This window comes from Phodopus roborovskii, unplaced genomic scaffold (assembly GCF_943737965.1).
Source record: "Phodopus roborovskii unplaced genomic scaffold, PHOROB, whole genome shotgun sequence".
Classification (NCBI taxonomy): Eukaryota; Metazoa; Chordata; class Mammalia; order Rodentia; family Cricetidae; genus Phodopus; species Phodopus roborovskii.
The window spans coordinates 17494634-17555581 of NW_026126448.1; the positions used below are offsets into that span (position 1 = coordinate 17494634).

Sequence of the window (60948 nt, forward strand, 5' to 3'; positions counted from 1 at the left end):
GGCATTAAAGGTGTGCCTGGCTGACAACATTCTTAATGACCTTTGTAGCAAGGGTTAATGTTTCAAACTGTTTATATAATTCCCATTTTGAGTTTGAACTTCTCCCTTGACTCCACCTCCCAAACACACACAGAGTTAACTGTGCATCACAACACTCACACGCCTACTGCTCTGCTAGTCAACTCCCAAATAAACTATCTCATCTTTAAAGAATCTCTGCTTGCTGAGCTGGAGAGATGGGTCAGTAGTTAAGAGAACTGGCTGCTCTTCCAGAGGACCCGGATTAAATTCCCAGCACCCACATGGTGGCTCACAACTGTCTGTAACTCTAGCTTCTGTAGGCTACAGTAGCCCCTTCTGGCTTCTGTAGGCACCAGGAGCACACGTTGCACACAAACATAGACTCAGGAAAAATATCCATACAAAAGAAATTTAAAAAATTAAAAAGACATAATCATGTAAAACTATCTATAGTCAACTGAAAATGTTACCAATATATACAAATAAATAAAACAAGGTTGGAAAAAAAAAAGCCTATAGTGGCTGGGTCACGGTGAGGCACGCCTTTAATCCCAGCACTCAGGAGGCAGAAGCAGGCAGATCTTCGTGAGTTCGAGGCCAGCCTGGTCTACAGAGCGAGTTCCAGGACAGCCAGGACTGTTACACAAAGAAACTATCTTGGAAATAAAAAAGCGCTAAGCAAACTACTTGACAAGCATGTTCAGTGTTTTCATTTTTCGGAGGGGGAAACTGAGGTTCAAAGATACAGATTAAACATCCAGGATTCTGAATCCACATGCAACTGATTCCAGAGAGGAGATCCTTAACCACTGTTTACCGATCTCCCCAAACCCTTAACAATTCCAGCGAAAGACCGGAAAGCCACCCCCTCCTCTGACCCCTGGAAAGGAGGGATACAACAGAAGAGTTTTCATTTGCAGGGGTAGAATTTCTGACCAATTGCATCTTCGGTTCTCCTGCTAAACTGCTCTTCAGAAAGAGGGTACAATCCATCCTGAGTCAAACGACCTGAGGAGGACACTGGAGGGCACAGTCACTGGTGCCTGTATGTGGAAACCGAGGCCTTGCCTCTCCCGTGTCTTCCCAGTGATCCAACTGCCCAAGTGGCCATCGCCGAGGCGGACACTGGCCCAGCCTGCCAAGCCCTGTCGCTTGGGTATACTTCGGGACCAGAAAGAGCAGAAGCTGGACGACGCGGGGTAGGTCACCCACAGCCAGAGAGGGTGAAGAATGTGCCTCCTGTCCGCCCGCCCCATGCAAGAAGAGTCTGACCCTCCGCGCAGCCGGGGTCCAGGGAGTTGCTGGGCCGGGCGGTCCAAAGCTGGCTGAGAAAGGCGACCATGCTTGCTACCCACACCCGGTCCCCTGAGCCAGCCTCCCGAGATGCCCCCAACCAACTTTCCTCCAAAACCAAGGAAAGCCGCGGCACGGACTAGATGCTGAGTTCTCACCTGACACAGGGTTCCAGCAGCGGCCAGCGAGCTGCGCGTACCGACACGCCCCCCTTTCATTCACCTGCGCCCTCCGGAGAGAGGCGGGGGCGATGGCCAATGCTGGGAGACCTCGGGCTGAAGAAGGCGGGTCCTTCAGCCAGCAGGTTCGTCAATGGTCCCCGCACCCACCTCTGGAGGATGCGCTCTGAAGGCTCCAGCATTGATGGGGTGATGGGAGTTGTGGTCTTTGCGCTCTCTTTTGAGGAAAGAGCTAGTGGACAAAACTACAAGTACCAAGATGCCCAAAAGAATAGGAATCAGCGCTTGCCAAAAAAAAAAAAAAAAAAAAAAAAAAAGCCCTATAAAAGATGGAGAGACGTTCCGGTGGTTAAGAGCATGTACATAGGGCTGGAGTTCAGGTTCGCTGACACCTGTAACTTCAGCTCCAAGTAATCTGATGCCCCTTCTGGCCTCAAGGGCACCTGTGTGCATGTGTTTATGCCTACACACAGACATATATGTACACATAATTTTTTAAAATTAAATTAAAAAGATAAACTAAGTGGGGTTTTAAATGATTGCTTCCCAAACATGACGACCTAAGCCACAAAATACTAGGTGTTACAGCTCAGAGGGAAAGGTATTCCGGAATTCAGGAGCCAAAGAATACCACAGGTTACAGTAAGTGTAGCAGTTTACAGCCCTGCTCCAGGGAAAGGATTCCCCAGTGTAACAGCTCTGGGGAGGGTTTCCCAGGCGAAGTTGTTACAGTTCTGCTTGGTCCTCTGGAAGAACAACCAGTGCTCCTAACCTCTGGGCCATCTCTCCAGCTCAAGGATGCAAGGATGCTTTCTTTCTTTTCTTTTCTTTTTCTTTTCTTTTCTTTCTTTTTTTTTGGGGGGGGGGGTTCGAGGGTTTCTCTGGTTTTAGAGGCTGTCCTGGAACTAGCTCTTGTATACTAGACTAGGCTGGTTTCGAACTCACAGAGATCCACCTGCCTCTGCCTCCCGAGTGCTGGAATTAAAAAGACATGCACCACCACCGCCTGGCTCATCAAGGATGCTTTCTTTACTATTCCTTTACACCCAGGTTCACATAACCCCCTTGCCTTCACCTGGAGGACCCTACCACTGGAACAGTATCTCAGCTTACTTGGACTGTCCTTCTTCTCCAAGGGTTCCAAGATATGAGCACCCATTTCTTCAGCCAGGCCAGGCTGGTCACTTACCTGCTTTCTCTTGACCTGACACTACTCTCAGCTTCTTAACTTTCTAGGAAGCAAACTGTACAGAGTCTCCAGTTCCAAACCTCAGCTTCCTGTCCTTCAGATCAAGTATCTGGGCTTTCTCTTGTCCCCTAACAGCCATGAACTCACTCTGAGTCACAGTGTATCTATCAATCGGTGGTCCCTCCATCCAGCAAAGACAGATTCTCTCCTTCCTTGGCCTGGCAGGGCACATCAAAACCTGGATTCCCTGCTTTGCTTGCATCCTCTGTGAAGCTGCTAAGGGCTCCCCAGCTGAGCCTCCGGATCTTTTGTTTTGTTTTTCAGGACAAGGTTTCTCTGTGTGGCCCTGGCAGTCCTGGAACTCACTCGGTAGACCAAGCTGACCTCAAACTCATGGAGATCCTCCTGCCTCTGCCTCCAGAGTGCTGGGATTAAAGGCGTGTATCACCACCCCATCTTAGCCTCTAGTACCAAGTCTGCCACACCTGCTTACTCTCACCTCTGAAAAGCACTCATATAGCCCCTGTGCTGGCTCCCTCAGACACTGACCAACCCATTATCCTATATACTACTGAAAAATGGACAATGGACAATCACCCTCCTAGAAAATCCCAATATCTCACGTGATTTCTCAACCCTGCTACACACTTTCCCAAGGCTACCACCCTAACCCACTCCTGCCTAGAACTACTTGAAACCTTTTGCCTACAACACCTCACAGCTCCCTATTTTCCCTCTGCTGTGTTCTGACTATACTTGCTTTAGAGATGGAAGCTGATTTCTAAACTCCATCGGCTTCTGCCAAGCAGTCCATGCCTAGTCGCCTCTGACCAGGTTATAGAGTTTGTCCTTTACCATCAGGCTTCTACTAATTGTTACCTTGGGAAATACCTTCCCTAATAGGACTGCTAAAGAGGCCAGCCAACACCCTTACCACTTTTCTCTATTCTCCTCCTGACTTCTCCAGGCTTAACTCCTATCCACTCTGAATTCCAATGACAGGCCCTATGGTCGTTAGACAGTTCAGCAGCCCTGAAGTCATGAACCAGCTACTAAAGCTTTTGGTAACAGTTATAGGTCCTGACTGAAGGATGTTCATGATTTTATTCCAGAACCATCCTTCAGGCCCTCAAGTTCTTCTTCCCCTTTATTCTATTTCCTGCCAGGAAATTTTTGTCATATCACTATAAGGAGTAGGTTTTTCATTGCCGGTCTGGACCCACCACTGCACCAGCCCCAAATAATACACAGAGAACATAACTATCTGTTTTCAACTCCTTCAAAGACCACAGAAGGAAAATATATAAACTCTAGAAATGAAGAGACAACTCACATGGTCAATCACCCAAAGTCCTTCTGTAATGTTCCATCTCCAGCCTGTAGGCCATAGTGTGTCTGGCAGACACCTCAGCAAAGCTGGAAACTTTAAACTGTCCACCTGTATTGGCAGTTTGTCAGTCACTTTTCTTTGTGTCCTGCAGAATGTCTGGCAGACTCTTCCATGAAGCAGGAACCCTGTAGCAATTGTCCATCTTGTATCAGCAGTCATTTTTCTGTGAGTCCTGCATGTCCAGTTTATATAGCATAAAGCTGAACAGTCCAGACAAGAGTAGTTTCTTGCCCAAATGGCTAGTCTTGCTATATTGAGAGTAACTTCATAACTAGTTTCTTTGATGTTCATCTTCCATTCTGATGCAGATGCTATTGCCAGGAGCAGTTGTGCCTCACTGTCAAGAAAAACCCTAAACCACTTTAAATGCCATGTTCAGTAGGTTTTTGAAAGGTTTGAAGAATGCCTATCCATCTCAAATACATCTTGAAAACCTAAGTAACTTAACTCTAAGTTTTGACTATCATAAGTAACTATCTATAATCTGTACTAATTTATACATTACATTTCTAAATGAGCTTTATAAACACAATACCTAAACAAGAGGAGAAATATATATATCACAACATTAACCATAAATTTGTATCAATTAATGAAAATCCATTCCAAAACAAAGTATTCATATCTGTACCATAATTCCCTTTTTACCTTTAAAAAGATCGGTTGTGGTCATTAACCATTTATAACCACCTCCATTTAAATAAAAACATTTATAAACAATATTTGGGAATTTGGGTGTCGTTCTTTCCAAACAGCTTCCTGCTGGTTAAGGGGCGCTGTCATGGGGGAAGCCTAAGATGATGAAGAAATCCTGGCTGTAGTCTGCAAGGCTATGATATCTCAACTGTTTTGAATGTTGGATCACCTGGGGGTCTGGCTTGACCAAACCATTAGTCTGGAAGGAATCCACAGCTTTTCATTTTCTGTGGAAACAAAAATAGAAATCTTTTCCCCGTTAACCTGTCCTTAGACTTAAAATTTGAAGTCAAAGCATTTTTAAAATGTATAAATTGGATTAATCCAGCAGCATTTCTTTTAACAGTTGTTATTTCCTCAGCAGTTAAATAATTTAAAGATAACAGAACAACATATAGTATCCACACTCTTTTTGTGCTTCCCATCTTTAAGTGGCTTTTTTATTACTCTATTTCTTTTATTTTTTTCATTTTTTGAGACAGGGTTTCTCTGTGTAACTTTTATCTGTCCTGGAATTAACTCTGTGTACCAGGTTTACTTTGAAATCACAGAGATCTGCTTGTATCTGTCTCCCGAGGGCTGGAATTAATGGCGTGTGCCACCACATCCAGCTACTCTGTCTTTTTAAACCATTTTATCATGTTTCTTTCCCAACCCTACATATATTTTAAAGCACACTGTAAACCTTTAGCGGTTTTTCTTAATGTGAATCTGTCTTTACTGTAAATCTTTATTTTTTTCTGACCACACGTCTTTAATCTGATAAACAACAACCCTGCTAAAATGAAAGCCACAGCTGTGTTAGCCTTGGTCTATCCAAGATGGTGGCAAGTACTTTTACTGCCAGAACTGAGAGCTGTGCTCACTGCCTTGGTCTACGCTGCCATCCAGCAGCATGCTGCCGGCTTGGAGATGTGGTCACTGCCACTGCTAGCTCTCATACACACCATTTAGTCCTTAGCAGAGCTCTTTAACAGCCTTGAGGTTTTTTCTGGCGCTTATGCTGAGTCAGGAAACCATCCTTAAAGGAGCTGCACAAGTCTCTGCTTGTCTCTAACAAAGCAGAGTCCAACTGAGAAAAATGCTGTTACTAAGAAACCTTGCTTGTTTCTGTTCTTTTGTTTCTATCATGTGGATAACTTTTCAGGCTTTATTTAGCTATGGGTCGAAGACATGATTCTGCTCATGCTGTTTATAGACACTTATTAACTGCTTTCTCTTCAGTGAGGATTTCAGGGCAGACATTTCATGCATACCCTCAAGATAAAGCCTCCTTAAGCTCCTTTATCTTCTGTCGCAGAAGATTTCCACTCTGCAGATACCACCCAGGAACTAACTGCAACCCTGCAACTGTTCCAAAACCAGCTTGCTTCCCTGGCCTTGGTGGTCCTGCAAAATCAACAAGCTCTTATGCTGATGGATTTTTCTTTGGACTTCCAGCACGCACGCACGCGCACACACACACACACACACACACACACACACACACACACACACACACACACGACACAAAGATTTACTATTAATTATGAAAACTTGGCCTATACCCTAGGCTTTTCCCACTAGCTCATATAATTTAAATAACGCATTTATATTAATCTGTTTTACACATGGCTTTTTACCTCTCTTCTTGCACCTCCTGCTTCCTCTCTGGATTCACCACCTCTTCTCTCTCTTGGCCTGGAGATCCCACTAACATCTTCCTGTTTAGCTATTGGTCATTAAGCTCTTTATTAAACCAATCAGAAGGCATCTTGGCAAAGACACATCTTTACAATGTACAAAGGGATTATTCTACAACATTTCTCCCCTTTTGTCTAAATAAAAAGAAAGGTTTTTAACTCTAACACAATAAAACTATATACAATAAAATCAATTATCTGGTATTGTCTAAATAGAAAGGAAAGGTATTAACTTTAACAAATGAAACTGTACAATAAGGACAATTATCAAGTAAGGATTACATTCACAATGCCAAGTCTATTTTTATTTGTACTAGGATTGTCTGTTTATTAGGATTATTGAAGCAGAGGTCACATCAAGGAACTAACCCTTCTCATGACAACCTCAGTCTCTTTTGTTTTGGTTTAGTCTGTTTAGTAGTTCCTTCCTTGAAGTCCCATACTGGCAGCATACAATGCTACAGTGTAGCTGGGTTGTGCTGGGCTGTTTGCCCTGCCTTACCATTCTAATACTCAGCTTGTGGATATTGAGGATGGGGCTGGTTGAATAAACTTCGCCTAAATGGTACCTTATTACTGCTTTGGAGAATGCTCAATTCCAAGTTGTGTCATCTGGCCTAACAACTCTCTTACCCTCTCTCCAGCCCAGCAATGCTCTAGAAGCAGAAGAATCTTGGTTCTTTTTAAATTTTTTTTATGTGGCTTTTTTTTTTTTTTTTTTTTTTTTTTTTGGATTTTTGAGATAACGTCTCTCTATTTTGTAGCTCTGGCTGTCCTGGAAGTCATTCTGTAACCAGGATGCCTTAAACTCACAGAGGTCCACCTGCCTCTGCCTCCTGAGTACTGTGATTAAAGGTGTGTGCCATCACACCCCAAATTTTTTTTATCTTCTTTAAAACAAAACAAAACCCCAACCAAACAAAAACAGTTTGTTTTTGGAAAATAGAATTTATGGATAGAATGTTGCCTATTATTTGTATATAAATAAAACCATTTCTAAAGTAAATATCTAAAAGAATTAAAAATAAAATATATCTCTGTTTGACCTTGGAAACATATCTAACATAAGTTTGATTGTCATGGATGACTAACTACCAACCTATCTTTATTATCCTAAATAGGTTTTGCTTGTTTGTTTTCAAGATAGGGTTTCTCCATAGCTTTGGAGACTGTCCTGGAACTTGCTCAGTAGACTAGGCTAGCTTCAAACTCACAGAGATCTACCTGTCTCTGCCTCCTGAATGCTGAAATTAAAGGTATGAGGCACCACTGCCCAGCTCCTAAATAGCTTTCAAGGAATAAAACTTTATATTATGTTTTTATGTTTTTTGTTTTGTTTTGTTTTGCTTTTGTTTTTGTTTTTGTTTTGAGACAGGGTTTCTCTGTGTCTTTGGAGCCTGTCCTGGAACTGGCTCTGTAGACCAGGCAGTCCTCAAACTCACAGAGTTCTGTCTGCCTCTGCCTCCTGAGTGCTGGGAGTAAAGGTTGCACCACCAACGCCTGGCTATATTACGTTTTTTAATGAGTTGCATAGGTATAATATCTTAGACAGAGTAGAAATATATATGCATTATATATAACAAAACAATCTTAAATTTGTACCCATAACAATTTAAAGTATTTGAGATTTGTGGTGGTTTAAAAGTAGATTCAACAATCTATCATTTCTATACTATATCCTCCTGAATCTAATCTCTTTTGTTTAGATTTCTCCCAGATCATGACAAGTAACAATTTGTAACGAACCCCCCTAAATGATGACAAGCATTTATAACCCACTGAAGGACCAAAAACTACCCATCCCTGTAGTGAGATAGTTCTGTGGCACTGACCACGCCCATTGGGGGGTGGAGCCATAGGCAGAGTGACCTGTGGAAGGAGGTCGGAGGGGAGCCAGGAAAGGCTCTCTCTAGCTGGCATGACTTGGACAGGAGAGGATCGGGTGGAATTTCTTGGTGTTCATCTGTCTAGGTTGTAAGTTATTTCTCCCTGAATAAACATCTATTCGGCCTATTTGTTTATCCTGATCCTTATTTAACCGCAATACACCCCACCTCTTGAGAAAGTGGGTGGGCATTGTGTTCTCTAGACAGCTTCCTGTTGTCTGGGGATGAAGGCATCTTTAGCTTAGCAACCCTGAGAAAATTGAGCTAATGGTGGAGTAGTGGGGAAACTAGCCATATATTTGTTGTCCAGTCTGTGCAATGGGAAAGCTCAAAGCTTATCTGTAGTCCTGTCTAGAATAGTTTGTAAGGCTGAACTATCTCAGCCAGTGGTCTTGAAGCTGTTGTAGATGCAGAACTCTGGGGAAACTGGGACAAAGGCACACCCATTTTCATTGGTATGTGGTCCCCTTGCTCTGAGAACACAAGCTTTCAAAGGTAACACATATATCTTCATTAACACAAATATGGATGGTGTGTTGTACACAAGTCAGCCAAAAATATGATTTTTTATTTATATTTGAGCTAGTAAAATATATGTTGTCTGTCTTGTAGTTCTTCTAGTTTAATTTCTTGTTGGTAGGCAGGATTTTCAGGAGAACTCCCCCAATCAAACCTGATCTCTATCAGCCTTGAATGAATTCACAGCCCTTTTTTCCCCTCCTGCGGAAACAAAAGCATAACCTCTTCCCCAAAGCAATACATTTTCCAACTTCCATTTTGAAATTAAAACATCCCTAAAGTATATAGGCTGCTTTAATTTAGCAGTCCCTTCCACAATCCAATGTCTCTCAGCAACTCAAGTCTGTTCATTAGCATTTAGAAAATTCAAAAATCACAAAGCAGCATATAAGATCTAAACTCCTTGTGTTACACTTCCCATCCTTAAGTGACTTTTATCATCATCATCATTATTATTATGACTTTACTCACTTTTTAAAGGCTTTATTATTTTTACACTATTTTTTCTATGACTGTTTATACCCATTTTCTTGTTTTTCTTCAGCATCTAAGCACATTTTTTTAAAAACATACTTTTCATTTTTATAGGTTTTCTGTGTCTGGACCAGGCTGTAGTAAGTAAGCATCTGCAGCATTTTCTAACCATGTGAGACAAATCTTAAATGGCTGTGTCAGCCACTGTGTGGCTCAGCTTAGTGCATGATGATGGCTCGTGGTGCTGGTGGCTGTCCCAGTCCACAGGCAGCAGCCAGGAGCTACGTCTCTTTATGCCACCGAGTACCAGCCTGCCTGAGATACTGCAAGACTAGGAACCCACATTTAGCTCCTTGTCCAGACTTTTCTTAGCTTCCACAACACCCTTATGCTGAAAGCCAATGTGAACCAGTTCAGTCAGGTGGATGAAAGGATTAAAGACTTACACAAGGGCTGAAGAGATGGCTCAGAGGTTGAGAGCACTGACAGTCCTTCCAGAGGTCCTGAGTTTGATTCCCAGCAATCACATGGTGGCTCACAACCATCTGTAATGAGATCTGGTACCCTCTTCTGGCATGTAGTCATGCAGGCAGGCAGAACACTGTATATATGATCAATAATCAATAAATAAATCTTTAAAAATAATAGAAAAGACTTACACAAGCTAGCTCATACACTACAGCCTCTAAGGTCTGACTCCTATGCTGGGCTCTCTGTCTGGCCTCCTTTAAGTCCCTGGCTTCTACCCATCTCAGCCCATTGGTTTCTTTTTTCTTTTTCATTTTTTTTTTTTTTTTTTGAGACAGGGTTTCTCTGTATAACCACCTTGGCTGTCCTGGAACTAGTTCTGTAGACCAGGCTGGTCTCAAATTTACAGAGATCCACCTGCCTCTGTCTTCCAAGTACTGAGATTAAAAGTGTGCACCTCCACAGTTCAGTTACCTGATGGTTTCTATCCTTATAATAATAATGATTGCCCTTGTCTCTTCAGGTCCCTTCAGGAGAGAATTAGTGAAATAACCCAATGGCCAATAGACCAGATGCTTCTGATGGACTTTCCTTAGGTCTCCTACCATCACCTGCCTGCTTGAGTCCCTTTTTTGAACCCTCATTCTAGACTCCCCTCCCACTTTCTCAACTCCCAATCTTCAGGAAGTAACCAGAGGACTATCCTGGCCCTTTATCAACAACAAGAGGCTGGATTGTTAGCTTTAAAGCATCACACAAAATGGCAATTCTGGTGATGCTGTTTGAAAAGAAGGACTTGGCCAGGTACATAGGAGGATTGTTATTGCTAAGGAGTTCAGATCTCATAAGGCAGGTGTTTGTTTACCAGGAACCTGGCTTAGTCCACCTTCAAAGTCAACTACCACAAGCCAGTGCATCTCCTACCACAGGCCAGTGCATCTCCTACCACAAGCTAGCCATCTCCTACCACAGACAATGCATCTCCTACCGCAGCCACTGCATCTCCTACCACAGGCTAGACCATCTCCTGGTCAGTCCAATCAGCCTGTGTCAGCTCAAAGGTTCCCACCCTATTGTCTGTCATATGAAATCCTGCTTTTCTGCCATTTTGCTCTTCTCTCGTATATGTACCCTCCCTCCTTTCCCCATGGCTTTGGCAGTTTGATCCCTGACAAACCTTTTATTCCTACCTGTAGATCAGTGTATTTGGTGGTTTTTATAAGTGCATCTGGCTTACAAAAGTCATTTCTCATTCATAAGGAGCACTTCTTTTGCACATCCCAGACTTTTCCTATGCCCCGGTAGACTGTACACTAGCCTGTAGGGTACCAGGTGACCTTGCAATCTGAGAGGTCCAATACAAGCCAAGAGTGTTTAGCACCAATGCTCAGCAGTTCTCATCTTTGTAGAGTGTAGGCCAAACAGTCCTGAAGGAAAATAAGCAAAGTGTTTACATTTCTACCACACTGTTGGCAATGGCTTTAAGTCAGGTGAAAGTGAAGGGAAAATGTTGGATTGTTTAAAGTGTGGCTTGTTACTGTGTTTTGGTACAAGCCAGAAGCGGGCAGTCGTGGTGGGCATCTGTTACTCAAGCTGCCACCAAGAAGGAAGACGACTTGAGAAAAATGAAGAGGGACCAAGGAGAGTTGGAGGAAAGACAATATAATAGATGTTGGGGAGACATAATCAAAGTGCAAGAAAATGTCATAATAAAAGCTTATTGTTTTTTAATATCACTAATAAAAATTAAGGTTAAACAAACTGCAGTCACATGATCGATCTATTTTTAAAAATAATAATTTTTTTCTCCTGGGACGCAGATTTCTCAGTAATAAAAATTGGATCTCTCTCCTGGGCAAAACCCTTTTCCATCTGCTGCAGGTGGGCTCGAGGCAGACGGACTTACCATGGAGTGAGAGTGATGTGGAAAGCCCCAAGCACAAGTTCAGCCTTGCGATGGACAGCTGGAAAGGGTTTCTGCCTGCACTTGAGTTTCCTTCCTCTGTGTATTTACATATTTGAAGGAATTTTTCCTTCTCTTCCTTTTCCCTTTCCACCACTACTGCCTCTAGACCGTTGCACCAGAGTTGATGTCACTAGGCAGAGAATAGACCTCAGGCTCCTGACAGAAGACAGTGAAGACTTGGAGTGCCTTCCTTGAAAATCTATTCGTTTTTGTCACTGTCACAAAACCCCTGACAGAAACAACACAAGGGAGGCAGGATTCATTTTGGTTCATGGCTTCATACGAGGCAAAGGCATGGTGAAGTTTCCGAGGTCCAGTATGTTTGGTAAGGTCTGGTGTGGTAGCACTCTGAGGCCAGACTGTTCTACATACTGAGTTCCAGGACAGCCAGAGCTACACGGTGAGAGCCTGTCTCAAAAAAAAAAAGTTCAAAGTTTCTTCTAAGACCTGTCGTGTGACATTCTTCCTGAGGAGATATGAACAAAAGTCTACTCATCACAGATGCAGAGCCAATGACAGAACAAAGTACCACCAACGTTCATCTTGGTTAACCAACAAATTTTATTAGGACTACTTACAGTATTATGGTGAGGGTTTACTTACAGGAATGCCTCAAAGACAGTTGCATCACTAAGAGCCCACCCAGCTTGGGTGACTGACCATTCATAAAAACTGGAAACCTAGAGCACACTGCACAGCCTCTCAACACATTGGAAAGTGTCTTTTCCCTGTAGCTTGGCTGCTGTGAGAGTCTCTCAGCAGTCTTTACTGCTTAGATATGATTGGGGTGGGAGGAATCTAGTGAGTCTGGTCACTTTCAGGGACTTCCTGAAGTCTTTGAGTTGTTTACTTCCTGTGCTTACCAAGTTCCTGCAAGATGGAGCACTTCACCTCTCTTGGGAACACCCTGTTGCTTCACCACCCACTTAATATCCTGTGTCTTAAGGAGAGTCTCTTCAAGATGGAACATTTTTAAAAGTTTTTCTTCTGGTTTTATTTATTTTATGAGCATGAGTATTTTGCCTTCATGTGTGTATATGTATATATAACATGTGAATGTCTGGTGCCCACAGAGATCAGAAGAGTGCACCAGATGTCAAAACTGGAATTGCAGATGATTGCAGGCTGTCACGGGGGTGCTGGGAACTGAGCCCGGGGCCTCTGCAGGGGCAGGAAGTACTCTGAACCACTGAGCCTTTTCTCCAGCCTCCAAAGGTGGAAGACTTTAATTTCAGAGAAAATTACTACATAACACAAACTCAACTATTTTCTCTTGCAAAATCAAAAAATAAGTGTTCCCCAAATATAATAGCACAGGCCAAACATTCCTCTTCCAAAAGGGACATAGTAGGGAAAGAGGGAGCCATAGCAGGGTCAAAGCTACCTCGGAACACATAGCCTGAAGCGCCACACTCAGTGTCTAGAGCATGTGACATTATTTGAGTTGCAAAGGGTAGCCCCTTTGGAGAACACCTGTAGCACACATGAGCTATTATTTAATAACCTGGGTATAAGCTGGAGTGTCAGTGGCTCACACGTTTAGTCCCAGCACTCGAGAGGCAGAGGCCTCTGTAAGTTTGAGGCCAGCCTGGTCTACATAGCGAGTTTCAGGACAACCTTCAAAGCAATACATAGAAACCCTGTCTGCAAAAACAAAAACAAAACAAACAAACAAAAAAACACACTCCAAAAACCTGGGTATAGGCAGGGCGGTGGTGGCACTTGCCTTTAATCCCTGGCAGATCACTGAGTTTGAGGTCTGCCTGGTTTAAAGAACGAGTTCCAGGACAGGCTCCAAAAGCAGCAGAGAAACCCTGTCTCAAAACAAAACAAAAAGGCCAAAAACAGTGTGCACCTGTTATTCCAGCACTGAGGGTCCCTGGTCTGGCTGGCCGGCTAGTCAAGCTGAATATGTGAGGCCCAGGTTCAGTGAGACAATCTATCTCAAAAAGTAACATGGAAACAAATAAGGGTAAGACTCAACATTAGCCTCTGGCATACACATACACACACACACAAGTACACATACCTAAAATAACATCTTTTTGTCTTCTTTGGGTGTTTTTGAGAGAGTTCCTCTATGTAGCTCTGGCTGTGTACTAAATAAAATATAATTATTTTTCACTTATTTATTGGTTTTTCTAGACATGGTTTCTCTGTGTATCCTTGGTTGTCCTGGAATTTGCTCTGTAACCCAGGCAGGCCATAAACTCACAGAGATCCACCTGCCTCCCACGTGCTGGAATGAAAGGTGTGTGCCACCACCACCTGGCTTCAAATTCTGAACTTCTAACAGTCAGTTCTTGAAGGCTGAACAAGAACTGACTTTCTCTGTTGGCTTGATGCTAGATTCACTTTGTGCTAGATTACATAATTTACTTATTCATTCCTGCCAACTTTATGCTGGTGGGAACAGTGTGGGCTTGTGCAGCTGAAACCTCCGTAAGGTCTAGAAGGCTCGAGTCACCTCCCAGGATCATCCAAGGCCTGGCTGCCTTTCATTGAGAAAACCAGGTCTCTCCAATATCTGGAAGTCTTCCGGGGCCACTCCCTACTAGGAACCTTGGAGAGGCATCATATGAATGAACCCACACCACCATCTAGTGGTGAATGCCGGTATGGACGTCTTAGGAACATCCGGGGCTCAGGACAAAAATGCTCAGAATTGTATTAGGCTCTGAGCACAAGGGAAAGAGGGTAAGACAAGGGACTGGGGAGACGGCTCAGTAGTTAAGAACACTGACTGCTCTCCCAGAGGACCTAGGTTCATTCACAGCACCCACATGGCAGCTTACAACTGTCTGTAACTCCAGTTTCAAGGGACCCAACACCCATGGCAAAAACACAAATGCACATTAAAAAAAAGAGGTAAAGAAGGAGAGTGAACACATGTAACCTTCACAACAACCCCAGTTTGCATTCCATCCTAAAGCTGAAGACACAGAAGTCTGGGAAGGCACAATGTTGTAAAGTGACTGAACTGGGATTTGAGGCTAAATCCACTTGATGCTGGAAATGAGGCCAGGGAAGGGGAGGAGTCCAGGGCTGAGGCTCAGGAATGGACAAACGATGAAGATCAGGGCACTCTGAGTTTCTCTGTCTAATAACCTCGAGGACTTTGTGAACAGGCACTGTGCTAGGCTTGAGGGTGAAGCTGTGAACTAAAGGGGAGTATACTGATGGGTAGGAAGTAATCCTTTCCTATTCATAGCTTATTATCTGGGAGGATGGGCCAGCCAAAGTAAAAGCATAGCATGTGAGAGGGGCAGAAACTTGATTTTTAAAAATGTATTTTACACTTTTTTATCATGTGGATGAATGCATTGCATGTAGTCATATATGTGCACCACTTGGGTGCTTGTTGGATTCCCTGGAACTGGGTGTAACTGGGTTTCAGACCTCAGTAGGCACCCGAAACTTTAGCACAACTGACTCCATGATGGGAGTACCATTCAGGCTGTCAAACTCAGCACATAGACAGCACCACCTGCCAAAACTAAAACAAAGACCTAATCCATCAAAGTCCATAGTTATGGGAAAGTCTCTAAATGTACTAACCTGGCTTTTTGGCTTCTCTAATTCTGCTTCTGGATAACTGTTCTTGTTAACCGAAGTGTATCAACCTAGGGCATGGTTTTTATGCTTAAAAGCTCACCCTGAGAAAGTCTAAGTGCTACACTGGGATCCCAAACACCCAACATAGTCCCTGGCTGGCTAAGAAAGACTTTCTATTGGCTTAAACTCATGTCTGAATAATCCTCTCTGGTAAATACCCACAGTATGGGCTTATGGATGGTTGGGAGCCATCATATAGGTGCTGGGAATTGAATCCAGGTCCTTTGCTAGAGCAATACGGGCTCTAACCACTGAACCATCTCGAAAGTCCTAGAAACTTGATTTTAATAGACAACTTCAGGTTCACACCAGAAATCTAGCCTTCCCCATTTGTGTCCTTGGAAAGAGGTCCTGTGTCTCTGAATATCAACTTCTTAATTTATAAAAGATTTCTTGTTTAATAAATGACCCTGATTTATTAAACTTATTAAATGACATCATTTACATGGCAAAAACCAAAACAAAAATACTTTTTTTCTTTTTGATTTTTTCAAGACAGGGTTTCTCTGTGTAGCTTTGTAGACCAGGTTGGCCTATAACTCACATAGATCCACCTGCCTCTGCCTCCTGAGTTCTGGGATTAAAGTTGTGTGCCACTACTGCCCAGATAACTTTTTTTCTTTTCTTTTTGTTTGTTTGCTTGTTTTGAGATGGCCTCTCTATGCAGCTGTGGCTGGTCTGGAACTTGCTGTGTAGGGCACACTGACCTGTAACTCAGAGATCTATCTGCCTCTACATTGTGAGTATTGAGATTAAAAATGTATGCCACTATGCACAAACAATTTTCTTATTCAAAGGTACATATCTATAATCCCAGAACTTTTGTGGCTCTTCCAATTAACCCAGTGGCTTGAGTCTATAGGAACTCTGGAGGTGATAAAAAGTGATTAAGGGTTGGTTTTTAAGATAGAATGAAGCATTGTAGAACAGCCTAGGCTACCCAGTTTGGAGCCAGCTATATGGCAAGACCCTAACTTTTAAAAAATTGAGGCTGGGAAGTGGTGGCACATGACTTTAATCCCAGCATTTGGGAGGCAGAGCCAGGTAGATCTCTGTGAGTTGGAGACCAGTCTGGTCTACAAAAGTTAGTTCCAGGGCATCCTCCAAAGCCGCAGAGAAACCCTGTCTCAAAAAAACAAAAGCAAGCAAAAGCAAAACCAAAACAACAAAAATTGATTTCATTTTTGCTTTATGTGTGTAGGTGTTTTTTTTTCTGCACGCATGTATGCATGAGCTTGTGTGAGTGCTTAGTGCCTGCAGAGATCAGAAGAGGCCACTGGATCTCTTTGACCTCCAGTTATAGAAGGTTGCATGTGAGCCATCACATGGGCGCTAGGAGCTGGATCTTCTGAGGAAAAAAAAACAAACAAACAAAAAAAAAACACCAGCAGGCTAACTGCTGAGCCATCTCTCCTGCCCCGACAGAGTCTGACTTAGACAAAGTTCAGAAACATAAAGCAATGCCTTTGGTGATGTCACACAGTAAAGACGGATGTTCAGTCACTGGTAGAGCACTAGTCTGGCACACTTGAGGCTTTTGGTTCGATTCCCCAGCTTTATAAGGTAAACAAACAAACAAACAAACCCTTTGCTGACTCTCTTTGTGTCTAGAAGTCTCAGAACCTGGGCGCTAACAGCCTTCACTCACTCACCTCCTTTCAGTGGCTCACCTCCATCTCTCCCCTCTTCATTTTACCTGCTCCAGAGTGTTCCACATCGGTCTTGTCTTTGTCCGTGCTGTCCAGCTTACTCTTTCATCATTCAACAGCTGTTGAATGTGCATCTCCCATCAAGCACTGTTCTAGGTGCTGGGGGGCAGACAGGCAGCCAAGAGAGACAAAGCCTGCCTTCATGGAAATCACATTTATGGACAGAAGAGGCAGGTAATTTCTTTAAAAAAAAAAATATGCGGTATCCTCTAGGATGATTGATTTGGAGAAAAAAGAATAAAGCAGGGAAGAAAGTACTGGGAATGTGAGTTTGAGTATTTTTAGTTTGGGTGATGTCGTTTTTTGTTTGAACTCCATGTGAACCAGTCTGGTCTCAAATTCATAGAGATTCGCCTGCCTCTTTCTCCAGTGCTGGTATTCAAAGTGTGTGCCATATTCAGACACAAACTTCAGTTTTCAAAAATGTGGTCAAAGCAGGTAAGAAGTTGAGGTAAGAACATTCTAAGTGGAAAGAATAAATTCAAAGGCTCTGGGTCAGGAAAGCACCAGCAATTTTCAGGGAAATCAAAGTAGCCAATGTATATGGAACAGTTCATCCAAGGAGGAGAGCAGTACAAGGTCAGACCAACCAAGTGGGGATCGGAAGAGAATGCCGGGCTCACGGGCTCTTTTTGTGGACTGATAATGCCTTCTAGAAGACATTAAAGGACTGTAGGAGGAGGGAGGTGGAGGGCTGATTGACATTCTTATATGTAAGATAACATAAGTTACCATTTCTGAGCTGGGGATATAACTCACTGAGTGTCTGCCTAGCACCCACAACACCCTGGGTTAAATCCTCTAGAAAAAAAAAAAGACAAAAACATAACACACAACAGACACACACACACACACCCCCCCCCCCGTCTTATCAATTTTCAGTTTAATGACTGGTAAGCTGAATTAGTTCCACCGTGTGATGTATTCACGTTGCTGTGCAGCCATCTCCCCCTAATATTTTCATCTTCCCAAGCTGCAGCTCTGTACCTATCAAACAAGACTCTATATTCTCTTCTCTCCCCAAGCCCTTCTACTCAACCTTCTACTTTCTGCCTCTGAATGTGACTAGTCTAAGTGCTTCACTTAAGTAATACAATAGTTATGTTTTTGTTCCTGCTTGATTCTGCTTAGCATAACAGCATTAAGGTGCACCCATGTTGTGGCATACGTCAGAATTTCTTCCCTTTTAAGGGTGGATAATAGTCCTTTACAAGCACGTTTCTATTTTGTTCATTCATTCACCCAACAAACCCTTGGCTTTCATGTTTTGATTCTTGTAAATGATGTTTCTATGTTCACAGGTGTTTATCTATTCAAGTTTCTGCTTTCAGTTCTCTGGGGCATTCTATGCCCAGAAGTATTGTGGCTAGATTGTATAGTGACGGCCCAGAAGTATTATGGCTAGATTGTATAGTGATGGCCCAGAAATATTATGGCTAGATTGTATAGTGACGGCCCAGAAGTATTATGGCTAGATTGTATAGTGTGTTTTAAGCAATGCTTACTTTATCACAAAGCAGCTGTGTCAGTCTACATTCTCAAAAACTTGGTTTTTTACAGAACAGATACACTAGACTAAGGGAAGGTGAATGTGGGCACAGGCTAAACCAGCTGAGAGGCTACTGTGACAGGGACAGACAAAGGTAGCTCTGTCTACACAGCAGCGGTGGAAGTGCCTGGATTCTACCTTTGTTAGAAGGAAAGAGGCAACTGAACTAAAAGGGAGGAACCAAGATAATTGGCTTGAGCAACTGGAGGAATGAGGTTTAGGTGGACACATCAGAAGTGTGTGTTGGGACACGTGACATCTAATATGCTCAGTACACACCCAATAGATATGAAGAACATGGTGTTTTGAGGTCATTGGAATGCAGAGAGTTGCTGACATACAGGTGGCTTTTAAAATCTTGAGACTTGAGGTCACCTGAGGAATGATCATACATTCGGAAAAAGAGACCTAAGGATTGGGCTGATGGACTTTCTAGAAACAAGAAAGCAAAAATCTGTGTGGAAGAGATGTTCAGGGGACAGGTCAGGAGGGCTCAATGTCCTGAAACCACTAGAAGATTGGGCAAGGAGGAGCTGTGTAAAAGAGCCATGTAAGATACTAGACAATAGAAAACTGGCAATTCTTGGAGTGTTTAACAAAACTTCCTTCAATGGATTGTGAGAAGGCAAACAAAAAAGCCTGAGAGAAACCCAAAACATAATAAGAAATAAATGTGAGACAATGAAGAATTAAGTCAGGAAGTTTTCCCACTACGAAGAAGCAGGGAAATAGAGTAGTGGTCGGTTGTTAAACCAGACACAATGGTGCGCACCTTTAATCCTAGCATCGAGGAAGCTGAGGCCTAATAACCCGAAAAACAGCTTGACTACACAAATCCTGAACCAGTCCAGGCACCTGCAAGCACATCTCTTTTTTAAAAAGTGTGTTTCGTAAGCTTGTCTCTCTCCCTCCTCGTTAGGTGAGGTAGCGCTGAGAGAGAATTGGTATAGCTAGATCTTTACTTAGGCAGACAAGTGGCAGAGGTGACATTAGCTAAGGGGCACCCTTCCAGGAGGGGTGACAAATTCGTGTTGGGGTGGGGGTGGGATTTGCATAGATTGAGGTTGTAGGTAGGTCACAGCATCTGTGGAATCCCCCTTCCACAACTCAATAGACCTCATTTCCCCTCTATCAATCTCAGGATTTTTCCAGAACAATTCAGCTCACGTTGTCTTAAGTTAGGCCACCGAAAGTTGTGATAGTTGAATGAATATCTGCCCCTCCAGACGATACTGGGGTCATCCAGAGGATAGCTTGAAGTAACCTCTGAATTTTCCCCACAACCCTCCAAACTCTGGCTCAGAGCCAAGCAGTCGTTGCTTGAACTAGCCGGGACCAGAACACTGAGCAGCTGCTACGCAACGGATTTCACAAAGGGGGGCGGTCCTAGCCCTGCGTTCGACGTTCGAGCCGGCCCTCCCCTTTTCTCTTCTCTACTTCCAATTCGCGGTCTAGAGAACCTGAGGAACTTGGCCCAGGGAGGCCACTGTAGCCAGGGGCTACTGGGAAATCTAACAGTTGTTGGGTGGAACCCGAAGGCAATCTTGAATAGGATTGGATCGAGAGTTCAGAGGCGGAGCTAGAAATAGAATCTGGAACTCGCGTTAGACAGAGGCGGGGCATATTGAGGGAGGGGGCGGGGATTGGGCGGAGGACTGTGCGGGTGTCGGGATTGGGGAATGCGCTTGGGGGCGGAGCCTGAGGGGGCGGTGCCGTGTCGGAAGTCAAAGGTCGGTAAATAGTGGTGATGTCATGTAGGCAAGATGGCGGAAGGGTGAGCCTGTCGTTCCTCTCTGGCGTTGGGGCTTGCGTTCTCCCAGGGCTGGGGTAGTGGGCCAGGGTCCCTGTAAGGGACAGGCTGCCGGGGCGGGTGCGGACCGAGCTGAGAGGGCAGAGTGGAGGCGTGGTGCGAGGGGGTGGGGAAGGGGCCCGTGAAGCCTCACCCGCCGGCCGCAGCAGAGGGTGGGCAGGAGTCATACTGCAGGGCCTGCAGATGTGTCTGTCTTCCTCAGGGAGGACGTGGGGTGGTGGCGGAGCTGGCTGCAGCAGAGTTACCAGGCAGTCAAAGAAAAGGTAAGCAGGACCAGCACCCTTGCCTCGGCAGGGCTCTGCGCCGTCTCCTTGCAACCGGATCCAGCTAGCCCTGCCTGGGCTTTTCGAGCCTCTGTGAGGCCTTTTGGGAGAAAAGGATGAAACACCACCACAAACAACACCTTACTCTCACAGCAGTGTAAATATTAGAATATATGATAATCGCTACTCTCGAGTCAGGTTGGGAGGGTACAAACCTTAGCCAAACAGACACGGAAGGTCTCTTGAGACAGCTTAGTACGGTGGGGAGGCTGTCAGACAAAATAGCCTCGTAGTTACTGTTGTTAATACTGTGAAGAAAGTACCTAACATCTTGTCTAGGCTAGGGAGTCGTGAGCCAGGGAAGGCGTAGCAAAGAAGGTAAGAAGTAGGAACCCAGGTAGAGATGAGGGTTGCCGTACACACTGGTGCCTGTTGAGCCCTGCCTGCCTGAGTGAGTGGTCTGCAGAGGGATGGATTGATGGCCAGAGAGTGAAGACCTGGGAAATTGCTGCTACGTAATCCCCGGGAAGTAAGTAATGCTTGTCCCTGTAGTAGGCAGTGCCAGTGGGTACTCTGTACTGTCCCATGGTTTTTTTTTTTTTTTTTTTTTTTTTAAACCAGCCCAACTAAGTTGTGGGAAAGCTAATTACTATTTACCTCAAACAAATGAAGTGAGTCCTGCTTTAGGGCAGACTCCAAGAGGCTTCTGATCCTCAGTCAGCCCAGTACTTGGGAGCAAAAACAACTTTGTTCTCTCCCTGACCTGGGTAGTCTCTCTAACTACGGCCCAGCACAGTTGAGCATCTCCTGAGCTGTTTTGTTAAAGATGAAGAGGGAGGTCTTTACACTAAAGTTTACTCTGAATCTCAAAGTTGCATGCTCCTGCAAAGAAAGTGTAGTGTTCATTCGCAGGTGCTACTCAAGGGCTTCCTGTGTGTGTCAAGGCTCATCTCAGAACAAGAAGACTTAGTTTCTCCCTTTAGTTCCTTACATTTATGGGAACTTGGGCTAGTTATTTTTTTGTTGGTTTGGTTTGTTTTGAGACAGGGTCTCCTATGTAGACCAGGATGGTCTCAAACTCACAGAGATCTACGTGCCTCTGGAGTGCTGGGACTACACATTTGGCTTTGGCAAGTCTTTTAACCTTTCTAGGTTTTATTTCCTCACCTGTAAAGTGAAATAATTCCTGTCTAATTGGTTGTCATGAGGATTGAATGATATACAGAACACTAAGAACCATATGTAGCAATTTACTATACAAGCATTCACTCTTTTTATTAAGTACTGTAGGTAAAACATAGTCACCATCACCATTTTTCCCCGTTCTACCTTTTCTTGCTCTTTTGCTGCTTTCCTTCGTTTGCTTCCCATCCTGGCTCCCTTTGGATCAGTCACTTCCCTGCTCCCTTAGCATACATTGCCCCAGAGCCTACAACTTTGGGAGGGCCCTATAATCTGTCTTCCTCTGCTCCTGTCATGAGCCTCCTGTTCGAGCATCTGTACTATCCATCCAAGTCAATGCACAGGCACAGTGTTAGAGAAGGCATAATTGCCTCTTGTTCCAGTCTAGCAGTCTGGGCACTCCCCAACAAACCTTTTCATTTTCTTATTTTTCTCTTCCCCTTGACTTCAGTAACTCTTCCCTCAAAAGTTTTTGTTAAACAGGCTCACGGATTTTAAAACATGAGGTCACTAAGCTTGATCTCAATTCACTCTCACCCACCCCTGAAGCCACCACTATACACTTATCTGTAGTCACACTCGTTGCTCACTTGCCAGCCCCACTGGGTAGTTTTAGCCCTTATCTTTCTGGAACTTTCTACAGCAGTTGACACAAGTGCCCTCCTTGTCTGTCCCCTTTTAAAACTTTACTCGATTGAGCTCATGTTTCTCCGATGCCCTTTAAGGATGGAGCTCTGGGGATCTTTGTCCTTAGCTCACAACTGAATCTACTCTGCAGACTCTTACTATGGATCACCTCTCCTTGGGGATTATTCCTGTCACTTACTGGACAACTACCCAGATATCCTGTTCTCACCTTGACTGAGTACCTGAAACTATGCCAGTCACTAGAGAGACATATTAAAAATAAAAAGATGGTGCACAGCTTTAACCCAGCACTCCAGAGGCAGAGGCATGAGTGAGTTCCAAGCCAGCCTGGTCTACAGAACAAGTTCCAGGACAGCCAGGGCTACACAGAGAAACCTTGTCTAGAAAAACCAATAAATAAGTAAATAATAATTACATTTTATTTAGTAAACAGCCAGAGCTACATGGAGAAACTCTGTCTCAAAAGTAAAATAAACAGAAATGAAAATCTCATTGTGTCCCACCTGCTTCAACCCTTTAGTAGGTCCTCATTGTCCCATTCACAGTCATGTCAAGCCAATAAAAAGAGGCAGGCCCATCCCAGGGGGAGCCAGGCGTGTTGGTACACGCCTTTAATCCCAACACTTGGGAGGCAGAGGCAGGTGGATCTCTGAGTTCAAGGCCAGCTTGGTCTACAGAGTGAATTCCAGGACAGCAACACAGAGAAACCCTGTCTTGAAAAAAAACAAACAAAAACCCATGCTTTGGCTGGGCATGATGGTGCAGATCTGTAATCTGAGCGTGACATGTAGCACTTGGAAGGGAGGCAGAGGTGGAAAGATCAGCCAACATAGTGAAAGCTCAAGACAAAACAAAATTTCCTGTGATTGATCCATGTAAAATGAAAGGATTTGCAGAGTGGGGTGAGCATGATATAAGCAAGACAGACATAGCAGGCAGCTGAAGATCAGCTGGCTCAAGCTAGCGCTGAACAGGTTGGTTAAACAGGAGCAGATATCATTCAGTCCAAAGAAACTTGATAGACAGAATCTGGGACAGTGGAACTGTTTCAGAAGACTGGTGGGAGAATCCATCCTTCCTTGGAATAAAAAAAGAAAAGTCACATACATATATATTGCAGGAGTGTGGTGGTAGCCATAATCCCAGCACTTGGAAGACAGAGGCAGGTGGCTCTCTGTCAAGTCAGCCTGGTCTGTATAGTGAGTTCCAGGTCAGCCAGGAATAAAGTAAGACACTGTCTCAAAAATATTTTTAATTAAGAATTAACAAACCATATACATTTTATCATATTATTGGACATTTCAAGCAGGTAGGATTTAAAACATGTCTGTTTTGGAAGTGTTTAGAAAAAGTGTGTGTCTTCTTCCACTTCGCCACTCTGCTTTTGAGGTCATTTGATAGGAGAAAAACAATGACTACATGTGGCTCACTCCTGGGGACATAGTTATGAGTGCCTGGGCTAAAACTTTGGTCCTTATGCTAAATAGCAGGGGTTTCCCTCTCTGCTGCCAGGTAGTCCCTGGTGGTGAACTGGGACAAGTAAGTATTATTCCCAAGTCCCGGCTCTTGGGAACGTTTCCCAGACACATGGGGTGATGGAACCTGCTAGCTTTGTCATTTTTCTGTTTTCCATAGTCCACTGAAGCTTTGGAGTTCATGAAGCGGGACCTGACAGAATTTACCCAGGTGGTACAGCACGACACGGCCTGCACCATAGCAGCCACAGCCAGTGTGGTCAAGGAGAAGCTGGCAGTGAGTACTACCCACCTTGAGGGGCCACCCTCACAGTCTGGCCTGCCCTGGGACCCTGGTGGGGACCCCCAGCTTTGCCCTCATTAGGTGATTGCTTTCCCCTGTGTGGAGATAGGAATATTTTGAAGGAATTGTTTGTCAAGCAAATAAGCCATAGATAGTTTTTCCACGCCTATAGCATTTTAGCAGATGTTTTCCATTAACAAAATCATGCATTGTAGAAAACAGGTAAACAAATATGTGTTGTATGTGTGTATAAAACAAAAGTCTAGCCTAGAGATACCCAAAATCCCTTCCCTTGAAGGTAACTATAGTTAATTTAACTATCGTTAAATTGTTATTAGACCTCTATCTGTATTTTCTTTAAAAAAAACAAAAACTAGCCAGGCAGTGGTTGTTTATGCCTTTAGTCCTAGTGCTCAGGAGACAGAGGCAGGTGAATCTGAGTTTGAGGCCAGTCAGTCTGGGCTACAGAGTAAGTTCTAGGACAGCCAGGGTGACACAGAGAAACCTTGTCTCAAAAAAAACAAAAACACAACAAAACAAAAAAAATCAACTGAATATCATATCATTTAAAAAATATGTGTGTGTGTGTGTGTGGCTTATGTGTTTGTGTGTGCAAGTATGTGCCAAGTTAGAAGACAACATGTGGGAGTTATCTGATTCCAGGCCATCAAACCATCTTGTCAGCCCCGAATGCTTTTTTTTTTCCCCCTTTTGGTTTTTGGGGACAGGTTTTCCCTGAGTAACCCTGGCTGTCCTGGAACTCACTTTGTAGACCAGGGTGGCCTCAAACTCACAGAGGTCTGCCTGCATCTGCCTTCCAAGTGCTGTGATTAAAGGCGTTGTCCTCTGACCTCTGACTTCCATGTGTTTACCATGCTGCATACAGACACGAATCACACAATAATATTAAATTTTAAAAATTTGAGTGTAATCTTAGAGATTTCAAGTGTGAGGTCCAGGTAGTAGTGGTACCCACCTTTGATGCCAGCACTGGGGAGACAGAGGCAGGTGGATCTCTGTGAGTTCAAGGCCACCCTGGTCTACAGAGCAACACAGAGAAACCCTTTCTTTGGTAAATCAAAAAAAAAAAGAAAGAAAGAAAGAAAGAAAAAAAAAAAAAAGAAGAAGAAGAAAGAAAGAAAAGAAAAGGAGACAGATTGAGAGAGATATTGAGAGAGATGTCCTAAAGGCTGAATGGTGGTGGCCCACACCTTTAACGCCAGCACTCAGCACTCTGGAGACAGATCTCTATTAGTTCAAGGCTCACCTGGAAAAAAAAGAAAGAAAAGCCCTTCAGTCTTCTTACAGCCTGTTCTTACAGAGGCTCCCTCCTCTCAGGTGAATAGTTTGTGTAGCCTCCATAGAGAGCACCCGCTCACATGTACCCACACACATACACACACTAAGTTCTTTTATTTATTATTTTTTAAAAGAGATAATGCCAGTATACACCTGTAATCCCAACACTTGGCAGGTTGAGGCTGGAAGATTTTTAAATTTAGGTCAGCCTTGGTTACATAAAAAATTTTAGGTCTGCCTGGGCTATATATAGCAGGATTGTGTGTGTGTGTGTAAGTGTAAATGTGTACATTCATACATGTTTGTGTGGGCTTGAAAATATGTGCAGTTCACCTGCATCTAGAAACCAAAGGACAAGGTTGGGTGTTGTGTAACCACCACTTTGTTTTTTGAGACAGTGTCTCACTGGGCCTGAAGCTTGTCAGTCAGGCTAGACTTTGCCTCCATAGCTCTGTCACCACGCCTGGCTTGTTACATGAGTATGTAGGCTTGAACTCAGGTCCTCATGCTTGCACAGTAAGCACTTCTAACTGAGCCATCCCTAGCTCTCCTGCCAACTATTGATCAGCCTAGTTTGCCTTGATGCAACAATCAGTTGAAGCTCTCTTCATACCTACCTTGGCCCTGTTCAACATCCCCAGCTGGGACTGGAGGGCTCTACCTACCTGCTCCTCCAGACTGAGATGGGGAGGAGGAGTTTAAGCATGTCTCACACCCTCATAGTACTCCTCTCTCCTGATGCTTTCTTTACCTTCTAGACCCCAGAGTTCAACCTGCTCCTAGGACACTGTCTTCCTTTCTTTGGTTTTCTCTGCAGACTGAAGGCTCCTCAGGGGCAACAGAAAAAATGAAGAAGGGGTTATCTGACTTCTTAGGGGTGATCTCAGACACCTTTGCCCCCTCACCAGACAAAACCATCGACTGCGATGTCATCACCCTGATGGGCACACCCTCCGGCACAGCTGAGCCATATGATGGCACCAAGGTATTTGCTGACAGCCTTTGCTAGAGATTCGAAGCTTTGCCTACCAACCTTTTATCACTAAAGTAGTATATATGTGTTCAGGCTAAAAATATAAACAAAATTGTATAGTTGGAGAACATCAATAAAAAAGAAGGCCAGTGGTGGCACACACCTTTAATCTCAGCACTTGAGAGGCAGAGGCAGGTGGATCTCTGTGAGTGTGAGACCAGCCTGGTCTACAGAGTGACTTCTAGGGCAGCCAGGGGTATTACACAGAGAAATCCTGTCTTAAAAAAAAAAAAAAAATACAGGTGGTAGTGGATCCCAGCACTCAGAAGCAGAGGCAAGCAGATTTCTGAGTTTGAGTCAGCCTGGTCTACAAATGGAGTTCCAGGAGGGCCAGAGCTGCAACACAGAGAAACCCTGTCTTGAAAAGCCATAAGTAAGTAAAAATAATAAAGAGGATAATTACTTGGGTTTTTGTTTGTTTGGTTGGGTTTTGTTTTGTGTTTTGGGGGTTCCTAACCACTTTTCAGTGCCTTTAAACCCTTACACATGGGCATAAACCATTATTTGTTCAGTCACTTTCTGGTGCTTTGCATTTGGATTCCTTTCTGCTTTCAGCCATAGCAAGGACCCTGAGAAGAACATCTTTGGGGCATAATTTGTTTCATATTTGGTTTCTTCAGGACTAATTTCCACTAGAAATAAATGCACCAGTCAGAACCCATGAAGAGCAACTGTCTCCTGTTTCATGAATTCACAGGGTCATATCATGGCAATCAGGCCTTTGTTGCACCTTATCACGTTGGATTGCCATTCCAAACTTGCATTACTGGCACTATTTACTAACATGCTAGAGCGTTGGGATTTTAAATGATAAAAATCTAAGTTATCACAGTGACTCACCACTAAACTCAGTTGCTGAAGTTCCCATGCAGACAGCTGTGCTCTGTGTGGTGTGAGGAAGCAGGGCCTTTCTGTTTATCAGCTGAAATTGGGTTTCCTGTGGCCCTAGTGAAGCATGGCCTTACAGTGCATTTATTTGGTAGAGTGACTCTAAAATGTACTTTTTCTTTTCTCTTGTGCTGGGCCTAACTTTGTTCCCTGCTATGTTGGCTTTATACATGCTAAACAAGTGTTCCACCACAGAACCACATCTCAATGCAAGGTATTAATTATTGATGGGATTGTTATCATAGTCATCATCATTATTTGGTTTCTCAAGACAGGATTTCTCCATATAACCCTGGCTATACTGAAACTCAGTCTACAGACTAGGCTAACCTTAAACTCAAGAGATCCACCTACCTCTGTCTTTGCTGGGATTAAAAGTATGTACCACTATGCCTGGTTATTGTTGATGGATTTGTTGTTGTTGCTGTTTTGGTTTTTCAAAACAAGGTTTCTCTGTGTAGCCCTGCCTGTCCTGGAACTCATTTTATAGACCCAAGTGTAGGGACTAAGGGTCTGTGCTATCACTTCCCAGCATTGTTGATGGATTTTTCAAACTATTTATTTATTTATTTAGAGGCATAATCTCACTATATAATACTGGTTGGATTTAAACTCAGAATTTAGATCAGGCTGACCTAAAACTTAGAGATCTGCCTGTCTCTGCTTCTTGAGTGCTGGGTTAATAAAGGTGTTCATTACCATGCTCAGCCTTGTTGGATTTCAATTTGGGGATAATTAATTACATTATCTCACAATTTTCTCTTAAATTTGGACTTTATTAGCATAATTTCATTTGACATTTTAAAAATTTTACATATTTCAAAAGTTCTATATATAATTTTATTTAACCTACTTACTGTATTTTCTTAGTTCTCAGGGTTGGAATATTGGGTAAGAGATTTTTTTTCTGAGGGCCTTAGTTCTAGGGGCTAGCTGAGTGCCACTGTGATCATTAATAAGTGACTTGGAGTTTGGTGACCAACAAGGGGGAAGCTGTTGTGGCTGGTTTGATACTGTGTACAGAGGGAATTTTCTCTGTTGCTTACAGGCTCGCCTCTACAGTCTACAATCAGATCCGGCAACTTACTGCAACGAACCCGATGGTGAGGGGGCAGCAGTGGGAGTGAGCTTGTGGGGCAGGAAGATGGAGAAGATATGGCCTGTAGGGTCTCTATTCCACATGAAGGAGGCCAAGTAGTCCTACATACTGGAAACAGAGTAGGACCTGTATTGCCTTATACTCTATGCAGTAGGTTATTGTTCCCTTCCTCCCTGAATCTCAAGTATTTTAACCCTAACTCTGTCTCTTGAAGAGGCTTTGCTCTTATGATCCCTTGTCCTCTCTGGTCAGCTGTCTGCCATCCCTGCTGCCCCTCTCCCATGCTAAAAACAAACTAGAGATCAGAAGTGAGTTAAGCCTTCAAACTGCCCATTCCTTCAGAACCAGGCTGCAAAGAGAGAGGTGGGAGTCAAGGAGTCAAGCAGAGGGAGTAAAGAGTGGATTGACTCTTTCTGCAGAATGTGGGCAGTGGAGCCTAGCAGTAATGTTAGGAGTGGAAGGTTATTCAGGCAAGAACAGAGAGCCCATTTGGTGACACTGAATTAAATGAGGAGGTGAAGGCAGCAGCCAGGGAGCCAGTTGGGGAGGGCTTTGTGTCAGAGTAAGCAGTTTGTGTTTGGTCATGAAAGACTCATGGTAATGGTTCTAGACTTTTCTTTAGTCACAGAGCCATTAAAAATCTTTTGACAGGCAGATACAATAGTATACTCCTAAAATACCAGGTACTTGGAGGCTGAAGCAGAATAATTGAAAGATTGGGACTAGGCTGAGCTATGTGATGAGTTCAAAGCCAACTTGGGTAATTTAGCAAAACTTCGTACCAAAGTAAAAACAAAAAGGACTTGGGCTATGTGCCTAGCATATATACAAGGCCCTAGGCTTAATCTCCAATACCAGAAAAGTAAAAACAAACCAAATCAAAACCCTGATGGAAACGATGAGCCCTTTCTCTATCAAATTATGTTTAAGACCAGGCATAGTGGTACACGCTTTATTAATCCTGTAACTTGGGTGGGTGGTAGAGGTGGACAGATCTCTGTGAATTTGAGGCCATCATGGTCCATAGCAAGTTCCAGGCTAACCAGGGCCATGTAGTGAGACACTGGCTCAAAAAAACAAAAACATAAGTATACATATATATATATGTATGTGTTTGTGTGTATGTATGAGTGTGGGAATTCTTTGATCTCCTAAGATTTTCTGTGGACCCTGCCTTTAAAAGTTCACATTGTAGAGGACTGTTGAAGAGTCTTGATGCTCAAAGTGATCATGTTTTGCACTATGTAAAGTAGCCCATGAGGCCTTGTTGTAAAGGGTGGGACAAAGATGGGAAAGTAACGTAGGGATGCGGGATGCCTAGGGACCCCATGTCAGAGGTGAGGCCAGAGCCTAGGAGAAGCAGGCTGGATGGAGAGAGAAGTGTGCAACAGGAGAGTCAGAAGAAGTAGAAGCAGGGTGGGTGGGCAGGAAGGAGCTGGGATATATTCCGGGTTTCCAGCAGTAGCTGAGTGGGCGCAGACAGGAGCTTGTCTCATGACAGCAGTTGGATCTGGAGCCTAGGGTGTGTTCTGGGTTGCAAAGAAATAGGAATTGTCAGAGGAGGCCAAAATGGCTTAAGGGAGACTCATGAGAAAACACAAAGTGAGGGAAAGGCAGACCTAGACATTCAGAGGAGGAAAGGAGCAAAAAGGGGGAAGAGAGCCCTGGTCACATGGTATAAGGGTGGACAGAGGTGCAGCCGTGGGCTCTGACAGTGTGGCTCTACATTAAGCAAAGCTGTTCAGTAGCCAGCGCAGAGGACTGAAGTGGCAGCAGAGATAGGAGACCGTGGAGACTGGTCCTTTCTAGAGCTCCTGATCTTGGAAGAACCCATCCAACCTTGCCTGACTCTTTACCCCTTGTATAAAATGGCTTTGAAAACAACCCGTAAGCTTTCTTTACTGTTCCAGTCCAGGCTTAAGTGTTTTCTCTAGTCCCAGTGTTCTTTCCCTAGACACAGGGAACTGACCATCAGTGTCTGTCCCTCTGCAGGGCCCCCGGAGTTGTTTGACGCCTGGCTTTCCCAATTCTGCTTGGAGGAGAAGAAGGGGGAGATCTCAGAGCTCCTTGTAGGCAGCCCCTCCATCCGGGCCCTCTACACCAAGATGGTGAGGGCCCAGCCAGCAGGACCTCAGCTGGCTCCCAGCCTGAGGTATTGGGAAGTGGGAGGGACATGTGTAGTGGGAGGCCCTATACAGCCAGATGGACCATGTGCTGAGCAGAGAAGCTGCCAGGAAGAAGCTGATCTGCCAGGCTCCTGGCAGTCAGAATGGTGAGAAGTGGAAAGACCAGCAGGTCTATGGCAGTTCTATTCTCCTTCCTTGGCCAAGGTGGGTCTGGAAGGTGGGTCTGGTTGAAATTAGAGTAGGGTAGAGGGGCTTTGACAAGTACTGTAAGCCACTTCCTATGTCCACACTCTAGAGTGGCTGGGAGCAGACTGATAGGACTCTATACATCATTCCCAAGTTTTCACCTCCATTTCCTCTCCCTCCAGGTCCCAGCAGCTGTTTCCCATTCAGAATTCTGGCACCGGTATTTCTATAAAGTTCACCAGCTTGAACAGGTATGCTGGATTAATGGGGGAAACCCCCTGACTCAGCCCTGGGGGATGCAGGCTAGATTTTTGTCAAGGCAAGAAAGAGTTGAAGACTGTAGTCCTTTCTGGGGGTGCCAGGGGTTCTAGGGTCACGGTCAGGACCTGAGAGGAGGGTGCCCTAACCCCCTGGTCATTATTTTCCCACCCTCAGGAGCAAGCCCGGAGAGATGCCCTGAAGCAGCGGGCTGACCAGAGCATCTCTGAGGAGCCTAGGTGGGAAGAGGAAGAAGGTAAGAGGCCTTGAAATGAGGTGGGCAGGTGACAGGCTTATCTGTGTACTCTAGAATGCCTGAGAAGACATGGCATCCCTGGAAAATTAGGAAATGATATTGCATGCATGCTAAGCCATAAACGCTGACAAGGAGCTGTCACAAAGTTCTCGTGAGACCTAAAGTTTGGATAAGAAATCACATATGCCAGTTGGAACAGGTTGCCATGTCACATATGAACCTGCAATTGCATAGTTACTGAGGAATGCACTGAACATCTAGAGTCTCTCTCCCCAGCCCCCTTCTACATAAGACTGCAGGATTGTGGCTCAAGTGCCTAATACTCCAGAGGCAGAGGAAGGCAATTGCCTATGAGTTCAAGGCTAGCCTGGTCTACATAGTGGGGTCTAGGTCAGTCAGGGTTACATAGCAAGACCCTGTCTCAAAATAAAAGAGACAAGACTGTAGGTCAGGATGTGTTAAATACTTACACCATATGTTCAACCTCCACTAAGAGCTTGTTGTGTGGGTAGCCAGTGTCCCTTCTCAACAGTGAGGTGGCTTGCATAGGATGAAATAGAGTCTAGCCTGAACCCAGAGCAGATCCACCTCCAGGCCTTGGCTTTCAGCTGTCTTAGACCATCACAGGCTGTGTTGCTGGAGTCCAGCTCGGCCTCTGTATAAGTGAGGCTGACTGTCGGGGAATACCTGCAAAAGTACCCGTGCTGCAGTAGCACTGAGATACAGACTAGTCTTCATTGTAGTAAACACGACAGCATGTGCACATTCCAAGGCTGTCTTAGGTCTGACTAGGTTGCACTCCCCCTTTCCCCTGCGTTTCTCTCTATAGAGGAGCTCGAAGGCATTGCACCATCTCCAAAAGAGGCAAAGATTCCAAAAGAGACCAAAACCTCCACATCCCCTGAAGATGGACCTGGCCCCCAGAGCCCTTGTGAAGACACTCCAGTGGAACCACCTGCAGAGGTGACTCCATCAGAGAGCAGCGAGAGCATTTCCCTCGTGACACAGATTGCCAACCCTGCTGCTGCACCAGAGGCACCATTGCTGCCCAAAGACCTGTCCCAAAAGCTACTTGAGGCATCTTTAGAAGAACAGAGTCTGGCTGAGGATGAGGGTGAAACCGGACCTCCACCCCCAGTTCCCTCCAAGCCTCTCACCCCTGCCGGCCGAGCCAGCGGCCCAGAGCCCAGGCCTCCAGCCAGAGTAGACACCCTGAGAGAGGAGGCGCCCACAGACTTACGAGTATTCGAGCTGAACTCAGATAGTGGAAAGTCGACACCCTCCAACAATGGCAAGAAAGGTAGGTCTGGAGGCTTACATACAGGGGGCTAAATGAGCAGGGCAAGCAAGAGCTGCCTCCATGCATGTGTGTCTATGTATTGTGTCTGGGTACTTTGTCCAGTTTATACAGCATAGGAGCACTTACATTTCATCGATGATAATGGGGGGATATATATACATATATATGTATATACATACATATATATGTATATATATAGTCATACTTTATTAGCTAACATTTCTATGGTCTTTGAATGAAAGAGGCATTTAGAAATTGTTGGGGTCTTTTTGTTTGCTTGACTTTAACTTTTTGTTGTTTTATCTGCATGTATAATGTGTTGCACCATGTATATATAGTGTGTCTTAGTTAGGTTTTTATTTCTGAGAAGCAACATCGTGACGACGGCAACTCTTTTTTGTTTTTTTTTTTTTTTGTTTTGTTTTTCGGTGACAAGGTTTCTCTGTGAAACAGTCCTGGCTGTCCTGGAACTCTGTAGACCAGGCTGGCCTCAAACTCACAGAGATCTGCTACCTCTGCCTCCCAAGTGCTGAGATTAAAGGTGTGTGCAGCCACCACTTGACCATGGCAACCCTGATAAAGAAAACATTTAATTGGGGTGTAACCTTACAGTTTCAGGGTTCAGTACATTATCTTCATGGTGGGGAGCATGGCAGTGTGCAGGCAGACATAGTGCTGCCTACATCTTGATATGCAGGCCACAGGAAGACTGGGCATATCCTGAGCATAGGAAACCTCAAAGCCCACCCCCACAGCAACACACTTCCTCTAACAAGGTCATACCCACTCCAACAAAGCCACACCTAACAGTGCCTGCCCCTCCCTACGAGATTATGGGGGCCAGTTACATCCAAACCACCACAGAGTACCCACAGAGTCCAGGAGAACATTGGATCTCCCTTGGGACTAACGTTACAGGCCATTGTGAGCCATCATGTAGGTGCTGAGAATCAAACCCGGGTCCTCTAAGTAGCCAGTGCTCTTAACTTCTGAGCTTTTTGAGACAGGACCTCATTATGTAGTTCAGGCTGGCCTTAACTCTTGGATCCTTAGCTTCCCAAGTGGTAAAATAACAGGAACGAATCATCACCAGCCCAACATGGTAGAGTTCTTAAAATCAACAGAATGAAATTTATAATAGCCCAGTGCTAAAGGTCACATGATTTTGAATGTTTCCCTTTCCTCGGGTCCATATTTTTGTCTTCATTTTACAGATGAGGAAAATGGTATCTAGACATGTTAAAATAACTATTTTCCAATTAATTATGACTGAGGAGTGGAAAGCCTAGCTTCACACCCAGGTCTGTGTCTGCCTTGAGTCTATGTCATGCCCTTACATACACTTAGCCCATTTCTAGTCTTTTAAACAATTGAGCTTTGCCTCTGCTGGGGATCCCTGTGTGTTTTTAGAGGTCTTCTCCCTTGTAGAGCCCTAGCCACCTTTAACAGCAGGGCCTCAGCTCTCCCTGCATCATGGAGTCTGGCACTGGAGACTGCGTTTATGTGAAAGAGCAACTTTTTCAACTCCAGGAATTAAAGGCAAAAGTACGGCTGTCAGCTTTCTGTGTCTCCCAAGACCCTGCTGCAGATTGTCACCCCTTGACAAACATGCTGCCCTAAAGCTTGCCCCTCAGGTGAGATCTGGCCTGCAGCATTGTGACAGTTAGCTGCAGGAGATGGTAAATAGGCTCACCACAGCCCCACCCTGCTCCCTGACGGAAACGTCCAAGTTTCCAGGCTCTAACACAGTGCATCTGTTACACTTTGTTCAGTGACGTCATCCATTGAGCTCCTGCCTGCTCTTTATGAGACACTGAGGGGGGTGGGGCAGAAGGGACAGCCTTTGTGATGAAACATGAGCAGTATGGGACAGGTTTTGATACTGGAGGCATTCAGAGAAAGGAGGACTCTGAGCATCAGCAGTGATTCATCAAGGAGACAGGTGGAGAGTTGGGCAGGTGCTGGGAAGTCATAGTCCAGCTTGAGGGGACGTGTTAAGGGTTTGTGACTGAAGCCTCCCTCCCAAACTTTTCTTGGGTTAGGGAAAAACAGAATGGTGGGAAAGCTGGTTCTCTTGCTTACTTGTATTTTTTAAATATTTTTATTTAAAAATATTTTTATTTATTTATTTTGAGACTGAGTCTCATTGTGTACTCCTGACTGGTCTGGAATTTGCTATATAGACCAGGCTGGCCTGGGATTTACAGAGCTCCATCTGCTTCTGTCTCCCAAGTGCTAGAATTAGAGGTGTGTGCCTCCAAACCCAGCCTAAGCAGGTTCTTAAGTAGCAGTTGAGAACTTAGCATCTTAAGCTGGCTCAGCTACAGAGCAGAGGCTCCAGTCTGATGATAAACCCCAGCTGCACTCATAAGTCATGCAACTTTAGAAAAGTTACTGCTTTCTCTTCTCTCAGTGGAAATTGTTTCAGATAGCCCTCACTCAGGGGAGCAACTGCTGAGGGGAAATGGTGGTAGATTGCTTTCTATTACTGTGAAAAACGCCATGACTAGAAGTAACTTAATGGGGAGGTTTTATTTCATTTTATATGTCCAGGAACCAGTCCATCACAGAAGGAAGTGATGCTTACTACAAGGTAGGAGCTCAAGGCAAGAACGGGAGTCAGGAGCTGATACACAGGCATTGGAGGATGCTGCTTATTGGCTTGCTCAGTCTGTTTTCTCATACACCCAAGAACCACCTTCCCACCATATTGCCATCCACTGTGGGCTGAGCCCTCCCACTTCAATCATCAGTCAAAAAAATGCCCACTGAATGCCCTGCATAAGCAAGGCAGTTTCTCCATTAAGGTGTCCTCTTCTTTGATGACACTGATTGTAGCTGTATCAAGTAGGCAAAAACAAAACAAAAAACTAACCAACATAGTGATAATGATAGGTTATATTCTCTAAGTGTTTTGTTTATTTGTTTGAGATAGGGTTTCTCTGTGTAACAGTCCTGTATGTCCTGGAACTCACTTTGTAGACCTGGCTGGCTTTGAACTCACAGAGATCCACCTGCCTCTGCTTGCCAATTTTGGGATTAAAGGCATGTGCCACTACTACCCAGCTTCCACCTCCTTTTTCAAAGATTTGTTTTAGTTTTTGTTTATATCATTGTATATGCTTGTGTACATTCAGGTACTCGTGGAGGTCAGAAGGTGTAATCATATCTCTTGTAATTGAAGTTACAAGTGTTTGTGAGCCACCTGATATGGATACTGGGGTCTAAACTCAGGACCTCTGGTAGAATAGTAAGCCCTCACCACCCCTAGCCCTTTCCCCACCCCTGGCCTTGAAAACATGATCCTTTGCCTTTGCCTCCTAAGTGATGGGATTACAGCCATATGCCATCAGGCCTGGCACCCTTGTCCTTATGCCCAGCCACATTTGCTTGCTTCGTTGCAGGTACAGATTACACGAATGTTGAGAGTAATGAGATTTCAAGTTTAGCCAGGTAAAATAAAAAGAAAATGACCAGAAATGTGAAAGAAACAAGCTGAGCCTGCTAGTACACATCTCTAATCCTAGTACTGAGGAGGCAGAGGCAAGAGAATGAGTTCAGTGTCTTCCTAGGCTACATGAGACCCTGTGTGGGGAAGAAAAAGTAAAAAGATAAGAACAATTCCCTGTGAAATCTCAGGTAAGGGATGGGACTGATTCCTACATGGTAGCTCACAACCAACCAGAAATCAGATCCAGAGATCTGACTCCCTCTTCTGACCTCTGGGCACCAGACATGTATGTGGTACACATACATACGTGTGTACATACATACATACATACAACATAAAGTAAAACACTCATGCACATAAAGTATACGAATAAATAAATCTTTAAAAAATAAGAACCAGCTTGTGGGGATGGAGAGGTGGCTTAGCAGTTGACAGCACACACTGCTCTTGCAGAGGACCTGGCTTCATTTCCTAGCACCCGCATCTCAGGAGGATTAAGTCATCTGTAACTCCAGTTCCAGGTATCTGGTGCCCTCTTCTGGTCGTTGTGAGTAACTGTACTCACAAGCACAAACCCACCCACAGACACATACAAATACACATGATTAAAAATAAATCTGTAAGGCCAGGCACAGTAGCACACACCTTTAATCCCAGCACTCAGGAGGCAGAGGCAGGTGGATCTCTGAGTTCCAGGACAGCCTCCAAAACTACACAGAGAAACAACCCTGTCTCGAAAAACCAGAAAAAAAGAATTATGGTTCCATTTGGAATTGGGCTACAAAGCAGGTGATCAGAGAATAATTGGAGGTTATACAGAGTTGACATTATATGGGAAGTAACACTAATGCTCTTAATCGTACTATTGTACACCCTTCCATGCACTCGGCCTTGGATATAATATCCCCTGAAACATGTGTTAGGGGAAGCCAGGGACTAGCACTAGACTAGAACAATGGAAATAGTACAGGGAGGGAAAGTTTTTGAGTGTGGTGGTACTAGAAATTGAACCCAGGACTTCACAAATAATAAAAACTATTTTTTTGAGATTTATGTATGTCCTAGAACTCACTCTATGTAGACCAGGCTGGCCTTGAACTCAGAGATCCACCTGCCTCTGCCTCCTGAGTGCTGGGATTAAAGGCGTGTGTCACCATTGCCTTATGACTTTTTTAAATTATTATTTTAGACTTATTTCTACTTATGTGTGTTTGCATGTGTGTCTATGCAGCACATCTATGCCTGGTGTCTCAGACACCCCGGAAACTGAATTTATTGACAGCTGTGAGATGCTATGTGGGTTCTGGGATCTGAGCCCGGGTCCTCTGCAAGCGCAGCAAGTGCTCTTCACTGCTGAACCCCTGTTTTGTTTTCTTTCACTTTGGTTTTTACTATTTTTGATTATCTGTGTGTGTATGTGTCCATGAATGCAGGTAGCTGCAGAGGCCAAAATAATAGGGTATCAGATCCCCTATAGCTGGAGTGTCAGCTGATTGTTTAAGTCCCTGACGTGAGTGCTGGGAAATTAACCAAGGTCCACAGCAAAAGCAGTATACATTCATAATTGCTGAGCCATCTTTACATACAGCCTGAGCTTTGCTTGAACTCTTGATCCTCTTGCCTCTGTCTTTCAAGTTCTGGGTTTACAAGTGTGTGTCAGCACACGTACATGAATGTTCTTTGTTCTTGTCATCCCTCTCCTGTGCTAGAAGAAAATCTTAAAAGGTGACGTTTTATGCCAGCTGTGCTACATAGCGGGCCTGTCTCCAGAACCCCGAGGTCTGGGCATGGGAGTTGTATTTGATCCCCGGCAACACTAAGATGGAGAGGGAAACAAAAAGACTTGGGTACTGATTCCCTTTTCCTCTTAACCCATACCACAGCCTAGGTTGACACAGGCTGGATGTGTGGGCAGCTGGATCTTTGCTCCAAGTAAGAACAGGAAAGGGAGTTGGGATGAGTGTGTGGCCTATAGCCCTGAGCTACAGGCCCTTCTTCACCATTACCTGTGCAACCTGTTTTTAGTCTCCATTTATCTGAGGAAGCAGAAAACTGTGGGTGATAGTGCCTTCAGGTTAGTAATTACCTAGAAAAACAAAACAGACTCCATCATGAAGTCTTAACATTCTTAGACTTATCTTGTAACATGCCCCTTGTGTGACAGGACAGAGCGGTTCACATCTGTGCCAACAGTCTTCATTCTGTCGTGTATAACTCAGGACTGTTGACAGCTGTCCTAGAAGGTGGATGTGAAATGCCCCCAGCTGATGCATTTCCATTTCTGGGCAATGCTAACGCATTTTAAGTCTGAAGGGATCAAGTTCAAGAGATCAGGGGAGGCTGTCATGGCCACAGCCACGTGAGGAATTGGCCTGAAATCTGCCTTTGGCCCACAGGAAGCCACACTGACAAACAGATGGGTGTCCTGAAGGCACAGCACAAGGAGGCTTTGGATACAGGATCAGAACTTGAATCTTGGCTGTGGGTCTGCTCTGACTTGCAGTGGGACCACATGTGAGATAAGACCTTTGAAAGAAATATGGCCGTACTTCTCCATTTGTTAAATATTGACTACATTCAACATGTAATTGGCACTGTTGTTTCTCAAACAGCAAGCTCATGTCTTTATAGAATTTACCAGGATATCTAACACAGAATCCTGAGCTACGGCTGGCCTGCTGAGTCAAAATGCAGGGCAGGGAAGAATCTGTGTTCTGCAGTGGTCCTTGCAAACATGGTGGTTTAAGACTGGATTTTGTGTCCTAGGCTGGCTTTGAACCCACTAAGTAGCTGAAGATGAATGGAAATGGCTGACCTTCCTGTCTCTTTCTCTTAAGTGCTGAGATAACAGGGTATGTCACCACACCTGGTTTTTGTTTTCAGTGCTGGGGATCGAACCTAGGACTTTGTACATGCTAAGTGCTTTTGCAACTGAGCTACTTTCCAGATCTTTTTCCAGCATATTTAAATAATTTGCAGTGCAGAATAATTTGTTCAATACTACACGGTAGGTATAATGATCAGCCCAGGTGTGCCAGGCTCTGAGACATTAATTACCCTGGGTGGTGGGAAAGAGACCATGAAAAGACCATTGTGTAGAATGTACAGCAGCACAGCTATTTTTGCAGTTCATCTTACTGATAATTTTGACATATATGGTTTCAATATTGCCTAGAAGAAATATTGTGCAAGTATGGTTAAAGCAGTTGTTGCACTGGAGCAGAGTCACACGAAGCAACAGATGATAAACTTTGAGCAGGGTCAGGTCATACTTAACTGTGAGCTCTTTGAGCCATAGGCCCTCTGCTGACACTGTTGAGCTCTGCAGCCACTATATGACAGACAGCACCTGAAGACAACATTTAAACAAGGGACAGGGATGTGTTCCAATTTTTTTGTTGCTTATTTTTTGGTTTTGAGACAATTTTTTTTGAAGTTTTGTATTTTTAACTTACTTATGAAACAGGGCCTCAGTCTCAAAACACCAAAAAACAGAATGTATCATTTAAAAGATTGTGTGTGTGTGTGTGTGTGTGTTCGCCTGCATGTATGTCAGTGTTCTAGATATGTCTAGTGCCCTTAGAGGTAGGAGAGGAGTGTTGGATCCCCTGGAACTGGAGTTACGGAAGGTCGTGAGATGTCTTGTGGATGTTGAGAAAAGAATCAGGTCCTCTGCAAGAGTAACAAGTGCAGCTGGGCGTTGGTGGACACGCCTTTAATCCCAGCACTCGGGAGGCAGAGACAGGTGGATCTCTGAGTTCCAGGCCAGCCTGGTCTACATAGTGAGTTCCAGGACAGGCTCCAAAGCAATACAGAGAAACCCTGTCTTGAAAAGGAAAAAAAAGAGTAATAAGTGCTTTTAACCACTGAGCCATCTCTCCAGCCCTGAGAGAGAGAGAGAGAGTTGGGTTTGTGCATGTAAGCATGAGTGCAGCCTTTGTAGGTGAGATCTCCTGGAGCTAGCGTTACTGGCAGTTGTAAGATGCTTGATTTGGGTTCTGGAAACAACTTGAGTTCTCTTCAAGAGCAGTATACGTTCTTAACCACTGAGCCATCTCTCTAGATGACCCCTCCCCATTTTGTGTGTGTGTGTGTGTGTGTGTGTGTGTGTGTGGTGTGTGCATGCATAACTATGCATGAACAAGCTTGGAGTGAGAGAATAACTTGTGAGTTGGTTCTCTTTGCTGTCATGTGAGTTTTAGGGATTGAACTTAGGTTGTTAGACTTGACAATAAGCATCCACTGAGCCATTCTGCAGGCCTCTGTGTTCCATAGAAACAGTGGATTGGATTTGATCCATGTGCAATAGTTGTCCAGCTGCTGACTTAGATAAAAGGCCTTAGAATGTAGGTATCTACTTGATATTCTAGGCAACAGGGACTGTAGAAGGAAAAAAATACAACTATTCCTGTCCTCTTGGAGCTTGTGTTTATACTCTTTATTATTAAATAATAAACATAGTTAGCCTGAGTATATATTAGAAAATAAATGCAATGGAAAAAAAGAGCAGAGTGAAGAGAAAGGGCTGTGATTTAAATAACATGGTAGTTTGCCTCGCTTGCAGGAAGCCTTGGGTTTGATCCTCAAACCTGCATGAACCAAGCACAGATACTCACATTATAATCCCAACACTTAGAAAGTAGAGGAAAAGCTGGGTGTTGGGAGCACACACCTTTAGTCCCAGCACTTGGGAGGCAGAGGCAGGCGGATCTCTGTGAGTTCAAGGCCAGTCTGGTCTACAGAGTGAGTTCCTGGACAGGCTCCAAAGCTACACAGAGAAACCCTGTCTAGAAAAACAAAAAACAAACAAACAAAAAAGTAGAGGAAGGAGGGTCTTCAGCTACATAGTGAGTTTTGAGGCCAGATCCCATCTCAACAAATTATAAATAGGGCTTGTGGGGGTGGGGGTTGTTTATGGTGGTGATGCATACCTTTGATTCCAGCATTCAGGACACAGGCAGACAGTTCTCTGTGAGTTTGACGCTAGTCTGGTCTATGTGAGTTCCAGGACAGCCAGGACTACACAGAGAAACCCTATCTAGAAACAAAAAACCCAAAAAAATTATAAATAGGATAATATAGGTGTGTCATCTAGATGGTGGTTCCAGGCTTACAATCCCAGCACTTGAGAGACTGAGGCAGGATTATGAGTTTGAGGCTAAGTCTGGGCTACATAATAGACCTGTTTCAAAGTCCTAGCACTTAGAAGAGGTAGGAAACTCCACTGCTGTTATAGCATTTTTATGCATATGTACTAAGTATTTTAGTCATAATGACCTCCCATTACCCTCTGTTTTTCATGTGAATTCATAAGTTAAATTAAGAGTACTTACCAGAGCCTAGGTAAGAAGCTACTTATAGGATCATGGACAGTTTACCAGTACTACTGGAGAAACTGCCTCTGCCTTCCAAGTGCTAGAGAGCCAGCAGATGTCCCCACACCTGGCTTTATGCAATCCTAGGGACAGAACCCAGGGCTTTGTGGATATAGGCAAACACTGAGCTATACCCCTAACCCAAAGTGTAAGAGTGTGTGTGTTACTAGGGATTTAACTAGACCTTGGTTGTCTTGTATAAGTGTGTTACTCCTGAGTGATATCCCTTACAAAGCTGAATTTTTTATTGCTTTCAGGGTTTTCCCATAAGAATTCTACAAGTAAAATCATTGAGCCCAATTGAACATTATTCAAAAGATGTTATATTATGTCATCCCCCCCCTTAAAGATTGCCAGCATTCGGGCAGCAGAAGCAGGCAGATCTCTGTGTTCGAGGCCAGCCTGGTCTACAAAGCATATTGCAGGACAGCCAGAGCTGATACATAGAAACTCTATGTCGAAAAGCAAACAAAAAGATTGGCAGCATACACACACAAGCGAGTGTGCATACTAACCATCTTTAGACACTCCTTGTCACTGGGTGCTTATTACATGTGGTTATGATTCCAGGCTCAAGCACGGACATCAGTGAGGATTGGGAGAAGGACTTTGACTTGGACATGACTGAAGAAGAAGTGCAGATGGCACTTTCCAAAGTGGATGCCTCAGAGGAGGTAAGTGCTCTGGTCCTTTCCCAACAAACCTTGCTGCCCTGCTGTTGCTCCCTGCATCCAGCTGAGCTAATGCCTGCAGGAAGGGATGCTGCTGCTCAGTCCTAGGCTGGATGCATGAATGAGCCCTTGACCTTAGGTCTGTATCACAGTCACCCAAGGAACAAGAAGAAAACAGATGCTGAGCCGAGCATGCTGACACACTCCCAGTATAAGCACAGTGCTCAGGAAGACACAGAGATTACTGTCGGGAGTACACAGAAAATTCAGGCTGACCTGGGCCTGGATTAAAATAGAGAAAGATATAGTATAGATGCTGAAGCCTGACCCTGGTCTGGTGACTTACAGGACCTTAGCAGGTTCCTGGCCTTGAAGACAGAAGACCTTTGAGAGCAAGTCATTTAACCTCTTTTCTCATCTAAATATAGGATTGAAACTAGCTGGCTTTGAAGCTTTAGCAAGGTAAATCATGTAAACACTGTAAGGTCCTGCCTGTCATGATGGCATCCAGTAGATAAAACCCATCCCTGCTATTCAGTTTAAATGAACCTTTCATTGTTTTCATTCTTTGCTGCCTCCCAAATCAAGAGTTGACCCAGTTCCAGCCAGAAATGATGGTGCACACCATTAGTTCCACCGCTCAGGAGACAGAGGCACACAGATCTCTGAGTTTGAGTTCAAGGACAGCCTGGTTACATATCAAGTTCTAGAACAACTAGGGCTACACAAGAGGTTCTGTCTCAAAACAAAACAGAGTTAGAGAGACATAGGATCTGAGTCTATTTCCTTTTCTCCTCTCTTGTTCTCTTTTCCCTCTTCCTTCCTCCCTGATCTCCTTTTCTTTCCGTTTTCCCTCAATGACTCACTATATCCCAGGTTGGTCATGAATTTATGTCAATTCTCTTGCCTTAGGCATGAACCACCAGGCTCAATGAGAAGGACCTGGTTTTTCATATTGAAAAGCTGGGGAATTAATGACCTATTCCTCACTATTACAGAAGACCTCATGTCCTGTTAGTCCTTAAGGGTTTGCTGGTTTGTCTTTTAGCTCTCTATAGAACCTGATATGCTTGGCCGAGAATGTGACTATGTGTTCAACAGGAGGTTCCGAGTTTGGTCCCCAGCCCTGAAAGAATGAGCAAACATACAGAACCTCCTGCTTAATCCCACTGCAGCAAGAGTCAGCTGAAAACAGCCCATGAGAGACAGGGCAAGAGCAAAGCTTGGGCGATAAGTCAGGGTGCAGAGCCCCTGGAGAAGACCTTGTGCAAAGAGAACATAAATGTAGCAGGAGGAAGAAAGAGTCCCTAAAGCTTGCATGACGCCTTTAACATTGACGAAAGAACAAGTTTTAGCTGTGTTAGCACTTGCAGCATGCTGCTGCCCTGCTCACAGCCACAGTGCCCCTCTCAGCGCTTGGCTTTAAGATGCTTACATAGCCTTTGTCTGCTCAGCAGGAAGCGGTTCAAGCAGACCATCCAGCAGAGCTGGGTTTAGTTGGTGGAAGCCGAAGGAAGGAAGCCCCTCCTTCAGTAGTATGCACGTGTTCTCCAGTGTACTCCCTAAAGCTAGGGATCACTTGTGCAGATTCCAGTGGTAGCCTTGCTTGGGGGGGGGGGGGCCTCTGGGCTTGACTCAGAGGAGTTAAGTGTGTTTGTGCTCTCATTATCTTCTCACCTTTGCAGCTGGAAGATGCTGAGTGGGAGGACTGGGAATGAGGGGAGCCGGAGCAAGCAGCTCCCCAACTCACAGCACATCCCACCTCCCTCGCTCGCTCATCTCAGCCAGCCTTGGAAGACACTGAGAATGTCCCCCCAAACGGCCTCTGCCATCCAGAAGTCGGTACAGATTCTGGTGGCTCCCTTCTGGCCTTCTGCTCACACCTTGGAAGAGCCTTTCTAAATACAAATCCAGAAGTCTGACTTGTGCCAACCTTAGGATGACCCAAAAGGAGGACCTGTACCCCATCACCGGAGAGCCTGCATTTCCCTACTGTTCTAGGGACCCCTTCTGGGAAACCTGGGGTAGCTGTCTTCTGCACAGACCAGAGCTGAAGCACCGGTCTCTGAGGAGGCCAAGATAAAGCATTCTATCCCATAAGCTAGTAAGCTAACAAGGAAGGCTATGGCTCCTGCCCTTGACAGCATTTTGGTTCCTGTCCCAGTGAATGAGAGGCAATCATCTCTGGGAAATTTGCCTCTCTCTGGAATCTCCCTCCCAAGCGTTTTCCACTCCTGGAAAGGTCCTATGGGTTCAGAATCTCAATACCAAACCTTGACTCTCCTTTAGCCCACACTGGGATATCCCTACATCTTCCCAGGGCTTGTTCATGTCAGATGCACCCAAGTCCTTAGCCTAGCTGTGCCACTGCAAGAGTCTGCTCTTGCAATTTCCCTCCCTCCCCAAGAAGGGAGGAGCCACCTTCAGGCCCTTCTGAGTATTACCTGGTTGGATACCTGCTCTGAGCAGGTACCTACCTTGACTCCCATAGCTTAGGACATAAGCCAGCTATGAGCTCTATGAAGTGGTGAGCAGAAGAGAGTACCCACAGTCCAGCAGCAAGCCAGCTCCTCCCAAGTCCTCTGCACCTGAAGCGATGTGCTGGGCAAGCACCCTGAGACTTGGCCGTCTCCTGCACAGTCCTCCTTCCTGAAGACATTCAGCCTGGGGCTCAGTGAGGGCCACACAGAGACCCGGTGCTCCACAGACGCCATTCTAGTGATTCTCCGCACTGGTGCATATACCAGTGACTTATTTAAAGGGATCTTGTCAGGGGCACCGTGAATGGTGGGCACTTCAAACCTTCAGTGAAGGGCTAGGATGGAGAGAATGCTAATTTTTTTTTTTTTTTTGATGGGATGGGGTTTTCTCTTTGTAATTATTTTAGTTTAATTAACCTTTTGGTTGTTTGTGCAATATTATATATTTTAAATTATAATGCATCTCCCCAGAGTATTTTGTAGCTGGGAAAAGAAAAAAAAAAAAAAAAAGGAAAAATTCTAACAGCTGTTAGTTTTATAATTAAAAAGGAACAAAAAAAAGTTTGTCCTGAACCTTTTACAGATTTGCCGTAACAGCATTAAAGTGATTGAACAGAAGCCAGAAGTGTCTGGGGATGTTTCTGTCCCCCTGGACAGCCATACTGGTGGGGATAGCTGGCCCCTGAGGCTCTGGTCTGAGAAAGGGATGAGCCTGACCAGCCTCTTACCATGCCACAGAGGCCGGGAGGCCATCTCTGCATCCCAGATGCTTTTGCTTTTATTTGGAAAGCAAGTTGTAGCACCTGTGTGGTTCCAATGGGTCATTTCCCTCTTCTCTTCTCCCATTAATTTAGGGTCTAACTTAATGAACTTTAACTGAACACCTATAAACATCGTTTGAGAACCACTAATAAAAATCTAGGTAAGGGCTGGCGGTGGTGGCACACACCTTTAGTCCCAGCACTAGGGAGGCAGAGGCAGAGGCAGGCGGATCTCTGTGAGTTTGAGACCAGCCTGGTCTACAAGAGCTAGTTCCAGAACAGCCTCCAAAGCCACAGAAACCCTGTCTCAAAAAATCAAAAAAAAAAAAAAACTAGGTAATGCCCTTGGTTCCAGGGGGATTGTTAGAGGAAAAGATGCCTTGGCTTGTGGGTCCGCCTTGGGGAGGTGGAAGTAAACTGTGGAGTGAGTGAGTGAACTTAAAGTGTAAGATATATATCACCATTTTAGAAGCGGGTTTTTGGGTTTGCTTTCTCCCCCTACTTTATTGGGGAGGACTTGCCATTGCTTTTATCAAGTGCTTGCTAGCCATGGGTGCCAACTAACTTCTTCGATTGAAGGCCGGAGTATCATGTCTGGTTCCAGGAGCCGCTTGAGCAGGTCCTGGCATTCGGTTGAGATGCCCAGATGAGTGGGAAAGGATACCCCCTTCTGCTGCTGCCACAGCATCTTGGGGATATCTGTGTCATCAAAAGGTAGACTTGCACAGAGCATTACATACAGGACCACACCCATGCTCCAGACATCACCTTTCTTGCTATCATGGGGTATGCCCTGTAGTACCTCGGGAGCGGCATAGGCTGTGCTGCCACAGAAGGTCTGGCTCAACTCCCTGCGTGACTTGGGTAGCACCTTGGCAAAGCCAAAGTCGGTCAGCTTCAGGTTGAAGCCCTGCAACAAGGCGTTCTCACACTTAAGGTCCCGGTGGGCCACGCCACAGCCATGGCAGTAGCGAATAGCCTCAACCATCTGTCGGAAGAGGGCCTTGGCCCGGCTCTCGGGAAGTGGCCCTCCGTTCAGCACACAGTCAAAGACATCCCCTCCCTCAGCCAGTTCCATCACCAGGTAGATTTTTCCATCTGCCGACTCCAGCATCTCATACACACGGATGATGTTTTTGTGGTCCAGGGTACGGACAATCTGGAGCTCCCGAGGCAGGAATCTCTGGATAAACTCTGAGGGAGAAGCAAGGAGGCAAAGGGGGCTATCAAAATCAGAAGGGCCTAATTTCCTCCCTCCTGACTCCTGTTTTCTGGCTTCTGTACACCCACCATGTCTGTGTGTCCCTCCTTAACTCCCTCAATAGTATCAGATGTTCTAGCAGCAAGTATTCCTTTATTATTTCATTGTTAGCTCATCCTTGGACCTCCTCCCTGCAGCCCGTGAGACCACCGATAAGAGGGTGCTTGGAAACCAAAGCTATTGAACCCCAGGATTCTTCCCAGGAGCCCTGTCTTCCTGTCCCATTTCCACCTCTTGGCACAGGTTCCTGTCATCTTCTAGCCAACACCTTCAAGGATAGGAAAAACTGAAGCTCTTTGCCTTGTGCTTTGTGGATGTGGGAAGATGCAGCCATCCTGGATTCCCCACATCTCTAGGCTACTACAGGTCTCAGGACAGTAATGTGCTTGCTTTCTGTCGTTCTGATTAGAAGGGAAGAACTGTGAGAGCAACACCTGCCAGCGCTGGCTAGTCCACCCTCCAAAGGGCCCCGGCTCACCTTCTGGCCCTCCCATCTTGTCTATAATTTTAATTGCCACTTTTCTTTGATGTTTTTTGGAAAATGCTTCTTTGACTTTTGAGTAGGTCCCTTCCCCAATGGTCTTGCCCAGCTGGTACCCATTGGAGAGTAGAAAGTCCTCCATGCTGTGTAGCGCCTCCTTCTTGTCACCCTCTCAGCTCATGCTGCCTCTTCGAGGCAGCTCTACTCCACCATCGCCCTTGGCCTGCTTCTTTTCCCCCCAAGGACTTCATCCACAGCTGCCTCCAGGGCTAGAACATTCTCCGTCTGGACACAGCCACAGGTGGTGGGGAGGGAGAGGACCAGACATTTTTAAACTGCTGCCCAATTGTGATGTAAATGCTGTGTGACCCTCAGACAAAATGGGCAGTGTCCCTGCTTTCCCTCACCACCACCGGCAAAACCAGCCTCACTGAAGTCATTCATGAGTAAGGCACCGAGTGGTAACAGTGCCAGAGAAGGGGCCCGGCTGCCTGTGTAGGCCAGGGGTGCGGGGCTTCTCCAAGTGGGCTCGGTCACCCTCATCTCCGAAGTCTTCATCGAGCTGTTGGGGGATAGTGCAAACTGGTCACCAAGATGCGGTCGCCAGAACCCTCTGGCTTCAGGCCCTGGGCCCTCACTAAATGCCCGAATAGCCTGGGATAGCCTAGAATTCCAGCGAGGAACAGGCTGTGTGAGGTCAGCACCCTCAGACCGGGGTCACAATGCAGCCCTCCCCTTCGACGCTGGGGCCCCAGCGAGCAGCAGACACCTGCCAGGCTCCGCCTGGACCGGAGCGTCCTCCCGCGGCCAGGGCTCGGGCAGTTGCTTCCAGCCTGGGACCGGCCTCGGCCTCCGGCAGGTAAGCCACGACACAGGAGGAGGCACGGGCAGGGAGCGCCCAGAGGCCCTGAGCCGCCTGACCGCCACTCCCCGCGCAGAGCGCCCAGGGGCCTGGACATGAGTGCCCAGGAGACCCCACAGGGTCGAAGATTCCCCATTGAGGCCGGAGACTCCCCTGGCCTTGCCTCCGCCCCCGAGTCCCAGGACAGCCCGGAGCCTGTAGCTACGGATCATAACCCTGTCAGGTGAGGCCGATGCCCCGCCCCTCGGCCCCGCCCCATCGCCATCCCCAGGGCCCTACCCTGGAGGACCCCAGGCGCACCCCCTGGCACGCTCCAACACTATGCGTCCCCTGTCGCCTGCCGCTTTCGCCAGGCCGCTCCGACGCTGCCCGGGCTGCCACTGTCTGACGCTGCTGCACGTGCCCATCGACGTCTACCTGGCCATGGGCGGGAGCCCTCGGGCCCGTGCCACCTGAGCGCGCCTGCGCACGGCAGCTCCGCAGGAGCCGGGCAAGACGAGGCCAGCCGCGGGCCACCACGCTGAGGTCGCACGCGCCGAGCACGAGACAATGATGCACATTTTAAAATAAAAGAATGATGCACATTTTAATAAAGCACAGCATAAACTGTTCTTTCCACTTCGGGCTGGCCGTGTATGTGTATCCGTCGGATTGGGCCCACCGGCTGCTCTGCCCCAGCCAGTATCACAGGACTATCCCTTGGGCTGCCTTCTCCCTCAGACCAGCTCTCCACCCATCTCCGTTTCTCAGCCAGCCTCCCTCTCAACCTGTGGATCTCGACCCTTTGAAGGAGAATGACCCTTTCACAGGAGGTCGTTTAAGACCATAGGAAAGCCAGGCATTAGTGGCGCATGCCTTTAATGCCAGCACTGGGGAGGCAGAGGCAGGCAGATCTCTATGAATTTGAGCCCCGCTTTGTCTACAGTGCGAGTTCAAAGACAGGTTCCAAAGCTACAAAAAGAAACCTTGTCTCGAAAAAGCAAATAATAATTTTATGTTCGCGGGTCATCATAACACGAGGAACTATATTAAAGGGTCACAGCACTAGAAAGGTTGAGAACCATGGCTCTAGGGGGTTGTCACCCTTTTCTGAGGAATCCTCCTTGCTACTCGTTCTTTCCCCCTTCACCTGCAGAATACTCCAGTTGTCAGTCTCCCCTTCCCTGACCTGGGTTTCTCTGCAGGACACTGGCCGTGTACAGCAGTTCGGGACTGAAGCAAGGGAGGGACAGACGAGCAGACAATGTAGGGGAAAATAACAAAAGACTGACCACAACAAGTCTATGTAATTCCTCCACGCTAGAATTAGATTGAGCTCTCTGCTGTCCCTTGACCTGCTGTAGGGGTCAGGGGATGACCCCACCTGTTTGGACCTTTGGTTTCAATTAAAACTATCAGGGTTACTGATTGAGGAGAAAGTTATTTGAAAACTATCTTAATTTTTTTTTTAGATTTTAATTTTACTTTATGCGTATGAATGTTTTGCCAGCATGCATGGGTGTGGACCACATGTGTGCCTGTTGGATTCCCTGAACTAAGGTTAAAGATGTTTTTGAGCCACTGTGTGGTCGCTGGAAATCAAACCTGGGTCCTTTGCAAGAGCAACCGCTGCTCTTATCAACTAAGCCACCTCTCCAATCACCACCCACCTACCCACCCCCATGTTTTGTTTTACATGGCCTAGAACTTGCTTTGTTGATGAAGTTGTCTCTAAACTGGAGAGATGCACATTCCTGTGCTCCCTGAGTGCTGGGATTAAAGGTGTGCACCACAATTTCTGGCCCCTCAATTTTCCTCTTTTCTTTTATTATGTGCATTGGTGTTTTGCTATGGGTGTTGGGTCCCCTGGACCTGGTGTTGCAGACAGTTGTGAGCTTCCGTGTGGGTTGTTGGGAATTGAACCCAGGTCCTCTGGAAGAACAGTCAGTGCTCTTAACCACTGAGCCATGGCACCAGCCCCAACCCACCCACAACTTTCTTAATTACCTGTTTTATAGATGAGGAATTAAAGGACTCACTCAAGGTTTCCCGAATAATGGTTAACTCTGGAGCATACAACTATTCCATCTCACACTAAATGCCTTGAACACCCCCACCCCATAGCAGGAGCCATGACAGGAAGGTTCCCAGAAAGGAGCCCATTTAAGTGGAACACATTCCAATTTTGCTATTGTTGATCTATAGAAATAATGGTGGTGATGGTAATTATTTTAGGTTTTTTTTTTTAACATGTCGATCCCAGTTCCCTCTCCCTCCCTAATTATTTTAGATTTTTAGTTTTTTTTTTTTTTTTTTTTTTTTTTTTGTTTTGTTTTGTTTTGTTTTTGTTATGTTTGACAGAATCTTACTTTGTAGCCCAGGCTGGCCTTTAACTTTGATCTCCCTGACTCAACCTCCCAGTAAATTACAGATGTACACCACTACATCAGGCCCTATAATTTATTGGGTTTTTTTTTTTTCTCTTTAAATATGAAGATATGTGGGGCTGGAGAGATAGCTCAGTGGTTAAGAGCACTGGTTACTCTTCCAAAGGTCCTGAGTTCAATTCCAGCAACCACATGGTGGCTCACAACCATCTATGACATTTGGTGCCCTCTTCTGGCCTGCAAGGGATACATGCAGACAAAACACTGTATACAGAATAATTAAATCTTTAAAAAAAAAAAAAAAAAAAAAAAAAAAAAGGATATGTAACCTGAAGATCTAGTTTGATCAGCAGCCCCTTGAGATCTAGAGTAAAAATTACTAAAGTATCTTTCCCCTGACCCACATGAGGTGGGATCAGCCCCCTTGATAGAATACTTCAGACCCCATTGCCATCTGAAAAAGGCAATTTGTGTGTGTGTGGGGGGGTTGCTTTTGTTTTTTCTGGTTTGTTTTGTTTTTTTTCAAGACAGGGTTTCTCTAACTTTGGAGGCTGTCCTGGAACTAGCTCTTGTAGACCAAGCTGGTCTCAAACTCAAAGAGATCCCTCTGCCTCTGCCTCCCTAATGCTGGGATTAAAGGCAAGCACCACCAATGCCTGGCTGAAACAAGGCAATTTAATTTTTGGTTGGTTTGTTTATAAAAAATAAGAATAAAAACAAAAACCTAAACAGGGTCTAATGTATCTGGATATGACCTCAAACTCACCAGATAGCCAAGGCCAGACATAGGCCTGTGCCAAAGGCTTTGTGCCACCACAGTTTGATTTGTCGCTGGGGATCCAGCCCATGCCTTACACCTGTTAAAGAAGTGCCCTACCAACTCATCCTTTAAAAAAAAAAAAAAAAAAAAAATTTCAAGACGGTTCCTCTGGCTATCCTGGAACTTGCTCTGTATACCAGGCTGGCCTCAAACTCAGAGATCATCCTGCCTCTGCCTCCTGATTGTTGTTAAATGGTTGCTGTTTTTTCTTTTTTCTTTTTTGGTTTTTTGAGACAGGGTTTCTCTGTGGCTTTGGAGACCGTCCTGGAACTAGCTCTTATAGACCAGGCTGGCCTCAAACTCACAGAGATCTGCCTGTCTCTGCCTCCCAAGTGCTGGGATCAAAGGCATACACCACCACCGCCCAGCCCTTACCTAGATTTTTATTTCTGTTTTTTTAAAGACTGGTTTATCTTTAGTATATATGTGTGGAGTAAAGGCAGTTGTGAGCCATTGTGTGGGTGCAGAGGATCAAACCCAGGACCTCTGAGAGAGCAGCCAATGCTCTTAAATGCTGAGTCATCTTTCCAATCCCTTTTTATTTTTTAAGGAGGTTTTTCTATGCAAGTTTTGAGCCTGGCACTCTACCACCTTCTCAGAGCTGGGATTACAGTCACCACACCCAGCTAAAGTACCTTTGTTGATTTCCACGAAAGCTCTCCCAGGTGGTCCTTAAATGCTAGGCTCTGTGGACTCATCCAGCCCTGAAAGGCTGAATCCTTCCCATTCTCCCTTTTTCCTCTCATCTCTGGTAGCCCCGCCCTCTTCTCAACCTTCCTATTCTTTTAAAAAGACTGTTCAAATACTAAATAAATTTTAAAAAATGGTTTAAAAAACAAAACAAAACAAAAAAACCCTAAAACATAAGCGTTTTGTGCCACCACCTCCTGTACGTTTGGTTTGTAAGGGAGGCTGACTTTTGGCACTGACCTTGCCAAGACAGACTAGTTCTAGAACACCAGAGAGCCAGAGAAAGGGACATTCCAGGCAAAACACTGTGAGCAAAGGCTCTAAAGCAGGATGGCGGAAAGCAAGCTCAGGAATTTAAGTTCTCATGCTCTCATGAACTTTGTTCTGCAGACAGCAGATTAAGCCAGGCTCCATTCTGCTCTGCTCTTTCTTCCTACTCAGAAAAGCCTCCAGCTTCCACTCCAATCCTGAGTTCAAGTCCTGTCTCTGCCACTAGAGAGTGACCTTGGGCCACTATCTAAGCCTGAGTTTCCATGTGCATATCTGGAAAGCGAGGCTTTGGTAAGGCCATGTCTATATAGTACCAGACAGGAGGCTGGACTCAGCTAGCCTTTGAAAAAGTGAGGCTGCAATTGCTGGTACTCTGACCTTTGTTTTCAAGGGGCAGCAGAGAGCCAGGAAGCCAAGGATACTGTCACCAGTCTGTGGAAAGTTGGATCTGGAGCCTAGGAAAGGGACAGCTTCTAGAAAAATCCCCAGTTAGAAAGGCAGTGCTATATGCCTCATTCTCAAAGGTAAAGCTGCCCAGAAACTGTGGTACAGGACCCCCTGATCCCAAGCCTTAGCCTCTGGGCCTGAGCAATGACAAGGGACCCAGAAAAAGATGTTTGAATTGCTGCCTTCCCTGACTTCTCTCTCAGATACCTTATTAACCAGCCCCTCCCTAAGGGACCCCCTTTTAGAAGGAGGGGGCGAATTGAAGTACAGATGGACCCCCCAGGTTTCCATGGAGACGGCAGGGAAAGGGTTGCTGTGTCACCATGGCAACAATTGATGTCAGCACTATTTCCCATCTCTTGATATGAGAGGGGACAGCCACCCCAACCATGAGCAGATCCCCCACAAAGCCTCCTCCCCTTGCTGAGCCAATCAACTGAAGGGTGGACAGACTTAATATAGCATAGGAGGTGAAAAGCACAGGCTCTGATGTCAGTCAAACCTCAGTTCAAATCTTCGCTCTGCCTCATCCTGCCTATGTAACTCTTGAGCAGATTCTTTAACCGCTTCGGGCCTGATAGGAACAACCGGGGATGTGCCAGCCTCCATCCGAGGGCTGTAGGAGGTGCAGGTTACACACTGAGACTGGGCCACAGGAAGTGTGCAGTGATCACTTCTGTCCTGAGATCTGTCAGGGAGTGGTGGCTTTGCAGATACAGACTCAGTCAACCCCTAGTGGGGGCCTCAGGATGATCATGGACCAGACCCCAGGATGTGTGCTCATGACGCAGCCAGTGCCAGTGGAATTTCCAGGCTCTGAGGAAACCACAGATGTCACTTTCCCTGAAGCCCATCACATCCGGGCTCCGACCCAGCTTCCTCTTTGGCCTCCTCCTCCCTTCTGCCCTGCACTAAGCTTTGTCTGCAACCTTCGACTTCCTGAGCCTCTGTCAGCTCCTATAGGAAAAAAAAGATGAATGGGAGACCACAGGAAGGCAGGGGCCAACCCTGCACCAGGTAGAACAGATTGGACAGCACCGGGAAATGGTGTTCCACACCCACTAACCCTTCCCCACACACCACTGGGGACAGCCTCAGTTCCTGCCCCTTCCCTCAACCCCAGTCCAGGCAAACACATCCTGTTCAAGTTCCCCCAGCGCAATTCTAAGTGAGACCCTGTCACCAACCATCCAGACTCTTCAAGCAGCCCCAAGCACCCACTACGCCCTCCTTGCCCGAGCAGTCTCCTCCTCAAATCTCTTCAGTGAGATGTCACCTGTCCAGCCACATCAGATACCAGGCAGGTCCTCACAAAGCAATCTCCCTACCTTTTCTCTTTTCCTTTTCTTCTTCCTTCCTTCCTTTCTTTCTTCCTTCCTTCCTTTCTCCGCCCCCCCCCCACTCTGCCCCAGAAGTGGTTTCTCTGTAAAGCCCTGGCTGTCCTGGAACTCACTCTGTAGACCAGGATAGCCTCGAACTCAGAGAGCCACCTGCCTCTGCCTACTGAGTGCTGAGATTAATTAAGGGTGTGCACCACTATCCCCTACCTGTTTTGTATTTTTTGCTTGTTTAATCTTCCAGGCATGTGTCTCTTATGCTTGGAATGGCTTCTGTCAGATCCCCGCTTATGCCTCAAGTCTTTAACCAGTTTTTTGCTTCTCAGGAAAAACTACCCTGATCACCACCTCTTTCTTGTCTGTGTGGTCCCTGTCTGTGCACTCACTAAAGCGTAGAGCTGCCCTGTTCATCCCAACACAAGCTGGGACCTGGGGGGTGGGGGACATTCATAATCTGCATGCTAGATAGAGAATGACAGCTTGATACGTCCATAGAAGCCAAGCAAGGCCCTGGTATAGTGAACAGGTAGACTAACACAGCTGAATGGCCTAGCTGAGAGTCGGGAATGACTCACAAAAGGAAATGACACTTGACCAAGCAAGTCATGGAGGTGGGAAATGTCCAGGCACTAGCATTGTGAGAACTTAGTGCTGAAGAGACTACTATGGGCGACAGAAACAGGATGTGCTCGTGTTTTGGAAGAACAAGCCTGGCTGTCTATAGGGACAGATCACGTAGGGGATGAAGGGTGACAGCAGAGACAGGAGACTGTTGAGGCCCCCTCCCACCAGGTGGAGAGTCTTTGAGTCAAGTGTAGGTAGCATAAGAAGCCAGAGACCCAAGTCTTTCTAGTTGCTTAACTATGAAAAGAGAGAGACAAGGCAATCTAAGACAAAACCTGGAGACTGGGGAGATGGTTCAGCAGCTTAAGGGTGACTGCACCGGGAAATGGTGTTCCACACCCACTAACCCTTCCCCACACACCACTGGGGACAGCCTCAGTTCCTGCCCCTTCCCTAAGTTCAAATCCCTAGCACCCACATAAAAAGTTGGCTGTGATATTTTTGGGGGGCGTCCAAGACAGGGTTTCTCTGTGTAGCCCTGGCTGGCCTTGAACTCGATCTGTACATTAGGCTGGCCTAGAATTCAGAGATTCACCTGCCTCTGCCTCCTGAGTGCTGGATTTAAAGGCCACCACCACGGCCTGGCTGTGATTTTTTTTAACCTGCCTTTAACCCCAGCCCTGGGGTAAGTAGCATGAGGGTCACTGAGGCTTGCTGGCCGTGAGGGGCTCGTGTCTCGGGGGATAAGGAAGGGTCCACAGAATGTCCTCCTCTAGCTTCTATCTAGTGTGTGTGTACATGCACACACACACAGATACTTTTTCAAAGATAGGTGTGATGTACACACTTAGTCTCCAGAACCTTTCTCTAAATAAATAAATAGATAAACAAATATAAACCAGTCACCTGTGCTTTATACATTTCCTTTAAGATGCTTGCCTGGAGAGATGGCAGGTAAGAGCACTGGCTGCTCTTCCAGAGGTCCCAGGTTTAATTCCCAGCACCCACACAGCAGCCCCGATTACAGGAGACCCAACACCCTCTTAATCACCTTGGGCACCAGGTGAACGAGTACAGCACAGACATACATGCATGGAAAACACCACATACAGAATACAAATGAGTAAGAAAAGAGAACTGGAGGGATGGCTCAAAGATTAAGAGCACTGACTGTTCGTCCAGAGGACCTGGGTTCAATTCCCAGCACCCACATCTCACGAGACAGCTAACAACTGCCTGTAACTCAAGATCTGGCACCCTCACATAAACATACATGCAGTCAAAACACCAATGCACATAAAATAAAAATATTAAAAAAAAGAAGAAGAAGAAGCCAGCCAGTGGTGGCACACGCCTTTAATCCCAACACTTGGGAGGCAGAGGCAGGCAGATCTCTGTGAGTGTGAGGTGAGCCTGATCTACAGAGTGAGTTCCAGGACAGCCAGAGCTGTTACACAGAGAACCCCTGACTGGGGCGGAGGGGCAGGGAGCAAGAAGAAAAGAACCAGGCTTGGGCTTCTGGTTCAAGCAAGTATCTCTATGGGAAGCCTTGACTGCTGTGGGGAGGGGGCATGGCTGATGTGGTCACACTCCCCTGGAACCCTCCAGGAGGCAGGTAGGCATGGGGCAGAGGCCAGCTTGAAAGACAGCAGGGTCTCCGGCACACGCAAAGCATGGGAACCTAGGCTCAGGCTTTCTCATGCCCAGGAATGCCGCAGAGGTGGGTAGGCAGGATCATGAACCCGCCACACAGCAAAAGCTGCTAAGGCAGCAAAAAAGGAATGCAGAGCCCCAAAAACAGGAGCCCCAAAGTATCTCAAGTGGGAGGGAGGTTCTCCTGTAAGTGTGGAGTCGGCTACCACTGGGAGGTCAAGTCAGATAAGGGCTCCACGCATCCCTGGGATTTAGCAACAAGGAGATCAGTGATGGCCTTGAGGAGCTGTTCCCATGGAATGGTATGGGAGGGAGCCAGATTGCAGCAGGGAGAGACACACTTCTTCAAGAATGCTGACCTGTAGGGAGCTGGAGAAGGGAGTGGGACAGGAAGGCCTTCTGGTCTCTCAGAGATAGGCAAGACCAGAGCCTGTTTGCTGATGGGAAGGCGCCGTCCTGGAGGGAGAGGCTGAAAGGGAAGGGAAGCAGAAGGGGTTGGTAGAGGGAGAAAAGAGGCTCTAAATGTGGCTGCATGATGGGGAGGGGGCAAGTCAGGGCCTGTCCTGGACTCTGGGGCCTCAATACAGCTGCCCACTCTCTCCTGAAGCCTGTGTGAGTCACTATGGGCTAAATAGCCCAAACTGGCAGCGTGGTGAGGGAGCTAGGCCAGGACACTCCTCGGGATCTCCAGGTCAGGGAGTAGGGCCCAGCCTGGGCCCAGAGCCCTGAACCCCAAGCTTTGACCAGGACAAGGCCTCACAGCCCTCTCTCAGGTCAAGGCCACACAGACCTCTCTCAGGACAAGGCACACAGGTCTCTCTCAGGTCACGGGCACACAGGCCTCTCTCAGGACAAGGCACACAGGTCTCTCTCAGGTTACGGGCACACAGGCCTCTCTCAGGACAAGGCACACATGCCTCAGGTCAAGGCCACACAGACCTCTCTCAGGACACAGGCACACAGCCCTCAGGTCACAGGCACACAGACCTCTCTCAGGTCAAGGCCACACAGACCTCTCTCCTTCTCCCTTTCTCTCTCTCTCACGCTTTTGTTTTTTAGTCTCCTTCTCCAATCCCCAGTTTCTTCTTCAGCTAAAAGAATGAGTCAGAACAGATGGAGATGTTTAATCATTTGAGTAGTGGTGAAGAGAGGTATCGTGGAGTCTACCTCCTTTAACCTAACTGTGCAGACAGAAAAGGTTTGCCATGTGTGTCCCTGTGAGCACCGCAACTGGAGTGTGGGAATAGAAGCTGGACACCTCTGGGTAAAGTGGGGGGGGGTCTCTCTTTCCAGCACCCCACCCGCCCTTCCTTTAAGCCCTGGGCCTAAGGTGCTGGTGAACTTGGATGAACTTGAAGAGCCTGGTGGGGATTAGGTCCCACCAAAGATCAACTCAGACCCAATTCCATTCCCTCTGCCAACGGATGCCCAAATGGGTTTTCAGGCCTCCCCTAACCCTCCACACCTAGGCGGGTATTAAATGTCCAACACTGGGTCAAGAGAACCCAGGCGGTGAATTTTCTTGTCCCGGGAAGGACTGAGGGAAGGTGCTGACCCTGACCCAGTAACAGGTCTGGGGGGGTGGGATGAGGTGCCCAAGTCCTTGGGAAGAGGCAGGTTGGGGTTGGGGAAGCCAGGGTTTCCAATCCCCCTCTAAGTCCCTGTCTCTCTAGGTCGACTACAGTGATCTTGACCAGTGAAATCGGTGATAAAAAAAAACGTCTGGGTTGTATCTCCCGAAGCGACCAATCCCGCAATGCCTGGACCTGAAATGTATTTTGGGGGGTCGGTTCAGCCTGGGCAACTACTGACTGAGCCCGCAGCATCACCGCCTGCCGGGTGACGCCTGGCGCTGCCCCAAGTGCAATGCCCCTGCCACCCGCCTGGTCACCCGCCTCGGTGCACCGGTCCACTGGCTAGGGTGCCAAGCCGAGGAGGCACCAGGCGGAGGGTAGGGACTCTCGAGAAAGTAACCAAGGCCTGGACTCTCGGGGAAGGAGGCGGGGCCGGACCGGGGCGGATCCCTCGAGGAAGTCGCCAAGCCTGGGCAGGGAGCTGAGGCCCTCGGGGGTGGGAGCGGGGCCCCTCCGGGGATTCGAGCTCTTGAGGAAGGGCGCGGCCTGAGCCGGCTATGTGTCCTCGGGGAAAAGGGATGGGACTAGTTAGGGGCGGGGCCGAGAGAGGAGGTCTTGGGTGGGCATCCTGGTCCCCACCGTGTCTGCCCAGCTCCTGGCCCCTCCAGATGGAAGCACCGGCGGAGAAACGTTAACTACCAGTTTCTAGCAGTTTCTAGGCAGGAGGAAGACTTTCCCCGCGCCCGCCAGGGCGGGGTGAGGGGCGGGGCTTGGGCGGGGCCAGGTGGGGGTGGGGAAGGGCGAGGCAGAAAAGAAGTTCAACCTCAGTAGTTTTGGCCTCTACCGCACCAAGATTCAAAAAGTAGCTTCATCCGGGCATTAGCCTTTAATCCCAGCACCTGGGAGGCAGAGGTCACTTTTTTTTTTTTTTTTTTTTAAGAAGTAGGTGTGAGCCACATCCTGTGTGGAGGTCAAAGGACAACCTGTGGGAATCAGTTCTCTCCTTCTGCCATGTAGATTTTGGAAATTAAATTTAAATCGTCAGACTTGTCTGCAAATGCCCTTTCTTACCTTCTGAGCCATCTTTCCTGCACAAGAGCAGTTGATTTTTAAAGGCTGGCAAATATGGCTACTCGGAAATGCCTGTTTACCAAAGGAGCTCAGAACGGTTAATGAGCTGGAGAAATGGCTCTGCAGTTAACAGAACTTGCTGCTCTTCCAGAGGATCTGAGCTTAGTTCTCAATAAGCATGCCTGCTAATCACAATCTCTTGTAACTCCATCTCTAAAGGACCCTACACTCTCTTCTGACCTCTGGGGGCATGTTCACTCCAATGATACACACTCAGATACGCATATATACCCATTAAAAAAAACAAAAGAGTCTGGATTGGTGGCACAAGCTTTAATCGCAGCACACCTTGAGACAGAGACGGACATATTTCTGAGTTCGAGGCCAGGCTGGCCTCCAGAGTAAGTTCCAGGAGAGCCATGGCTACATAGAAGTACCATCTCCAAAAATAAGAGTCCCAAACATAATGCCAGCTGTGTGCCCAGCACAAGGAATCTAGGGACCAAGATACGCTCAACTGTTATCCAGGTAGGCTCACAGCAAGAGTGATCCCAGCCCAGGGCCTAGTAGGCAAGATAGATGGCCAAAGAAAAGAGAGTGGCTCAGAGCTGGCCTGAAGGACACTGTGAAGGCAATCCTCCTGAGTGTCTGTGTGTGAGTCACATTTCCATGTAGCTCTGAAGTCTGTATATCTGAGCTGCCTCTGGTCTTTACGTCCATTTACATATTGGTCCTGTTTTGGTAGCCTGTCAGGTTTTTTTATTTTCTCCACCAAGTTGTTGGGCTTCACACTGGTAAGACAGTTGAGGTCCCTGTTTCCCTAGAGCTTATGCTTCTCTGGGAAACAGGCCATAAAAAGATATCAGAGATAGATAAGCAACCTGTGTTGTGTTTGAGAACAGGGATGGGCCAGGTGCTGCTTCATGCAGGAGCAGCAAGGACTATCTTGCTCACAGGTCTAGACAGTGCCTGACACATATTGGACTCGGTAATGTTGAATGACTATATCGGTTTGTCGGGAAGTTGTGTCAGCCCAAAGACTGAGGGATCAGCCATTTCTAGCCCTTAGGGAGTGTTATAGATGGAGGTAACAGCATGTCTGGTGGGCGACATACCTGTGGCATAGCCTGTATCCTGTGGCTCTGCTTCTGTCTGCCTTCTCTGTGATCTCAGGGGACATGGATTGGGTTTTAAAAGGCCATGAGTGTCCCTAGGACAACTGCCCGGATGATTTACTCCAGAAGATTGGCCTAGTCACAGACTGACCCGATTTTTCCCTGGAGGTAGTCCTACCCGGAAGTACACTTAACTTTTCCCACTGGAAGCAACCCTCCCCTGAAGAGGATCAGTCCCAGGACTCTGGCTGCTTTCCAGAGTAGCATCCTGCAACCCTGAAGGAAGTCCTTGGTCCTGTTTAACCACAGCCCCTGCTGAGGCAACCCCAGCCTTTCCTGTCATGTTGCCTTGTGGGCAGAGGGGAGGAGATGGGCTGGCTTCGCAGTAGCAGGCTCTGTCTAGACAGAAAGTTCAGAGAAGACCTGACAAGGTTGGGAGTGACAATTGCCTGGAACTCCTGGGAGGTGATTGATCATACAAACATCCATTGCAACCAAAGACCTCACTTATGAATGGGAACTTGGCAAGGTGCGGAGGAGAAGGGATGACATTAGCAACGGCCAAGGTGGAGATTTAGTTCTGTCTTTCACCTGTTTCTGCTCTCAGCATCATCTCCACCTGTAGAAGAGAACCATCGACAGCTAAGTGGTCCTCAGATGAGGAGCCGGAGGCCCATGCACAGACACTGAATGACTCATCCAAAGACATTAGCTCTTCTGTGGCAGGGCTGTTGGAGCGCAGGTCACCTGGAATGCTCAACTGGACTCCCTGTGCCTTGCGGTTCCAGAAGCATGTCACAGGTGTCTGCTTTCCTGTGGGGACACAGACCTCAGGCTGTTTGCATGATGGTCCTGAGGCTGGCCTGTGCCAGGCCGAAGATGAACAAAGGTGGCCCGGGAGCCCCTCATGCACAATCGATCAGATGTCCCCTCTCTATGATGATTACCGCCTCCTCC

At 46.2% G+C, this 60948-nt stretch overlaps 3 protein-coding genes across 3 annotated transcripts; 2 read left to right on the forward strand and 1 right to left on the reverse strand.

Annotated features, from left to right (window-relative positions):
- The first annotated feature begins 20313 nt into the window (after positions 1 to 20313).
- Positions 20314 to 45337, forward strand: Bsdc1 (BSD domain containing 1). Its single transcript, XM_051188894.1, has 11 exons — positions 20314 to 20410; positions 20649 to 20709; positions 24175 to 24291; positions 26414 to 26581; positions 28566 to 28620; positions 30609 to 30724; positions 31111 to 31179; positions 31364 to 31442; positions 32272 to 32742; positions 42139 to 42242; positions 43925 to 45337. The coding sequence occupies exons 1-11, from the start codon at positions 20400 to 20402 to the stop codon at positions 43955 to 43957; spliced, it is 1284 nt and encodes a 427-aa protein (XP_051044851.1). The 5' UTR covers positions 20314 to 20399; the 3' UTR covers positions 43958 to 45337.
- A 619-nt stretch (positions 45338 to 45956) lies between these two features.
- Tssk3 (testis specific serine kinase 3) lies at positions 45957 to 47619 on the reverse strand. Its single transcript, XM_051188905.1, has 2 exons — positions 47220 to 47619; positions 45957 to 46674 (listed from the first exon to the last, which is right to left on the reverse strand). Exons 1-2 carry the CDS (start codon positions 47362 to 47364, stop codon positions 46013 to 46015), a joined length of 807 nt encoding a protein of 268 aa, XP_051044862.1. The 5' UTR covers positions 47365 to 47619; the 3' UTR covers positions 45957 to 46012.
- Positions 47620 to 47725: 106 nt separating this feature from the next.
- Positions 47726 to 48702, forward strand: Fam229a (family with sequence similarity 229 member A). Its single transcript, XM_051188913.1, has 3 exons — positions 47726 to 48081; positions 48161 to 48307; positions 48438 to 48702. Exons 1-3 carry the CDS (start codon positions 47945 to 47947, stop codon positions 48538 to 48540), a joined length of 387 nt encoding a protein of 128 aa, XP_051044870.1. The 5' UTR covers positions 47726 to 47944; the 3' UTR covers positions 48541 to 48702.
- Positions 48703 to 60948: the final 12246 nt, after the last annotated feature.

Coding starts and splice junctions, on each gene's coding strand:
- Tssk3 (XM_051188905.1), bottom strand. CDS start 47,364: ATGGAGGACTTTCTACTCTCCAATGGGTACCAGCTGGGCAAGACCATT. Junction 46,675..47,219: donor CAAGATGGGAGGGCCAGAAG/GTGAGCCGGGGC, acceptor CTTCTCCCTCAG/AGTTTATCCAGAGATTCCTG.
- Bsdc1 (XM_051188894.1), top strand. Junction 28,621..30,608: donor TTACTGCAACGAACCCGATG/GTGAGGGGGCAG, acceptor GTCCCTCTGCAG/GGCCCCCGGAGTTGTTTGAC. Junction 32,743..42,138: donor CTCCAACAATGGCAAGAAAG/GTAGGTCTGGAG, acceptor TTATGATTCCAG/GCTCAAGCACGGACATCAGT.
- Fam229a (XM_051188913.1), top strand. CDS start 47,945: ATGCAGCCCTCCCCTTCGACGCTGGGGCCCCAGCGAGCAGCAGACACC. Junction 48,082..48,160: donor CCGGCCTCGGCCTCCGGCAG/GTAAGCCACGAC, acceptor CTCCCCGCGCAG/AGCGCCCAGGGGCCTGGACA. Junction 48,308..48,437: donor ACGGATCATAACCCTGTCAG/GTGAGGCCGATG, acceptor CGCTTTCGCCAG/GCCGCTCCGACGCTGCCCGG.